At 32.6% G+C, this 67,684-nt stretch overlaps 4 protein-coding genes and 1 pseudogene across 4 annotated transcripts in view; 4 read left to right on the plus strand and 1 right to left on the minus strand.

The window, feature by feature from the left end:
* The window catches only part of LOC123660434 (potassium voltage-gated channel unc-103-like), an 18,341-nt gene extending 11,247 nt beyond the window's left edge, over positions 1-7,094 (plus strand). Inside the window, exons 5-18 of the mRNA XM_045595521.1 lie at positions 128-148; positions 2,106-2,260; positions 2,326-2,439; positions 2,525-2,646; positions 2,784-2,902; positions 2,994-3,184; positions 3,362-3,504; positions 3,652-3,845; positions 4,247-4,375; positions 4,788-4,932; positions 5,747-5,824; positions 6,148-6,524; positions 6,595-6,843; positions 6,924-7,094. Of these exons, the coding sequence (XP_045451477.1) occupies positions 128-148; positions 2,106-2,260; positions 2,326-2,439; positions 2,525-2,646; positions 2,784-2,902; positions 2,994-3,184; positions 3,362-3,504; positions 3,652-3,845; positions 4,247-4,375; positions 4,788-4,932; positions 5,747-5,824; positions 6,148-6,524; positions 6,595-6,843; positions 6,924-7,094 (2,208 nt within the window). The remainder of the gene's footprint in view (positions 1-127; positions 149-2,105; positions 2,261-2,325; positions 2,440-2,524; positions 2,647-2,783; positions 2,903-2,993; positions 3,185-3,361; positions 3,505-3,651; positions 3,846-4,246; positions 4,376-4,787; positions 4,933-5,746; positions 5,825-6,147; positions 6,525-6,594; positions 6,844-6,923) is intronic.
* Positions 7,095-19,433: 12,339 nt separating this feature from the next.
* On the plus strand, positions 19,434-19,787 carry LOC123661456 (E3 ubiquitin-protein ligase RNF180-like). Its single transcript, XM_045596415.1, has one exon. The coding sequence runs from the start codon at positions 19,434-19,436 to the stop codon at positions 19,785-19,787; it is 354 nt and encodes a 117-aa protein (XP_045452371.1).
* A 5,087-nt stretch (positions 19,788-24,874) lies between these two features.
* On the minus strand, positions 24,875-31,753 carry LOC123660446 (bystin). Its single transcript, XM_045595530.1, has 8 exons — positions 31,466-31,753; positions 31,274-31,391; positions 30,931-31,171; positions 29,456-29,612; positions 29,065-29,256; positions 27,875-28,083; positions 27,247-27,397; positions 24,875-25,050 (listed from the first exon to the last, which is right to left on the minus strand). Exons 1-8 carry the CDS (start codon positions 31,598-31,600, stop codon positions 24,970-24,972), a joined length of 1,284 nt encoding a protein of 427 aa, XP_045451486.1. The 5' UTR covers positions 31,601-31,753; the 3' UTR covers positions 24,875-24,969.
* A 1,665-nt stretch (positions 31,754-33,418) lies between these two features.
* LOC123661465 lies at positions 33,419-48,256 on the plus strand (annotated as a pseudogene).
* Positions 48,257-54,243: 5,987 nt separating this feature from the next.
* Positions 54,244-59,125, plus strand: LOC123661476 (anoctamin-5-like). The gene is made up of 10 exons (XM_045596434.1): positions 54,244-54,309; positions 54,393-54,524; positions 54,629-54,722; positions 55,439-55,454; positions 56,575-56,638; positions 56,783-56,982; positions 57,089-57,199; positions 57,490-57,589; positions 58,389-58,472; positions 59,111-59,125. The coding sequence occupies exons 1-10, from the start codon at positions 54,244-54,246 to the stop codon at positions 59,123-59,125; spliced, it is 882 nt and encodes a 293-aa protein (XP_045452390.1).
* The last annotated feature ends 8,559 nt before the right edge of the window (positions 59,126-67,684 follow it).

A 67,684-nucleotide genomic window follows, 5' to 3' on the forward strand; every position in this document is an offset into this window, starting at 1 on the left:
TTGTATTTAATATTAGGTTGTTTAAAGTGATAAAATCCAAATAAGTATAATTTATTTAGTTAGTTATAAAGCCGGTTTAACCCAAGGTGGGTGCGTACTGAATTTGTAATAACGTTTCTTGTTACAGCAGGGGCTGGAAAGTGATGAGGTATACCATCTTTGTGAACTATTTTTATGTTGCTGCCACTCTATTTTCTTACATTTTAGTTTTACTACTTTAAAATTGATTTCCACTAGCCATTTTAAATCCACTAAGCGAATGCGTTAATGGAAGATGAGGACGCTTCCCATAAGCAAAGTTGTTTTTGAATTTTACACAGCGCCAAATCTATAAAGTGCTCACTCGCTAAATCACGAGCTTCGCCACCTACGATTCAAATAATATATACAAATGGGGCGAATACTAGACTACTATCCAAATACAAGGTCCGCATTAATATTTAATAGTAGCCACAGCTTTTGCTCTACCTCTAGTGCATAAAGGCAAAATAGACTTTGAAAATTTTACTCAGATTTTGTTTTATGCAAGGTAGCTTGATAAATATTATATAGCATTGAGTATTGACAAGTTTCGTTTGTTTCCTGCAGAGGCGTAGAACGCAACTATAGCCAAGGTAATCAAGGCCTTCATCTTTGCTAGCATGAATAATTAAATTACCCTCTTTTAATATGCAATTTTACACTTTATTCTAAGGTAAAGTGAACAAATTTAGTGGAAGATAATTAACTTTGTACTTACATTATTAAAACTGAAAAAATAAAATCATCGATGCTATCGACAAATTAAAGAGGCATTCAACATTTGTTTTTATTTTGGCTATGAAGACAGACCATATATATTGAAAGCTATCTTAAAACACGGTTCGTCTGTTTTACACTGGATTAAGGTATACAAAATTGCAAAATTACATAAATTAAAAAAGGTATAAAAAGAAGGCCATACTAAGCTTAAATCCTGCAGTAGCGAACCCCCACATTGTGATCACTTTTAATTTAGTCAAAACATTTTCATGAGCTTAATTCCTAGTTAAAGTGCAAGTCACGAAGTGCACAGAGCTTGGTAGTAAATACGCTCACACTTCCCAGACTACTACTATTTATAAAAAATGCATTTTCACAACATAAAAGCACTAAGTAATATGTATCGAATACATATTGCATTCATGTGGCACCCACCTATGTGGCATATAGGGACTTATTATGTAAATTTGTTTACCATTTTTCTAAATTATTTTTCATTTTTTATGTTTATTTCATTGATGTAATACAATTTTTATTTGTAACACGTTATTTTATGATTAGGATTTTATGATTATATATTTTGTTTTGTCCAAATAAAATATTAAAATCCTACTCCATTTTTATTTCTTAATCCGTTCTGCTAGATCAAATTATCGAGTCATGTACAGTATCGACAACGAATGTATGAAAGTAAAAGAAACAACTAAAGTTATCCTAAGTAGTAGTAATAGTTAATTTGTAAATTACAAGATAAACTCAGAGTTTATCATGTATGTACTTATAGCATAGTATTTGACCCCCTCATAAGCTGTGACCTACACGTTTCGTCATTATGCACCTGTATCAATAACACATATATTGTATTGTATTTATGCGCATAGTTTTAAGATAATCATAGTATTTGACGCTATCACGAATGATAAGCCTATTTAATTTAGGTAGTAATGATTATGTCTTCGATTAAAATAAGCTAAAAAATCGGTAAAAATTTTAAGCATATTGCCTTGGTTATATTATTAGTTTAGTAATTATAAGGGTTTCGAGGATATGTTTAAGTTGAATGTATCAAAATAATTAGATTTATAAAATCTTTATGCACCGCAACGTAAACGAAGCTGATTTTATAGTTTGAAACAATGCTTTTAACTGCAATACCTGTATGGCTGAGCCCGGAAGATGCTCGTATCGTATATACATAGATAAATTTCCGCTTGATTAAAAAGAATATCGCTGTAAAGCCTCATTAATGCTATTTAGTAATACGCGAAAGTTCATATAATGCTTGGGTTTTCGGTATGCGGCTAAGGAAATTGCTTCTAGTGACCGATGAATAGCTTTCTTTAGTATGCTATATATGTTTACAGACGACAACGCTCATCGGCTTGCTGAAAACAGCGCGCTTATTACGACTGGTACGCGTAGCGCGTAAGATCGACAGATATTCCGAATATGGTACTGCCGTCCTACTTCTTCTTATGGCTACGTTTGTTCTTATCGCGCACTGGCTCGCATGTTTATGGTAAGACCACCTAGTGGTAATAATTAGATAAATTATTTTTCAATACAAATAATATGACATTTTAGGTACGCGATTGGGAGCTGGGAAAGACCTAAACTACATGCTCCGATTGGTTGGCTTGATGCTCTCGCTAATGATGTCCAAGCCACGTATGATAATTCAACGGGTCCATCGATGAGGTACTAGAGATTTTATAATCAAAAGTTATACGTTATATTTACGAAATTTATCGTAAAATTTTAATGTATGGTACTTTATTTTCAGATCTCGATACATCACAGCATTGTATTTCACATGTACATCTTTAACAAGCGTGGGATTTGGAAATGTAGCTCCTAATACTGATATGGAAAAAGGATTCACGATATTCGTCATGCTTGTTGGCTGTACGTCTTAAAATTATAATATAAGAGTATAAAAACAATTAAACACTTATATATATATATATATTAATATCTGGTTACTGTACATTAAATTGCTATTATTATATGCTAAGTTAATAAGTTTCGTATAAAATTTACAGCTCTAATGTACGCTAGTATTTTCGGTAACGTATCTGCTATTATCCAAAGGCTTTATTCGGGAACAGCCAGGTATCACACCCAGATATTGAGAGTACGAGAATTCATTAGATTTCATCAGGTATGAATTTAATTTTTTTTTTTTTTTTTTTTTGTTTTCTTATATAGACTTATTATTGTCAAATTACTAAATTTACTTTGAAATTTTTCAGATTACTAATCCATTACGACAAAGACTTGAAGAATACTTTCAACATGCATGGAGCTATACAAATGGAATAGACACTTCAAGTGTTTTGAAGGGTTTCCCTGAATGCTTACAAGCCGATATTTGTCTTCATTTGAATAGAAATTTATTAGCTAATTGCGCTGCTTTTGATGGGGCTAGTCCGGGTTGCTTGAGGTAAAAATAAAATAAAATACAAAGGAGCAAAACGGGTAGTTCTAAATTTTAAATATTATTAAAAACAATTTCCAATATATTTACATAGAAATAAAAATTGATTTAATTAAACTTATGAACCTTAAAGTTAAAAATAGATAAAGTTAATTCATTTTTTTTTGTTTACATTATTTCCAGGGCTCTTTCTTTAAGATTTAAGACAACACACGCTCCTCCCGGGGAAACATTAGTTCATCGTGGAGATGTTTTAACATCGTTATATTTCATATCTAGAGGATCAATTGAAATATTAAAGGATGACATTGTTATGGCAATCTTGGGTAATTAATGATTTTATTTGAAAGAAAATAAATAAAATATAATATTAAATTCAATTAAACCTTTAATTCTGATATTTTTTAAGAGATGTGTACGTTAGCATTACCCTTATCTACATATACTCAGCAGTTACTTGTTTTTTCAAATAGGTAAGGATGATATCTTCGGTGAAAACCCGTGTACACACAGCACAGTGGGCCGCAGTAACTGCCGAGTACGAGCGCTGACCTACTGCGACCTCCACCGCGTGCATCGAGACGACTTACTCGACGTGCTCGATTTTTATCCGGAGTTCCGCGCCTCTTTCGTCAATAACCTCGAAATCACTTACAACATGCGAGATGTTAATATTTATTACTTTTATCCTACTTATAATCACTCACATCGAATCGTGCTTAAAACTTTATCCTTTCTCGTCTCCTTAACACATCGAATAAATAAACTCCATCCAAGAAAGATAGTGTTACTTTATACGTTACGAGATATTACGAGTATCTTGTCTGTGCATCTCCACTTATACAAAGATGAAACGTAGCTCTGCACAAAAAAAAAGGTAATCTTTACATGAAGATGGAACTCGTTTTTACACGTGAAAACTGAGACTGTAAAAGTTAATTAAAATAGTTAAAACCTATTGTTCGTCATCGTAATCAAACAGGAAAAAGTACAGCTTTCATTTGTATTTAACTAATTTCTTCAACAATGATTTACTCAATAACTTTTTTTAAACTATTTGTTTAAAAGGAAGAGTTAAGTGGTATCGAGCCTCGTCGACGCATGCGCTACGAGAACCCTAGCGATGCCAGATTGCTACGAGAAGCCTACGCGCGCACGACGCGCCGGCCTCATACTGAAACTTTCGCTGACAAGGTGGTGCGTGCTTCGCGCTTCTCTGTGCACCATATGTGTTACATTGCACTATAAGGAATATAACCTTAGCAATTGACTAATAGTCTTTTGTTTGGATGTGGCATCTAATTGGTCGTTTCTATATTTACGAAAAGTTTTGTATATTAAGTTATCCCTTTTAAGACATAATATTAAAATTAAAAATTTAATCAAAATTTATTATTCCAATTTGAAACTTATACAAATCGAAACAATTTATGTTGCACGTGAAAAAACTTTAATGAACTGAATAAAATAAATATTGAAATTTCAATGTTAGTTAAAAATAAAATTAAAGTTATTTACATATCAGTTCAAGACTTTTTCTTGTTCTAGACTTTTTTTTTTTAATTTACTTTTCGCTGATCAATAAAATTATTCTTGTTAATGTTTTCAGGATTCTCAGTGTAGCGACGAAGACACAGAATCACCGCCAAGTCGTGGAATTTTAGAATTCTCGGCAGATAAAGCTGGACAAGATGTCACACCTTTAAATTTTAACTTTAGTAAACAGCGGTCTACAACGCTTAATTCAATTACAGGTATTTTAACAAAATATGTCATTGGAATGTAGTTATATATTTATATAACATTAATTTATTTTTATACACCAAGCACGATCTTGCTGGTAATTGCTAATCGTAACTTGTTTCTATTGAAATTAAAGCGAAAATTGGTATTTTCGGTCGTACTTGGTGTTAATTTATACATAATGTTATCGTTACTATAGAGTAGATGCACATAGAAATATGGAACGATGTGCAAGTCCCTTTTAAGTATACAAAAATCCTTTATGAATCTACTATATACAACTATTTTTATTTAAAGCCATTCTGGTATTGACATATCTATTAGAAAAATATTTCCAAAAAAACATAACATATGTATAAATTATTTTATATAGACGTACAGTGTACTATTTTTAATATATTGGTCTCTACAAGAATGGTGTATTAACTTCTAAGCTAGTTTTTTCCTTCTTAGGTAGCCCTATTTAAGTTATATACATTGAACCTCTTGATCAAGAAGATATTAATGAAGACAATATTTCACATAAATATTTTGTTCCTCCGACATATTATCATACGTACCTATCATTACTTATAATTTATTTATATAAGATAAAAATAAAAAGAGTTTATAATATCTTGATTTAATTTGAGGCAGCATGTAATACGCTTGGTCCCATATTTCCTCTATTCGACCGTTAATGGTGGTGCGGGAACGTGGAATGGGTAACAGAGGCATATTTATTTAGCAAATAAGTTGAAATCTTTCGTCCCTTTTATTTATGTTCAATATGCGATTTGCCCACGTTCCTCCGTCGCCCGCTCTGAGCGCGGCCCTTGTGTGCAGGCATGCTAGCGCAACTAAAACGGAGTTTCCCAGACCTCTACCACCATAAAACCCACCAGCCGCTGCACAACAAATACTGTAAGTATGCATTTACAAATCTTTAGTTGCATGTGTCGTATAAATAAAATCAATTACGTTTTTTTACCGTCTCAAAATAAATTGGTGATAAATAATAAATAATATGTAATGCAGTTAATAAAATACCCGATATAAATGATTCATTTAGGTAATTAATAAATAAATACAGTTTTAATAGAAATAGCTGTAACATAGCAGTGTTAACGTACGACGTACATATGTCTATTTTAAACAGTGCCTTGTGTTACGCTGTCAACTTTAATACTGATTTTCTCATAATTTTTAAACTTAGAACTACAGAAAGACTTTTTAATCGATTCCAGCTCAATCAACGCCACAAACATATAGAGGAAGGGCTGCGGTGCGCCGACAATCTTCAGTTGGTCCGCTGAATGATACGTCGCCCCTAACGGGAGGTATAGCAGCAGGCGAGGCCGCAGTCAGTACGCCTGCTCACAGTGCCACGCTGCCCGTCTCCAGTTTAAGCACTAATCCTAGCTCGTACTACACTAACGCCTCCCCGAGCCCGCCGGCGCCCGCACCCGTCCACGTGTCCTGCGACGATATTTTGGTTCCCAGTGCGGCACAGTCCGTAGGCCGCACATCTCGATCTGCACCACATTCCGCTGTCAACTTGCATCAAACGGGGAGACCGACAGCACTTGCCTTTACATCAGAAAGGGTGCAGAACGCTATGCAGGTAATTTTAAAAATAATCATGTTTGAGAAATTATCCGTGATACCACTAAAACTGTTTGTTTTTGTTACAGGATGTAACATCTCCCCAATATCAAAACGTCGGTGCAACCGCTACGGCTGCAACAGTAGCAACAATTTTGACCAGGTTGGAAGAACTTAGCAGACGGGTCGCCGTCTTAGAAACGGGCCTTACTTCGGATGTGCGGCGTATTTTACAGTTGTTACAAGCCCGTGAGGCTGCGCATCACAACGCACAACCTGCACACACCCCTTCTCAACCTTTACCGAAATCCTCGCTATCTGTTCCCCAGTCGAACGAGGTAAATACAACTTTTATTTATTTATGTATGCCTTAGATACTAATGATGTAACCTATTCCGTTACAAATTTTTATCATTAGCAAAGTCAATGGGAGTGGAACTGGAACGGTGATCGGGAGCGCGGAGGTCGCAGCGGGCGCGGAGAGCGCACCGACCGCACTCCAGGAGTCCAGCGGTCGGCGTCGGAGCCGCACGCGCCGGTGCCGCCGGCGCTGCCGCCGCCCCCTCACTCGCACTCGTTCTACAGGTAGTGTGAGGCAGGCGAGACGAGCGCCCCCCGCTCCCGGCCATCGACGCGCTCGCTCGCAGAGTCCGCCTCGTGCGGCTCGCTGGCGGGCGGCTCGCCGGCCGCGCCCGAGCCGCCCCTGCCCGCGGCGCTTGGCGGCACGCGCCCGCTCGCGCCGCGTGCGCGCTTCCACTTCTGCCGGCGCATTGCGCGTGCTCGCCGCGACGACGCAAAGACCTTCCTCTGACGCGCCCGACCCGACGCGTGGACCAATTTTATATTGTCGATGCCTGAATCGGCACGTCCTCGCGATCTACCGAGCGGACCGACGCTAGTCGCTCGCACCGAGTCCATTTGTATTTAATTACACGGCTCGACGCCGTACTAAGTAACTGTATAGTGTCCAAGTTTGGGTCGAATAAAAATTGGCCTTAGTTCGAAAAAATGTTGGCATCATTTAGTATAACTTATTTGTAAAATATATGAGTGTTTTGACTTGCAATAATCGGTGGACGCATCGGGTGCTTTAATTTTGTTGTAGAGTACAGCCATTATACATAATGATAAGTGATGATTTATGATATACAATAGCACTATCTAAAAATATTATAGTTCTCATTTTTTCGTTAGTCTACCTGCAATCGTCGAGATCTACCCAATTGAACGTTTCAATCGATCTCAATAAAAATTTAAGTTTAGATCTCAACTCAGCCACACAGAATGAAGTTATAAGACTGAGACACTACGTAATACCGTGAACTGTATATCCAGAAGAGAGTAAACGATAAACGCTTTCTACCCGTCCTTGCTCCTTGCCTTTACATTGTAGCTAGGTAATATCTAACACTACTTTGATCAAAAATTTTGGAATGCTCCTTGTGGAAGTGCGTTTATGAAAATTTGCTTGTCATAATATAATAGGGGTATGTACCACGTAAATGTCGATGTTGTATACTCATGAATAATTTATCAAACTATTTTTTAATTTATTTACCCAAACTTTGACTGAAAAACTACTACTTTAAATTACGGTTGCTTTCTATTCATACATGAAATTAATTTTATGACGAATTAAACGTGTAAGACTTATTTTTACATTCCTTTATTTTAATAAGTATACATTCATATAAAACAATAAGAAATATAGTAACAAAAAACTAAATAAATGTCAGCTTTTAAGATTGTCTTTTACGAAATTGCGTTTTATCTAAGGACTATTGCTATATTGTGGCTCAAAACTTATATAATTATGTGTTAATGTATAATCATAGTTACCAAGTAAGACATTACGCCAATATATCATGTAAGCAATAATAAAAGTACATTATTATAAGAACAGACGTCAAAAAAAAATTATTTTTAAACGTCTACACCATTGACTTATTGAAGATGATAAGGTTAAGATAATTTTTTTTTTACCTGACCCGAAGACTACGTAGAACAATGAACACGCGACGAGCTTTATCTTTCATATTCATTAAATCAATTAAAATCAATATTTACTTTAATATTCCGTAAAACATTGATTTATTCAATTATTGATCATTAAAAATATATATTTTTTTATTTTTCTTATGGGACCCAGCAATCTATTTATCTATATATAAAACATTCCTTGCAAATTGCAGAATCACGATACTACAGTGTAATAGAATATTAATGCTAATGACGGGATGATGCAGCGATTCGGCTCATTACCCACTAACAGATACTGAAAATTAAGTATGATGACGACTAAATAATTAATTAAACTAGTCAAGATTTTAGTATGGAAGCTTTCGCTACGTATACCTACTACGGGTCAGACTTAAATACATTCAATATAACTTTAAAATGTTGTTAACAAAATAAAAACTAATATTTATTATTTTAGTATATGATACAATGCAATGTTAAAAAATTATTATTTAACTTGAAAAAAAAAAAAAATTTTTTTTTTGTGTATCTCTAAGGACGCTATTACAATCTTTTTACAAAACAATTTGAATAATTGAATATCCTAAAAAACCCATGCTAAGTTAATTACTTACCACAAACGATGTAAATATAATTAACATGTATTATTATAACGATACTCTACAATGTACAAAAAGACTTGTTACTTAATAAAATGTCACGTTATAAAGCTTAAATTGTAAGTTTTATTATGGTTATATTTAAATTGTATAAGTATAAACTTAGTCTTTCTTTTAAAGTGAAGCTACCTTACATATCTCATTATCACATATCGTGACGGAGTAATACGTCTTTCAGAATAATGCAGAGCCCACGCCACAATCCACTGCCAGCCAAATTTTTTTTTCTACTTCCGTTATAATTTGTTGCAGATATTGACAAGGTTGTGCTGTATTAAATTTTTGTACAAATACTTTTCAAGTATAAAATTAATATTGCACGAATATATTCATTTAAAAAGCTACTTTAAATTGTTTTGTAGAAGTGTTGACAGCGTCCCGAACATTACATATAAAACCAAAAAAAAAAATCAAGAGCCACAAAGATTTAATATCAACGTGTTACTTTTTTTGTTATAAAAAAGTAAAACTACTTTAAAAATCATAAAAAATATTGAATCATTTTTTTACATTTTATTAAAAATCGTAACTTGTAGAGTATTATTATTATTAGGTAGCTTTAGAATATAAGTCGGTCAATTGCAAAATGTACTAGATAGTATGTACACCTTAACTCAAATCTTTACTACTAACTAATTAATATCTGTTGCTTTGCTAAAATGCTATAGTTCGCTTTAATTAGATACCTACTTGCTTTCATAGATGTAGTTTCATAAAATATATACGTAGTTACTAGTAATGCAAATATTTCAAACGTAACTATTTAGGTGCCTAGTCTTTTTTTAATTCCATTTTAATGTTTCTCTCATGATCATTCACTTGACCTCAATGTCTTACCTTAATCCTAGAATTAAAAGTAAGAAAAGTGCTTGTTTTTAGTCTTTACAGATTACTCAAAAATTTTAAATAAATTTTTGGGTCGATAATAAAAAAAGACTACTAAAAAGGCAAACATGGATACAATAAATTAAATAATATAAAATATAAATGTGTTAACGTCGATTTATAGCCCAAGTGATTTAAGGCAACTTTTATAAGATTGTTGGATTTTTAACCAAAAAAAAAGATTTATTCATGCTCGTAGACAAAAATTTTTTTTTGTACCTAATTGTGATTTTCTTTTTTCATCGAACAACACCAAAATGTTTTTATTTCATTTAGCAATATTTTTGATGAAGGTAAAAAATGTATTGGCACATTTTACACATATATTGTTTTTAGCAAGTAATGATAAAACAAAGATAACGTGATTCTGTCAGTTGACTAATTATTATGGTGACATTATAATTTATGTGATTGTTTCACGGTTAAATTTATATGGTTAATCTAATTTAAGGTTTAAGTGTCATATTACTTAAGTAGGGATGGCATTATGGGCACATGAGTGCTATAAGAAAAGTATGAAGAAATATTACCATTTATATTTTTTTGTACAATTGACTTGACATTACACGTTAGAGTAATGTAGGTACTTAAAAAAACGTTCAATGAAATATAATTTCATCGTCTTAAAAAGTTAACAATATACTTTTGACATAAAAAAATCCATAACACGCACTTTCAATACGATTTGAATCAATCTAAAATTTGATACTAAGCTGACACATTTCCATATTTAACTTACTGGCAAGCAGCAACCAAAATTTTACCATAAGCTTAAGCTCATTAAAAATTGCTGGAACAATGTATAATGTTGCTACGTGTGAGCAAACACCGTTTTTGACACGTAATAGGGTATAATTTAAACTATAATTTTAACAATGGACTATATTCATATAATTATAAGTTTATTCATTATTTAAATATAAAATAATGGTGACAAAATATAAATACAAACTAATTTAAATTGAATGAAATATAATTAAAATAAAACGAAAAAAAAACACGCTTATCCTTAAAGATTTGTTAATCCAATAAATTACCCCAAAATATTGCCTACTTTTAAATTAACCTTCTTAAAATGGTTTAAAAATACTTGTCAAATAAACCATTAAAAAAATTAAAATTATTTCATTAATAGTAATTAAATGAATTATTTTTTCCAATCTAAATTATTAACTGTAGTCACAAAATAAGTAACAAACTTATAAAAGTATACAAAAACTTATTATTATACAAAATAACGTAAAACGTCAAATAATATATAAAAACATCAAATTAATGTGCTCATGATTCATAAAAGATTTGTAAAAGTGAGTCTTTACGTTATTATTATTATAACAACGATTTAATTTACTAAGTATCCAGCCGCTAATTGATCAAAAACCTAATAAGTGATTATGTTATAGTAATTTGGAGATTTTTTAAAGTAATTAATATTTATTATAAAGAGTGTTCACGTGCAATGTGATCGGTTACATCTACAGAAACCCCCATTTTTATAAAAAAGAAACAAAAAGGAAACAAATAAATATAAATAGTTACAATTTTATTTAAAATTTTACGTATAGGTTTATAATAATAAACATACAATAGCATAAAATATATCTCCCATTTTAAGTTCTGGCTGGATTAGCCGTACACAAATTGTATGTTACAAATTCAGAAAAAACTCTTTGTCGTTTTATTTTTACTCTCGCTTTTTCAGATCAATTAACGTCTAATGTTATCATAAAACGCCATTAACCGCGAAACCAACGTTAATAAAAATATATTTAACTTCATTGGCATTTGTTTTTGGTCATACGTCACTAAAAGCTCTTATAAAATGACTAATAAAATTACCAAAATGAACTACAATAAAATATAAGACTATCATAAAATATATATCTATCTATATGTACATTTAAGTTTTTTTTAAATTTCTTTTTATTTCTTTTTATTTTACTTTTCTAGCCCACCTTTTGTTACTTGCCATAAAGTAAAACAATCATATTTTATTTTAATATGCTTAGAATATTGACCGGCACTATTTTACTATGATTTCGTATCCAGCTATAATATAAACATTTTAATTAGGTATAGTTTATTTTCAGTCACAAATGAGAACTTTTGTGCAATTATTTTCATTAATTTCAGTGAAAGTGTCAAAAGGTACATGTTGTTGATACACAAACTAATTTCAAACTCGACGTCATAAACGTCATTAATATTAGCTGATTTAATAGCTACGAACATAAAAGTGTTTTCCGATTGTTTGGGTTAGTGATTTTGTCTTGATGAAGCAGTGTTCTTTTTTTAAATGTTCTTTCTTGTAATGTGTTGTTAAATGAAATTTCTAAGCTTTTAAGACTCAATCATACACTATTGTAAATCAATTTGAATTTTACACGTATCTAAGTTAGTTTATGATTGCATAAATCACTTGTATGTACATATTTCTTTTAGGCGAACAATTTATAGTTATATGTTAAACGTCGAGTCAAGCAACAATAAGAAATTTTCTTTTTCTTTTAAGTCCACTCGAATTGAGTATTTGTGTAAGAGTATATCACTGTATAACTAAACATTAAAATTGTGGCTATAAACTAAAGACTACAAACCTTAGCGTAAGTGGACTTATGAAAAATCGTTCGCTTTATTATTTTAAAAATTGTTGCCTTGAAATAATTTTAGTCACAATAAAACTGGTTGTTTCAGATTTGAATAATCACACATTTATATTGTTCTAGAGATATTGATAAGTTTAGTATTTTATATTTCAAAAATAAAACATTTAATGCGCAAAGTTAAGGCGTGCATAATAATAATTAGTAATTTTGTCTGTGATCGAAATTTTATATTGTTAAGCAGAAAATAAGCGCACGTACCTAATTACTAAGTTTGATCGCTAATGTTTCTTAGATTTTTCTCAAATATAACATTAAATTTATAATTATAACTAATATCTTCTTATTGTGTTTTAAAGTTACATTGAAATGAATATTAATAATAGATCCAATTGAATGTTTTAAGTAATCTTGTGTGTGTGTGTGTAAGAAACGGCACAACATTGTGTTTCTGAGCTTTCAAATGTATAATAGAATCCTTCATTAACATTACAAGTTCAAATCGTTTCACGTAAAAAATGTTCATTTAAGTTTAAATGTATGTACGCGCATAACTTCCAAGCGATTGCACCAAATTGGAGAATTTTGTGTTTTGTTACTGTCTGGACAAGGTATGTACGAAAGAAAATTAAACGAAAGTCGATATGTTGTATAAAACAATAGCGGTACGAAGTTTGCCGGGTCAGCTAGTTAGATAGTATCTTATATCTTTTTTTATGTTTTTGTGCGTTAAACACTTTTTTTAAATACGACTTATAATAAATGATGACAAAAAACATACATCGCACAACAATCAATAAATGTTTTACATCGAAAACAAGATTTACTTAAAACATAAATTTTCTATATATTCGTTTACTTTTTAATGTTATGTAAAAGTTATATATTTTCCTATATTCTATACCTAGAAACATTGTTATTTCTTTTAGTATATAACGTTAATATGTTTTGCAAAAAAAGTATGAATACGATTTAAATCTTAAAAAAACCCGATGTTTATCGCCTTACAAACACGTGCTCATTAAGTTTTGTTACACAAAATATTGTAAGCATGTTGCGTGTTTAACGTGCGTCGCGTAGTACAGGCCCGGGCTATCAAAACCTATACTCGAGGATATGGCTAAATGAAGATATAGAGAATATAGTTATAAAATGAAAATCGTTTAGGCAAGTAGGGTAAAGTTTATAGATATTTACCATGAATATTGAATGTAATATATAGAGTGGTTCGTGAATGTTTGGCCGCTGGACAAATGATAAATATCTATCAATTAATACCCGATTATGACTTTGAATATGACTTATCTCTAGCTTTCATAGTAACATAATTTCATAAGGCTATAACACAATTTATTGCGTAATATTATTGCGTCAGGGTACGTAGCCAAGTTGTTATTAAATAAAAATAATGTTTCATAAGCAATGAGGAGCTTTGAATGAATAATTAACAATAAGCCCGACTGCAAAAAAATATATTTTTAATTTGATTTTGTTTCTCTCAAATTTTGATCATAATATTTTGAAGAATATACATAATATGATATGTTTTAATCTACTCTACCGTTACTCAACATGGCACTCGTATAATAGTATCATTTTATTAAACACATAATAATCACGAATATTACACTGCTTTTAATATAAATACATTTCGCACCCTATCATTATTAGATGAAGCGGTCGGGTATTTTTTACTTTTACTATATTTTAGCTTCTTCTATAGATGGTACTATCATTGCCTGCTTCCTATTCAAATAGAAGCTTAGAGTCTAAAAAATTATGTCTAGCTTGTAAAATATTACAACGATTATGATTTAATATTACATCTAAAGTTTTCTTATTGTACAAACTGTACAATTTTAACAGCTTAATTAAAGAAAATAACTATAATTAATGCTTTATAAGTACTTTTTATACCATAACATTATTCATAGGTATTTGTTCGTTATTGTTAAATTAATGAACGAATTGTACAATGCTATACGTGTCCCTAAGTCATTGTAACTAAACCAAGCACATTGCCATGTTATAGTTGAATGAATATTGAACAGCGCAAAGTTCTCGTTGAGTACGTAAATAAATTCAGTGAAAATAAAAATATCACGCACATGCGACTTGTTGTTTTATTTTATATACTTAGTATAGTAAGCTCCAAAAAAAATAACCCTAACCTATCTAACTTCAAAATGACGGCTCTTAATCTAAAGCCTAGCCCTTAATATTATTATTTTACACAAAGTAATTTTAATTTATATTTTAATAATTTATTTTATTTAAAATTAACAATCAATATACGAGTTCACATTTTATTTAAACATATTGTAAATAAAAGGGTACGCATTTTTGGAACGAAGTTCCTTACGCAGGCTAGACATTTGGCTGGGCGACCGAACTGAAAAAAATGTGATACTAAAACCGTAAGAAAAATATATAACGGAAGTGACGTAATATCAGTCACACGACTGTATAATATGACGTTTGTAAAACTAAAATATTACTAGTAAACTTTTTTAAAGTATTTATGTAATTTTATACTGTCGACAAAAATAAATAAAGCCATATGTTTTTTTATTTCACTTAATAGTTTGAACAATAATAATAATTATTATTTTGTTTGATTTATTTTATTTTACGGTATTTGTTATTTTCTAAAATACTAAATTTCCTAAATACTTTTATATACCAACTTAATTAAAAACCAATCACCGAAATTAAAAAAAAAATCAAGAACTAGAAAATATATATAAAATTCAACATTTTTTTTTTTGAAATTGTGTTGCTTCTATACTATCCGAAGGAACTTCGTTCCTACTTCATCCCATGACATCATTTTATAATAATAATAATAAATAATAAATATCTACACAATACACACGGTCGTCTGTTCCTAAAGTAAGCAACTTATTGCTTGTGTTATAGGTAACAGCCGACTGGTATAGCTACATTTTTTTTTTCGATAAACATACTTTTAAATAATGCACATTAAACGATATAAATAAATATATATTTTACACCCAGACCCGGAGTGGAAATCGAACCCACAACGCCCGGAGCAGAAAGCAGGGTCACTACAAACTACGCCAACAGGCTAGTCAAAATGTTGTTTTTGTCACGGAAGTATAAAAACATAGGGTTTATTGAAATGAAGTCTATAAAAGGTGAGGTTTAGGGATCTAAATGAGATCTCTTGTAATGCACTTGAAACGTGAGGTCCAACACAGGAACAATTACAGAGTCAAATTAGATGAGGTGAGCGTATAATCACGAATAATATACCTACCTACTTACTATAATTACATATATGTAGTACCTGGGTGACCGAGCTTAGCTCGGTATTTTTAGTAAATCGTATTTTTTGGAAATAATACTTAAATACGAATTACATAATTATTGATAAAATATGAATAATATTTTTTTTCATCATCATCTGAGGCATTACAGGCGCGGGTGGGCCTTAGCCTGGTTCAGCAAAGCTCTCCAGTCCGATCTGTTAGAAGCTTTCCTTCTCCAACTTGTTACTCCCAAGATCTTGATATCTTATTCGAAGCCGTCCAACCATCTGTGCTTGGGCCTGCCTCGACTTGTGCGGCCCTCCAGTTGGACTTCTAAAAGGCGCTTGGGTATTCTGGCTTCGTCCATTCGCAACACGTGCGCTGCCCAACGCAGGCGCCCGATCTTTATGGTCTTAATTACGTTTGGCTCATCGTACATTTGGTATATCTCGTGGTTATAACGCATTCGCCATCTCTCATTTTCCATCACACATTCACAGCACCGAAAATGCGTCTTAGTATTTTTCGCTCAAATACTAACAGGGAATTTTCGTCTTTTTTGCTCAGCACCCAACATTCGGAACGTAGATGAGTATGGGTCTTAGTAAGGTTTTGTACAAGAGAAGTTTTATGCTTCTTGAAAGAAGTTACGAACGTAAGGATACATCGAGGTCGCATACCCTAGAATTTGAACGGATTTGTGGTAGATAATGCGCGCATACACTCGCGAATACACTTGTCGAGAGCGATGTTGAACAGTAGGCACGAGAGCGCATCCCCTTGTCTTAAGCCGTCATTGGTTCTGAAGGATTCCGATACATTTGTTCGAACTCTGACAACGCTCTGAGAGTTTCTAAGAGTCCGTCATAATCCGTCAGGCGCACGAGCTTTGTTGGGACGCTAATCTCCATCACAGCCTGGTACAGGAAACCTCTGTGCACATTGTCATAAGCAGCCTTAACGTCTACGAAAAGATGATGACTGAGAAAGATTTCAACAATATATCATTAAATAAGGACGGCCTTATGCAAAAAAGCGATCTCTTTCAGCCAATATTAGGCTAAAAGAAATGGTCTAGCGTCAGTGTACAAGTTACAGTCAATTTATAATAAAATAGCTGTGCCCGCGCCTTCGGTCGCGTGAAATTTAACAAAATAATTGTGTTTGCTCGCAAACGAAGAAAAACCGACTTCAATTACATCGACGAGTAATACAACGTAGATCGACGAAAAAATAGTCAAATAACTACGCGGTATCAAAGATTACTCAAAAAGTAGTTATCAGATCTCGATAAAATTTATATGTAACCACATGACAAACATAGGCTTTCGATTAAATTAAAAATTATTAAAATCGGTACACCCAGTTAAAAGTTATTGCGGATTTTCAAGAGTTTCCCTCGATTTCTCTGGAATGGGCGTAAGTCTACGTCACAGAACGCGCGACGCGTCGTGCCCGATCGCGCCGATTTGGCCTGATCGTGACGTGATATTAAATTCATAATTAAAGATAATAAAACCCTTTTCAACGCGATTTGTTTGACAGATGTAATGACTTGAAAACTAATGCATTTTATGTCGCGTGCCCAAACTAAAACAAAAGAAATAATATCGCGAAGCCAACCAAAATAAAAATCAGTACTAATGATCTATAGCTCTTACATTTTTTGACTATTCAATTTGGTCGGGTTCGCGATATTATCACTTTTCTTGAGTTTCGGAATGCGACATTAGATCCCCCAACGCGAACACGCACACTGTTTTGATAGATATGATTGAATTTAAACTTTGTGCAGCGATAATAAAGTGCAAATTGATTCTTTGACGTTAGGAACACACCTACATTGCTTAGACAACAGTGAGTGCTTGTAATTTAATATGAACTTTATTGAATAGCAAGTTTAGAATAAAGTTCAAATTGAATCTACATTTTAGTTAGAAAAGGTTTGTATGGAAAAAAGAATGAGCTGTTATTAGGGTTTTCGCGGAAATTATTCGAATTTTTTTCGCCGTAAAAACCATCCTTGGACTTCAACGAACATTTTAAAAAAAATGTTAAATTGGTCCAGGCGTTGTTGAGTTATGCGCTTACTAACACATTTTGCGATTCATTTTTATATTATATATATATATATATATATATATATATATATACATATTTAAATACGTATTAGGTATAGTATTATGTAATATTTTTGAAACTTTGCGCAACAATCAAAATAGGGAATCGGGCTAGTAATCAGATTAAAATCAATAATGTACGTAGATAAAATAAATATACTGTTTTACGATTATTTATCGACTAATATAATTAATTTAAATATTTTTACGTGAAGAAATAAAATGTTGCTATTTACAATATTTTTAATCTGTACTGAAACACCAATGCACCAACCATGGAGCGCTCCATGGCACCAACCATCTATGCTCCATGGCACCAACTGTAAGATCATGGTGTAGGATCAAACATTGACCGCGTTCCACTAAGCATTCGCAACGCCCGCATCATTTTTTCACCATGCCACCATAAGCGATCAAACAACTGACACCTGACACTTGACAGCGCCAAAATGTGCGTTCCACTTATAAAATTCACCCACAACGCCCATGGCGTTTTTTACGGTAATGGAACGGCAATTTCAGTGGTCGTATCGATGGCGTATTAAGAAAAAAAAAATTCGAAGTGGACCGAAGATACATACTGTGAATTTGTACAGGAAGATCTATAACTTGAAAGTCTTTATAATAATCTATATTTTAATACGTGAAGCAAAAACTTTGAACTCCTTTTTATTGAAAATTACGCGGAGGAGGAGGAATGCTCATATTTTTGTAAAATTATGCAGAAAAAGTACAAGTACTTAAATCAATAAAAAACCATTAAATACATTAACCATGTATTTGACCCATACCTACACGCTTATTATACTAATTTGTTGATTGTCAAAGTCTGTAGTTAAATTGATAATAAAAAAAGGTTCTTTATTTTCATTATTTTTTGGTTTTCTTTAATTATTTTTTTTAATTAAGGTCGAATTTCAACGTCTGGGAGGCCACTAGTTATTGTAAAAACCTTAAATATAATTCAGTCCGTATTTGCTGTTCCGCATCCAACAGTTGAATTTTACTAAGCGCAGGAGCTAAACAGTATTTGATACAACTAACACTGAGGACTCGCACTCGCACCAACAATTACTAAACACCTACATTCGCTCTAATCAAAATGTAAACTAGCCTTTAGGTGGAACGATAGAATAGGCACCGCGGGCGTTGCGGACCCTTAGTGGAACGCGCCCCGTGAATATAAACAATAATGACAGCTAAAAAATGACTTTTATAGTTTTTAAAATTTAAAATTTGTCAACAATTTTGGTAATTTTTAAAACAAGTACCTATTACAAAACTTATGAATTTTAATAAAAACGGTTTAACAGTTTCAATGTATAAACTAATAGGAAAGATTTGGTATTAAATACTAAGAAAATAACCTCGATTGTGATAAAGCTGTGTTTAAATTTATTATATTTAAAATGTCCAACAATCGTGGCGCAGGAGGTGTAAAATGCCATAAATGTCGCTATATCGTTCTAGAAGACATGAACGATACCTACAAATCAATTTGTTCAAAATCATGTGCTAGTTTCAGTAATAAAAATTTCATATACCTGCTTGAAGACAAATTGCCAACATGGGTAAAGCAAAAGGTTGAAGAGGAACAATGGACTAAGGGAAAATTGCATTGTGGAAAATGTGGATCTAAATTAGGATCATTTGACTTTATCTCAGGAAGAAAATGTGATTGTGGCAACTCAGTTTTACCACCAGTTCATTTAGTAACTAGTCAAGTAGATATCCCTTTTTCATTACCTAAAATGTTAAGATAAAATAATAAATTTATTTTTTTCTTACAATAGATTCAACCAAAACTTTATTTAAAAAAGAAAAGTAATTTTATTACAACTTATTTTTAGTTTTATTTGTGGGTATTTCAACAGTTTCAATTTTCATCCTATTGTCATAGATGAAGTAAAAAAAAGTAGATAATGCGCGGCCTTTGTTGTTAGTGAAGCCACAAAACTCGGCTCCTTCAAGTAAACACACGCGCTCACGCTCACATATGCATCAAACTACGCTCATTTTCGTTAGTATCTCACGAGGCCTCATACAGTAACTTTGCCTATAAAATGCCGTTCTTTTGTAATTAAATGGTGCAAAAACAATACCAAAGTGAACAAAAAGTCTGAAGAAATATCGTTTCACATGTAAATACATACAAAACTTTATATTTTTTGTTATTCCAAAATAATATTGAGGTTATTCGGAACTTATAATTTCTATGCCCCGAAATGACGTACCGAGGGAGTGTTACCAGTAATTTTCATTTCCATTAGCCCAAAATGCGGGTAAGTAAATTGTAGGCAATCATAGAAAAATAATTAAGTAGAAAGTGGACATCATTATTGTGTTTTTTTTATTGTGTGATTTTATGTTTTACCTAAATTGAAGTCAATATGAATTTTTAACTCGTTTTTGTCTGTTTAAATTTGTGAATTAACTACTCATATTTTACTACTTAATATCATGATTTTAGGTTTCCAACGAATATTTTAATAGGAGATAGATAGAATAGGTAGCTGCTGTGCGACTGAGCTGAAATGAACTACAACGACAGCCGTCCTCATCTAGTGTGGTTTGTTCAAACCATTTTGATAAAGCTGACATGTACGGTACAAAACGTGGACTTCGCAGAGTACCATCACGTATATACTACTACTTACTACTAGGTATTTTAATGTTGAATTTTTTGTTCTAGGACCTACCGGATGAGTCTTAAATTAGTCGTTAACCAAGATTCAATCTTTGATACACCTAGAAAACAAACTAAGAGAAAAGTTAAAAAAGCAGGAACTTTATTTTAAAAAAAAATTAAAAAAATTAAATCATTACAGCAAAGAGTTAGGCGTCTTTAAAACAGGAACTTGCCCTTCAGAGGAATCATCAATTACTTAAAAACGCAATTTTCTTTGACACAGATTTATATAATTCATTAAATCAAAACATGGCTGCAATAGATTTATTTAACAATTTGAAGCAAAAAGGAGTAAATATATTTAAAACTATAAAACAGATTTTTATTTACGCATACCCATTTTACCTATATTAAATTAATTGTGTTTAATCCCATTTAATAAATTTTTCAGGGACTTTTTTTAAAAAGTGTCAACACTTCACTCACTCACACATATTTAAAAAAGTGGCTTCACTTTTTTGTTCTAAGTGCGTTATCTATTCTTTTTACTTGATCTATGCCTATTGTTCAGTAATTACAATCAGTAAATACAATTTGCTTTTTAAGCAAATAAAATAATTCAGCTGTCTCAAACAGGATAATGTGCCTTAAAAAACTAAATATTTTAGTACATTTACATAAAAAGGTTAACCTTTTGCCTCTCGTGCTGGTATTTTCCACCAAATATATATTTTTTATTGCACTTTAAAAAAAAAGAAACAAGCAAATCATATTTACAAAGAAAGTTGGCAAGGGCGAACTTATCTCTAGAAGAGATCTCTACCAGTCTACACATGGTGGTGAGAATAAATCTATAAACTTATTCAGAATTAATAATATAAAATACATGTATACTTGACTACATACACACTTCCATGAACATGTAAATATATACATAAAATACATACATACATAAATAAATACATACATACATAAGAAGTCTTCATGGTGGCTCTTAATAGAGAACCAATCAGTGATGGAAATGCTGAAAATGTGGCAAAATATCTGATGAAGAAAATTACAGAAGCCTGCGACACCTCCATGCCTAGGAAACGTGCTATAACCAGGCCTTCATCGATGCGTTGGTGGAACGAGGATATCGATAATCTCCATAAAAAGTGTCTTAAGGCGAGAAGAGCAGCACAACGCTGTAGAAATAGACCAAACTATGAGGAACTGGTGGCAGTATATAAAAAAACGCACCAAAGATTGAACAAAGCCATCAAAGATAGCAAAAGACGATGTTGGAACGAGTTGATACTTGAGGTAGAAGATGACCCATGGGGCAGGCCGTACAAGGTACTCATGACTCGTCTGAAGAGCCAGCCAATGCCATCGCCCACTTGTCCCAAACTCCTAGGCAAGATCGTTGCCACGCTGTTTCCCCACCTAATGCAACTACATCGTCAGATAGAGCAATATGAAACAGAAGAATTTCCACCCATTACAGAAAATGAGCTGTTCAAAGCGTGGTCTAGAGTAGGGAATACGAAAGCTCCGGGTCTTGATGGAATTCCAAATATTGCACTAACAGCTGCCATCAAAGCAGTGCCTGCAATATTTCTTGACGTCTATAACAATTGCCTCACAGAAGATACATTCCCATCTATGTGGAAACAACAGAGGCTAGTCCTCTTCCCCAAGGGAAAGAACCCTCCGGAAGAACCAACATCCTATCGTCCGCTCTGTATGTTGGATACTGCTGGCAAAATACTCGAACGCATAAAACACAGGAGGATCGAAGCAGCAGTCGAACCGCTACTTGCCAGCAACCAATACGGCTTTTGGAAAAGACGCTCTACCTTGGACGCAATTAGCGTTGTCGTCAATACAGCTAAGGACGCAATCGCTGAAACCTGATGGAAGAGAGGTACGAATAAGTACTGCCTGGTAGCAACGTTAGACATAAAAAATGCCTTTAATTCCGTCAAGTGGGATTGCATTATGAAATCTCTTTACAAAATGAAGGTACCAGGATACTTACGAAGGATGGTTGCAAGCTACTTTTCTGACAGGATCCTAAAATATGATACAAAGACTAGTCCGAAAACATACAAAGTCACTGGAGGAGTGCCCCAGGGCTCAGTATTAGACTCACTTTTGTGGTATATCATGTATGACGGGTTATTAAAACTACAACTTCCAAAAGACGCCAAACCCGTGGCATATGCAGATGATGTGGCCGTAGTAGTCGTTGCAAAGCGTCTCGAAGAAATTACCATCGCTTTTGACGCTACCATCGAAAAGATTAGCCACTGGATGAACACAGTTGGACTGCAGTTAGCGGAGCACAAGACTGAGGCAGTACTCATTACTAGCAGGATGCGGCTAGAAACCATCACACTGCAAGTCGGAGCTCATGAAATCACATCTCAGCCGTCTCTTCGGTATTTGGGCGTTATGATTGGTGGTCAGAGCAACATTATCACGGCTAATGCCCAACATAGGAGGCCCGAAGCAGAGGAGGAGGGCGTTACTGACGTCTGTAGTAACATTTGTACTCACCTATGGAATCCCCATCTGGGCCGATGCGCTTAAAATACAGGAAGTACGAAGAAAAATTGCACCAGTATATCGGCTGAGCGCTTTAAAAATTGCCAGTGCTTTTCGCAGTGTCTGACGATGCTGTGAACGTTATTGCTGGGATGCTGCCAATTGAAGTACTAGCCGAAGAACGGAAAGCCCTTTACCACCGTAAAGTAACGACCACACTGAGCCCTAGAGAACTTGCCAAGGAAGAACGACTAAATAGCATACGACGATGGCAGTTGAAGTGGGATACCAGTACAAAAGGCAGATGGACCTACCGTCTTATGCCACAGGTTGATGTCTGGTTAAACCGTAATCATGGTGAGGTCAATTACTACTTGACACAAATGATCTCAGGACATGGGTGCTATCGGGAATACCTCTATAAATATAAGCGGGATATGTCTCCGATATGCCCATCCTGCCCAGGAGTCAGTGAAGAGGCGGAGCACGTGTACTTTGCGTGTCCTCGTTTCGACATGTTACGTAGTACCTGGTCAGAGGCCCTTACGAAGAAAATTCAGCCAGTCTCTGATAGAAGTTGTGCTATCGTCGGAGGCAGCATGGCAGGCGACAAGCGCTTTTGCGACGGAAGTTCTTCAGGAGCTCCGTCGGTTGGAAAGAAAGCGGTCGGAAAATAAAACCCATGACATCAGCATGACGGAAGAGCAGTAGCTGGAGCCTCCCTCCACAAAGTAATGCCTAGCGGCGGTTCCGTGGGGAAAGAGGAAGTTGACGCCAGAGGTTTTTTCCATACCTCTGGGGAAGGAGAAAAAAACACACACACGCACGCACGCACATACATACATAAATAAATAAATAAATATATACATACATTGAGACTATATCCATTATGAGAGGTTCCTGAATTCGGAGAAAAGATGATTTCTTAGCTTGTGCTTAAAAGTATAAATTGAAGTGCTTTCTTGGATCACTTTTGGTAAACGATTGCAAAGCGTTACAGCACATATAGTGAAGAAATTGAGTAAGAAGTTGGTGTTATGTCTAGGGACTTCAAGCATTGATGTTATGCAAGACCTTCTAGAACGTGTCGAGGTAGGAAGATGGAGAGAGAATAGGAGGGAGAATTTTGATCATGGAGTATGTTATATACAAAAGAAAGGATGTACATATCACGGCGAAGGTGGATTGGGAGCCACATAAGTTGAGCACGAAATTGGGATACGTGATCATATTTTCGTGAAACAAAGATGAAGCATATCGCAAGATTTTGCAGACGCATTCTAATTCTTCTTCTCTTCAATCTAATTTATTAAGTAGCTCTTGTGTCACATCCAAATAGCACACATCTGCATAGTCGAGGATAGGTAAAAGAAGGGATTGCGCAAGCAAAATTTTCGTTTTAAGTGGAAGATAGTATCTCCTCTTTTATGGCATAACTGTTACAAAAGTCTTTATCAATCCAAACTTATTAAAAAATACTTGTTTGCTCACAAATGAAAAAAAAAACTGACTAATTATACCATACCAATTATAATAAAATAGGATTAATCATTTTTATTCTATGATTTAACACAACATAATTATCCACCACACCACTTTGCAAGTTGTTATGTATGTGTGATGCAATATTGTTCATGCATTTTTGTGACTAAACTTGATGTTGAATGTTTATCAATAAAATCTTTTAAATTTCTGTACTAAATATGTTTAATCATAAAAGAACAAATGGAAAAAATTTCGTGTATATAATAAATATATTTGATATAATTATTAATAAGTAAAACTTATTCAACTGCCATACTACTTTGTACATTTTCATTTCTTTCTATATCACGGCATTTTGCTGCGTGTAATTCTCGTCGTATCTGTAAGAAAAGAATATTTAACTTTAATATCAGATAATATAGAATAGTTAGGAATTGATATTGATAACTTTTTTTTAATTTGAAACAGAGATAAGAAAAATTGACCTGTTTAACAGAGAAGTACATTTTTCTTCTCTTTTTTTTACTAAATGTAGACATAGAAAACAAATTTGTTTACTGAAAATAATAAAATAATTCACCAACTAAACTAAGATAAATACATGACAAAAGATAATTGCAATAGTTTGGTAAAATAATTGTGTTTGCTCGCAAACGAAAAAAAAACCGACTTCAATTACATCGAAGAGTAATACAACGTAGATCGACGAAAAAATAGTAATACTTTGTTCGTATTCCATATAACGCGACATTATAAAATTGTAGAATTATATAATGTTCTACTGTTATTTCTAACATTTTGTTAGCGATTGTAGGCAGAAATTTCATAAAAGGCCCGTCGTCGATTCGCGCGAAGCGCTGACATCGCTTATTACGGCGGGTTTTTTAGTTGAAGCGGATTTATATTGAATTACGGTTTATGTCTTTTTTATTAAAAATATGTAATGTTCATGTTTTCACACAGCTCCGATGCACGACTGGAGTTTACCCCTTCAGATCAACTGTCTAAATAGGCACAAAAAGGCTTACTAGTCTAAGAAATATATTATTACTATATCAAATTGTGAATAAATTAATGCAATAACGCCATCTATCGGAACCTAATTGCGTTATTAGAAAACGTCTGAACGCCATCTCTAACAAGGTCATTCGCTCAGTAGATTTTACTGTTCAATTTTTTCATTCCGGGGCCTTAAATGAAAATCGATTCTTAAGGAGAAAACTCCAAAAACAGTCAAGTAAATACGCCATATCAGATATAGCTCAAAAAGTTCGAGTCAAATCTCAATTATATTTAAATGGGACCACATGACAAGCACCACCTATCGATTAAAAAAAGAATCATCGATATCGGTCCACCCAGTAAAATAGTAATGAGGTTAATATAACGTTGGTCGACGTAAAATAGCCAAGTAAATACCCAGTATTAGCGATAACTCAAAAATTAAAAGCTCAAATATATTTATAACGAATAAACTGCTACTCTCTACTCTAGTGGAATATTGTAATTTGATCGATAGTGAACGAAGTAATTTCATAACATTTTGATAGATGGCGTTGTGGCAAAGTATTGAACATGACCACAGTCGTCTTAACATCGTCATGTAAATACGTGTCATCAAAGATTACTCAAAAATTGCTCATTATATCTCAATCATATTTAAAACGGACGACATGACAAGTATTAGCTTTTGATTTATACAAAAAAGATCAAAATCAGTGCACCCAGTAAAAAGATATAACGTATAATACAACGTAGGGTGACGAAAAAACCGTCAAGTAAATACGCAATATTAGATATAACTCACAAATTACGAATCAAATCTCAATTAAATTTGAATGGGACCACGTGACAAATAGTAGCTTTTAATTTATATAAGAAACGTCAAAATCGGTGCACCCAGTAAAAAGTTATGAGGTATAATACAACGTAAGGTGACGAAAATAATGTCAAGTAAATACGCGTTATCAAAGATTAATCAAAAAGGTAGTTATCAGATCTCGATAAAATTTATATGTGACCACATGATAAACATCAGCTTTCGATTAAAGTAAAAATTATCAAAATCGATACACCCAGTAAAAAGTTATTGCGGATTTTCAAGAATTTCCATCAATTTCTCTGGGATCCCATCATCAGATCCTGGTTTCCTTATCATGGTACTAAACTTGGGATATCCCCTTTCCAACAAAAAAAGAATTATCAAAATCGGTACACCCAGTAGAAAGTTATGCGGTATAATACAACGTAGGTCGACGAAAAAAGCGTCAAGTAAAAACGCATTATTAGATATAATTCGAAAAGTAGTTGTTAGATCTCAAATAAATTTAAATGGGACCAATTGGCACACACCACCTTTCGATTAAAACAAAATTTGTCGAAATCGGTCTACCTGGTCAAAAGTTCTGATGTAACATACATAAAAAAAAAAAAAAAAAAAAAAAAAAAAAAAAAAAAAAAAAAAAAAAAAAATACAGTCGAATTGAGAACCTCCTCCTTTTTTGGAAGTCGGTTAAAAATAACATGTTCATGAACCAATGTTCGTGTTTTGCATGTTTCCATATAATAAAACTTACTTCTGGAGTTATTGTAGGATGACTCTGTTTTCTCAACAATTCCAAAAGTGCATCTCGTTGTTCAGTTGAAATATCAGCCTTATACCTTTGCACAAAAGTAAGCAATGCCTGGTGCCATAGTACGGGTAGTGTTCTTGACTCATTTTGGAATCTAATCATAAATGGACAAAATAAATATGAAGTTTACTGTTACATATGTTATAATATCACTATATGAGCCTACGTATTTGGAGTCTTTAACTATAGTTTTTATTTTTTGGCATCTTAAAGTTGATAATGCAGTTAATTCTTTAGATTGTTGTTTTTTTTTATATCTTAATAAACATTTTTTTTTTTCAAATGTTCTCTTATAAAAACTATAAATTAAGATATAACAACTAAAAAAATTAAAAAATTGGTTGTCTGTAAAGTTGGTTTACGGACGATAGTTTAACATGACAACGTCATTACAAAACATCACTGAGCGTAACGGGACAATGAGCGTAACGCAATGAGTCATCCTTTTTCGTGCATGCCGTCGGCATTCATCGATCTATTAAACGTCACGTCAAAAATTAATGTTCTTATGTAACAGTAACTTTTAAACCAAAAATAAAAAATATGGCTGTTATAACTAATTACTATTTACCTTAAGAAATGAAAAACCACTGAGTCCACTACTCTATATGGCAGTGCATATTTCTTATCAAAGAGAATTCTTAAAAATATAGAATTTGCACCAGTATATTCCATTTCTGCTATTTTTAATAGGGCTGCACTTGAATGAAGTACAGGTACTGAGTTCCGAGCAAGGACTGACCCGATAATTATAGCTTCACGCAATGTACAATCACCAGCCTAAACATGAAAAAATTTATAAGTCAAATTTCACGTAATATTAGCACAGTTTGTTATAAAATTATGATCACAAACTTTTTTTCTAGAAACTTTGCTCAACTTAAATAATTTTTATTTTCACTTTTGCTTAATAATCATCATTCATTGGCCTTGGTCGGTCTATTACATTGATTTAGAGAGTGTCAGACAGACACTGTGTCGCCTAGGACACTCTTCAGGAAAACGCAGGTTTGCCTAAGCTCTGCGCGTCACCCTCTCGACCTCACTGGCTAGGCCCACAGGAACGACGAGTCGATACGTGTGGAGCCAGTTCGGCTGCAGGAGCCTCTCGCATTTTAGAGCTATGCCACAAATGCTTGACAGAGACCCCATTCTGGGTTTCAACTGAAGTTTTCCTTTTCCAGGACCCTGGTGATTTTGAGCCAGGTGTATTCCTCGGTCGCCTTTTACGACCTCACGGGAAGAAAGGGGGTGGTACTATTCTACTTGGCCGACACCGCCAATAGTAAATAAAATAATTGTTAATTAAATAAAACTAACTTCAATTACATAGACAAGTAATGCAATGTAGGTAGTCTAAAAGACGAAATGTACTGATGAAGATCTCTCTAATTTAAATGAGTACACATATCAAGCACCAGCTTAAGAATAAAAAAAGAATCATCACAATCGGTAGACACACATAAAAGAAAAAAAAATACAGAAGAATTGCATGCTTCCTCCTTTTTTTTAAGTCAGTTTTAATTACATTATATTAATAAGATGGTTGAAAATGAATGAATGAAATGGTTGAAATTTTTATCTCATTTTAAATTTGTTTGTCATCCGCCATCCTGCAGTGGAGCAGAGTATTAACATGGTTAACCTCCAATCCTTCTCCTACGTGGGAAAGGAGACCTATGCTAAGCAGTGGAATGTTACAGGCTAAATCATTTAAAATTATTAAAATCTTTTGAGAAAAATAGGCACTCTTAAACTTACTTCCAAGAGAGGTAATAAAATACCCTTCATAAATGCTCCTGGTTTAAATAATGCTTTTCTGAGAGCTTGATACAAATGAAAATTCAATCTCTTGTATTCGGCAAGGTCATCACGGACTCGGGGTAGAAGTACTAGATTGTAAAATCTCTGTGCCATTTTTTCTTTTAAATTGGAAGCAAATATCCTTGTAGCCTAAAAAAAATCACTTAATTATCAAAAAATCATTTTTAATAAACTTTATGAAATAGAACATAGGTTATTCATATATCACTTACAAATTTAACTATTATTTGTACGAAATATCCAACAAATGTTTGATATAAACTTACAGTATGTATTATATCTTTAATATCAAGTCGAATAATATGATTTCCATTAGAATGTTATTTACCTGATACATGGCTGCTGCAGACCATGTTGTAGGCTCTGTTATATATAAAATTTGTTCCCAATTTTGCAGATGAGGTATCATTTTAAACGCTTTTGGTAATTTGCCCGATCTATATTTTTGTAAAACATCCCTCACACCTTCATACATTGTTTTTATTCTAAAAAAAGATCATTTTATAATTTGTTACAGATATATAAAAAAACTTAACTACTACATAAATAAACTACTAATGTGTGGCTATGGTAGTAAAGAAGATAGCCACCCCCTCTCTTCCCGTGGGTGTCATAAGAGGTGACTAAGGGATAACACAGTTTCACTACCACCTTGGAACTTACAAAGCTGACCGATGGCGAGATAGCCATCTAACTGCTGGCTTTGAAATACAAAGGCAGAAGACGGGCAGCAGTTTTCGGTGCAACAAAGACAGCTCTGTGGTCACCAACCCGCCTGCCCAGCGTGGTGACTATGGGCAAAATACACGAGTTCACCATTTTTGGAGTGAACTTATGGAGGTCTATGTCCAGCAGTGGACTGTGATCGGCTGAAATGATGATGATGATGATATAAATAAATAAAGTTAATGAATTTCTTTTATGCAATCTAGTGATTGCACCACCACATTACCACAGTATCAACACTCAAAGCCTAATTTATAACAATATATGCTGTATTACTTGTCTCTGAACTAAATTAAATAATCTCTGGTATAAAATATAGTTAAAAACAATTAACAAAGCAGCATAATATGTCAAATATTAATTCTGGATTCACATCACTTTGATAAAATTGATATAGAGGTAAAAATATCATACCAATATAAGCCTATTTCAGTGTACACTAAGTTCATATTTCATACATACATATTTTCAACAGCTAATAATACTATTATTTTTTCAAAATAAGTGATTTCACAATATATAAAAAAATTATATCTGTGCTCCTCTTGTGATGTGTGACATAAGCCCTTTTTGTGATTTTAATGTGGACATTATAAAAAAAGTTTCCCGTTCTTCTATCTGCTATAGTTAAGAAACTATTTTTTATGCAGTGATAAAACTGTTGAAAATTTGTGAATATAGATTTTTGTCAAATTATTCCCTGATATCAGTAGTCAATCACTCTAAATATTCAACACTATTTGACATGCATTGTGATTTAGGCGTGATTGTTTTTGTTTTTTTTTTTTTGGAAGCTACCTTTAAAGTAAAATATTTACCAAAATACTTAAATGTATATTAAAAGAGAGTGTTTTAGCCTACAAAAGAAAATAATAAAATTGAACCTAGCCCACTTAGTTCATGAAATAGAATATTTTGATAGTACCTTGTTTTTGCACTCTTGTAAAATGGTGATTTTTAATTATATCACTTGTCAAAGGAGGTCCAGAAATATTTGTCAATAACAATTAAGTATTTAGTTAAAAGCAAGTTAATTATCAATATTACAAATGCATTATTTTTAACAATGCATCTTACCGTGGATCAATATTTTGCAGTTTTAAAGTTTCCACATCAGAGTATTCAGTTTGTAGTTCTGTATATTTATCTGTAATTTTATCTCTTATGATATCTGCTAAAGTTCTTGTCTTCTCTGGCTTCGAAGACATAAACATTTTCAGCGTTTCCTCTTCCTCTTCATCAATTTCTATATTGTCGTAATATGTATCAGGTTCCAAACCATCATGGTCAGAATTATCATCATTGTCAGATCCTGGTTCTAAACAAAACATAAGTATTTTATATAAATATCTTACTTAAAGTATTATAATCCATAGCTTAATTTATAGGTAAAAAAAAAATAGTAAATTAATCAATTTACCATCAAAATTAACTGAAAGCACAGCATTTCTAGAAGCGGATGGAACATCACCGCTCAATTCAACCTGTTGTCTTCGAGCAGCTTTCAAAATTTTCTTTGATAAGTCTGCGTTAACAAACTGAAATAGAAAATAAACAATACAAAGTATTTTTAGTAACACATTTGTTTACTGTATGCACCTTAAGTACTTACATCTTCATCATCGTCATGTCTATTTTTTTCTTTAATTCTATTTTTAATTTTAACTGCATTTGAGGCTTCGATTTGGTCAGCGAGACCTACATTTTTTCCAACTTGTGACGGTTTGAGCTTTTTAACTTTTCCCATTTTGATATTAATATATATATGTGCAATTTCTTAAATTATATCAAAATTATTTTATTTTTTCTTTGGGATTAATGCCTTTCAACGATGATAACAACACGTGCGACGACAACGAGAAATTATTTTGACAATTTGTCATTTATTTTAACCATAAGCAATAATTCGACCTGGACGGTGGACCATAGATCACTTTACTTTTTCTTATCAAATAAAAAGGCAAAGGTATATATGTCACGAATCAAGCAAAATGTAATAATATCATCGCTCTCTAACTATCCGACGTAATACCATTTAAAAAAATAGCTGTTATAACGATACACATATTTTTTTGTTTGTTTACATTTATTATACACTCATAATTAATTTTTCGATTTCAATTAAATGTTCGTTTAGATGTACTAGATCGTTCAATAAGTCCCGAGACTAACCTGGAAATGGCGCATATATTAAAAACTCTTTTGTTTTTTAAAAAGTACTGGCTATCAATACAAGAATATGTGTCAAATTTTTAAAAATGGAACAATAAAATTATTGATTTTGAAACATTTAAGTGAGGCTACGGTTGTAATTTCGATACAATGGAAAAAAACGAGTTTCGCGTGTTGATAAAACATTGTTTTTTAATGGGAAAAAATACCGTTGAAGCACAGCAATGGCTTATAAAATGTTATGCAGGATCAGCTCCCTCTAAAGCAACCATTTGTCGGTGGTATGCCGACTCCAAACGCGGTCGCATGGACACCAATGATGGGGAACGCTCAGGTCGTCCAAATGAAGCAGTGACTCAGCAAAATATTAACCAAGTCCTCAAAATCGTATTGGAAGATCGGAAGGTAAAAGTGCGAGAGATAGCCGAGATAGTGAAGATTTCAGCTGGTAGTGTTTTCACTAATTTACATTAAAATTTGGCCATGAAAAAGCTTTTTTCTAAGTGAGTGCCGCGTTTGCTTACAACTAATCAAAAGGAACAACGTATCAATGATTCAGAGCGATGTTTGGCGCTGATGAATCATAATAAAAAGGTTTTTTTACGTCGGTATGTAACAATGGATGAAACCTGGATATACCATTTCACTCCGGAATCCAATCGGCAGGCAGCGGAGTGGAGAGCGGCTGGTGAAAGCCGCCCGAAGCGTCCAAAGACTCAGAAATCGGCCGGTAAGGTTATGGCGTCTATATTTTGGGATGCGCATGGAATACTTTTCATCGACTACCTTGAAAAGGGGCAAAATATAAATAGTGACTATTACTTGTGCTTATTGGAGCGATTGAAGTACGAAATTGCGGATAAACGGCCTCACATGAACAAAAAGAAAGTGGTGTTTCACCAGGACAACGCGCCTTGTCACAAGTCCGTGAGAACGATGGCCAAAATTAACGAATTGGGCTTCGAATTGCTTCCTCATCCCCCTTATTCGCCAGACTTGGCCCCCAGCGATTACTGGTTGTTTGCAGACCTCAAAAAAATGCTTCAGGGTAAGAAATTTGACTCAAATAGTGAAGTTATCGCAGCAACGGAGGCTTATTTTGAAGCCAAAGACAAATCGTTCTACACACATGGGATAGAAAAGTTAGAAAAGCGTTGGAGGGACTGTATCGCTCTTGGAGGAGACTATGTTGATGAATAAAAATTAATTTTATAAAAAAGACCTTTTTTTAGTACTTAGTCTCGGGACTTATTGAACCACGTGTTTATTAATACAATATTTCAAAAACATAAATACTTTAACTGTCACTTTTGATATTTTTCTCGATTTGTATGCATGTGACTGTCAAGTTAATTTTTTTTGTTTATTTTTATTTATATTGTGCAACACAAATATGGATATTGAGGTAGGCATATATAATTTTACTATAGTTTTGTTCTCATTTTATTTTGAATAAGCTATATTTGTAATCTTCTTTTTATGTATTAAATTTAGCACCAACAATTCCGCTAAGAAATGTTTGAAATTGATTTTTAATATCTTCATATCCCTATTTTCATTTCCATGTTGGTACAGTGACCACAGCAACTATCTGATGCGCTAGCGGTCATTAGTTCGAACTCCAGAAATTCACATCTTACGGTTCATTAAGTGTAAAATATGCACTATTTAGTTCATTCTAAGAATACACTGACTACATAAGATATCAAAGGGTATAAATAAAGAAACTAATTTAATCAAATTTTTTAATTTAATTAATTGTTTGCATACTTGCTATATCTCAGTGAAACATCTTCAATGCATATTAAAAAAAAATACGTGAAATTATTGGACTCTTCATAAAATCTTAAACTTACAGAATCCAGCTTTCACGGGGTTTCTTAACGACGGGCTTAAACGAATAGATCTTGTCTTAGTGATAAAGGATACAAATAGTAATGAAATTGAGGAAACACGCCTTAACTTTTTAATGAATGCTATAAATAGAACTTGAAATAGAACAAGGAAAGGTAAAATTCTTTATACGCGTGTATTTTAAATTAGTTAGGCTTAGTAGATAAACTTTCTTTTTGTTTATAAAACTTATGTTTGTCGTGTGTAATATACCTACGTACCAGTTCAGGAGATACTTTTCAAAATTAGTCAGTCCACTTTTCATCATCATCACTTCAGCCTATCGCAGTTCACTGTTGGACATAGGCCTCCACAAGTTCACGCCAAGAATGGCGCGAACTCGTGTGTTTTGCCCATTGTCACCACGCTGGGCAGGCGGGTTGGTGACCGCAGGGCTGGCTTTGTCGCACCGAACACGTTGCTGCCCGTCTTCGACATGTGTATTTCAAAGCCCGCAGTTGGATGGTTATCCCGCCATCGGTGGTGGTCGGTTCTTTTCTTCATCTCCAACTCTTGTTGTTGTTGTTGTTGTTCACGGGCTATTTTCCGCAACTCGACGTCTTGGTGCGCCTTTTTTGCGTGATCGGCTGGTGGGCACTATTCGTATCTCCAACTCTTTACTACCCTTAATTCTGTATGTTTATGTATCAGAGTTTATGGGTGCTTATTACTATACTACGGTGATCACTAACCTTCATATGCATAATCTCTTCATAATAAAAATTCGACATTAATTTCAGTTGCCTGAACATAAAAACTTAATGTTTATCAAAGTTCACGCTCCGGATGCAATAATTGAAGAATTTGGTATTTACTTTAAAGAGAAGTTTTTTAAAAAAATTCATATTGAATTTATAAATCCTTTATTTAATTGTCTCGGAATGCAGCACGAGCGAGAACTGATTAAAGTAATACGGTTAGCTAAATGTAAAATTATTGTTTAAAATACTTATAGTTTTTAAGAGAAAATTTTAAGTACCTATGGATAAAGTACCTACGTCATATTAAACCAATTGTCAAAATAGTATTACTAGACTAGGTTTTATTGTTGTTTATACCAATATTTTTTCGCAGTTTAACCCTCGTTTACTTTAATTGTTACGTTTTCGCTTTTAGACGACACTTGATTTATTAAACTAAGTTACACTCTAAGAATTCATAAATAATTGTACAGCTTTATCAAAATAATAATTATTGAGGTTGTCGCGTTTATGCGCAGCTATTTAAATTCTGCAAACTATGTTTTAGGTCATAGTAGTATATGTTCAACATCTAAACGTACGACATGTAAAAATTAATATAAAAAAAGTTGGGTTTTCGTAACGATTATATTATTTGTATGTATCTAACTGATGATTTTGTTTTTATAACAAAGGCTTCGCTTTTGTGTTGGATGAATCATTTTTAATAATCATTATTATTAATTTTAGAAACCTATATCCTGGTCCCGTTAATTATTCTACTTTAGAGAGGAGCAAGATTGTATATCAAATTCTTCTCCAGGTACAATTTGGACAATATGAAAACCACTTTGGAATTAATACGTTAGTTATACCGTAATACCGCACATATACAGTTATTACATTTAGTACATTATTACGAATTCACTTTATAATCAATAATTAAAATGTAACAGAAAAATCTAACATACTTAGGGCCTGTTTCATCAGTTGTGGATAAAGTTTATCCTGTATATAAGTTACGATTAGACTTTAACAGTAAGAGGTAGATTAGGCCCATTAGTACCTGTTTCGCGTTAATTAATAAACTACAGCTTTTAGGTTCACTTTTGCGAATAGAAATATCTAATAAATATATTTATAGTCTAATTTGATGGTGAAAAGAATAATTGATACCACCATCAAAACAATTTATCTGTTGAATATCGTCATCCGTCAAATAGCGTTATCTACAACCGGTAAAAAAGGCACTAAAACTTAACTTATAAGCAAAAAACAAGCAACAGAAAAACAGTTCCAAAGCAATCCGAATTTTGTCTCTTTCACACTTTTTAACCGACTTCAAAAAAAGAGGAAAACTTGCCTGGGTAGACCGATTTTAATGATTTTTTTTGAACAGTAAGTAGGTACGTGTCATGTAGTCCCATTTAAATGTAACTGATATGTAACAAGTACTTTTCGAGTTAATTTAAATAATGTGTATTCACTTGAGTATTTTATCGTCTACTTACGTTGTATTAATGTCGAGGTACTTGAAGTCGGTTATTATTTCTTTTGCGAGCAAACACAATTATTAATTTTAATAAAAATAATTTACAAATAACACTCACGGGAGTGCATGTAGGTACATAACAATATACATATGTACACACAAACTCGAAAAATTTAATACTTCTTCGACAGTCGTTTGAAATGTAAGTAATATTTATTCTGTGTCCAGATTAATAAAAAGAAAAATAATATTATAAGGCTTATTTTAATGTAATTGTAGGTTATTTTTTATAATTGGACTGGTATCATTAATGTATGGAAAACACAACCTATTCACATGATACAAGAATATTTAGGGAAGAGAGTGAGTTTTTTTATCTTAATTTTTTTTATATATATTTTCTTGACCATACTCAATGTCTATAATAATATTTTTACTTTTTCTCAGGTTGCTTTTTTATTTGCTTACTATGAGTATTTCAATATGATGCTAATAATTATATCAGCAGTTGGTTCTGGAATAGCATTAGCACACTATTTTGAAAAGCCTCAGTATGATACAATTACGTATGTTTAGTTTTAAATTTAATAAAATAGGTTATTAAGATTGTTGTTTGTTCGTTTTTGCGTTTGGGTTCTGCAGCTTTTTGAAGTAATACTTCTTTTGGTGCGTTAGGGGAAAATGATGACAGTAAATTTTTACGATGCGCGCTCACACTGTCGCAAAAAACCGACACCCAGAAATCAACTAGTCAACGAAGAAGAATTTAGCAACGAGAAGTTAGGTAGCAAATGAAGTATAACTTCTTACGTGCATACAGAAGAACACACACACACTTTTTTTATGAATATCTCTACCAAAATATTAAAAAATAATATCAAGTTGAATTGGTGCTAAAACAAGCGCATTCAAACAATCCAATTTTTTTTGTTCTGTAATAGTAGACATGTATTTTTTATTTATTTATTGATCTATATTTTAAAAAGAACATTGTGAAAAAGAAGATATTCACTAAAGTTTTGTTAGTTTTGATGAAGAAAGAGATATTAAGTGGTCATTTACACATATATTTTCAGAAAATCTGTATGCAGTAAGCACAATATATACGGACATCATGAGTTGCATGAGGATATAGTGTGCAGTGAATGCCGTAATTTTACTATATGTCCTTTTCTTAAGCATACTGCGTTTTGCAAAGAATTAAAGTTTATTAATGGAATAGATACTGAAAAAATGCAATTTTATGCATATTTTGTCACAATTTGGGGTAAGTATAAAGTTCATTGCAGGTACTACCGTACCTCTTCATAAAGGTTTCCAAGTAATGTAGCATCCAATTCCAACAAAGCTATTTTAAACCGGTAAATGCATGTAGCAACGGAATTATTCAACAGTCGCTGCTTACAGAGATAATTAATGCTATCCGGCAATATTAACTTAACATTGCCTATCCAAAAACAATAAATGCAAATTGCAGCCACTGTTACAATAAATAACAAATAATTGTGTTTGCTCGCAAACGAAAAAAAAAACCGACTTCAATTACATCGACAAGTAATACGACGTAGATCGACGAAAAAATAGTCAAGCAACTACGCGTTATCAAAGATTACTCAAAAAGTAGTTATCAGATCTCGATAAAATTTATGTGTGACCACATGATAAACATCAGCTTTCGATTAAATTAAAAATTATCAAAATCGGTATACCCAGTAAAAAGTTATTACGGATTTTCGAGAGTTTCCCTCGATTTCTCTGGGATCCCATCATCAGATCCTGGTTTCCTTATCACGATACCAAACTAGGGATATCCCCTTTCCAACAAAAAAAAAATTATCAAAATCGGTACATCCAGTAGAAAGTTATGCGGTATAATACAACGTATGTCGACGAAAAAAGCGTCAAGTAAAAACGCATTATTAGATATAGCTCGAAAAGTAGTTGTTAGATCTCAAATAAATTTAAATGGGACCAATTGGCACACACCACCTTTCGATTAAATCAAAATTTGTCGAAATCGGTCTACCCGGTCAAAAGTTCTGATGTAACATACATAAAAAAAAAAAAAAATACAGTCGAATTGAGAACCTCCTCCTTTTTTGGAAGTCGGTTAAAAAAGACGTCTGTCATTGAGCAATCCAAAGTTCAAAAACATCTTCTTTCTGTGCTAAGCGAAAGCATTTTCCAAGTTTTGTCAAAAGAAATATTTTTTTAGATGCCTTTTGATAGAGTTTGTATACTACCGCTTTTTATATTTAAAATAAATCGCATTTAAGAGTTGAACCATAAAGTTGAAGTATTTCAAAATTACGTACTTAAAGTATGATGAAAATGGTTTACTTCATTGACTAATTATATGCCTAAAAATAGGTCTTATATATGTAGTACTATGGAAAAGGAGAGAAAAATACTTATTTTGGATGTGGGAAGTTCATAAACACCTATGTAACTACAAACTTATAGTCCAGGAGCCAGGTAAGAATTTAGTCAACTATTTCTTCCCAAATGATAATTAGTGAAATAAATTAGAGAATAGTATCATGAATCTTCTTCGAATTGAATATACATATTTTTTTCTACGTTCATGGGAGGCTACCGCCGCTAAAAAAAAAATATATGTATATTCAATCATTTCCTATTAACTAAAATTTTGTTAAAATGTTGCTTACTCAATACCTCGAAGAAAAAAAATCGGCTGTATATAACATGGTGGATTAAATGTCAGGTGATCACTATAATTTGAAAAAAAAATGATTATACTTTCAACATTTATTCAACATTCATTTATACTTTTAGAAAATTCTAGAGGAAGCTAGAATTTAAAAGAAGAAGAAGAAGATACTTTCAACGATTTCCTCTCAGCTAAAAATTTACCTGGCGATAGCTTCTATGTATCTAGGAATAAATAAATTTGTCAGCTGGCTGTATCTCGGTAAAAAGACCGGTCAGCTTATGCATTGAAAGTTATAACGCAGGACTTAGGCGGGAACATCTATCTCTTATTTATATGTATAAAGTAACAAGGTTTCCCTCGACTTACTGGTAGCTGATTTTACCCTGAACTGAACCTGGTCAAGTTCAACGCCTCTAAGATCCAGGCGTGTCTCTTTTCGGTAAAGCGGAATCCTTTCCACCTGAATCCCTATTTCCGAGGTGTGTATAGTGCCCATAGTTGGCCACCTGGAGCTTTTTGGCGTTACTGTATCATCTACTCTCAATTTTGACTCATACAGGCTCGAAGCTTTTAAATTTATACCAAGCTCAAGTTCGCTCATGCATGGAGTACTGCTCTCATCTTTGGGATGGTTCTGCCTGAGTTGATTTGTCTGTTCTGTTCTGAGAGGCAAACCAAAAGGTTCATTGATGATAATACTCTGGTCGCTGCAAAGCTGCAAAGCATAGATCATCGGCGTAGGGTGGCCGCCCTGTCGGTTTTTTATCGGGTACACTTCGGAGAGTGTGCGTAGGAACTCTACGACCTGATGCCTCCCTGCCCCTTCCACCTTCGAACAACCAGACACACTGCGTTACGTCACCCTTATATGGTTGACATACTATACGCAAACATTCTTGATGCGTACTACTAAAGAATGGAACTCTCTACCAGCGTCTGTATTTCCGGATAGCTACAATCTGGGGATCTTTAAGTCGCGAGTGAATAGGCTACTTCTAGGTAAGCGTGCTCCATCCTAGACCACATTCTCACTTAACATCAGGTGAAATAGTGGTCAAAAGCAAGCCTATCTAATTATATATAAAAAAAAAATTAAATTAACGCGGTAAAAATTAAAAGGTCATCTGGAAGAAATCAATCGATGGATAAGATCGCCTTTGTACATCTTGTATTGTATCTTTCTTTATATGTGTCTGTAGTTCGGTGTACATTAAGAATAAATAAATAAATAAAAATTATAATTTTTTAATGCATATCACAAAAAAAAACACTCGTATTATTTATGTTGCATATTATTTAACAATTTCTGAGCATTATTCACTCACTTGTGTTCCAAAAAGGCCATTATTTAAATAACACGCTACCAATGAAAATGGGAAAAATGGGTCATCAGAGGCAAAGACAAACATTTTGAAACCGATTTTTTAGATGACTTTAGAGCTTTTTACCACATACATGTATGTTGTTACATGATAGTATTCATCAAGAGCTAAACAACATCAACATCATTCAATCACAATCAAACTGTCAATAAAAACGCATTTATTAAAAAAAAAGTGACTTAAGCCCTTCACCCTCTGGCCGTTCAAATAATATTGTACTGATCAATATTTATATTTTATTATAGTACCTAACTCATTTTTAGACCTGAATATGAATCACATACAAATATTTACAAAGAATCGAAACGGACTGGCTTATTACTCGAGTATGAAAGTATTCATATTTCAATAACAAAAGTACTTCTCTTGCTGATTTCAGTAGCGCTATTCAGTGCTTGGGTATGATTTGTTTATTATAATTTCTTAAGAATATATCTATTACGAGCCCTGAACTAGTCTGTAATTTTTTTTTAATCCTTAAGTTTCCTCCTTATTCCTCCTTAAGTTTGTAATAAAATTTGGGCACGTGTTGTTTGCTATATATATATCTGCGAGACACGGTGGGGAGACCCACAGGAACTAACAACCAGATCGGAAATAATTCATCATTACAGCCTATACAGTCCAATGCTGGACATAGGCCTCCACAAGTTTACGCCAAAAATAACGTGAACTCATGTGTTTTGCCCATAGTCACCACGCTGGGCAGGCAGGTTGGTGACCGCAGGGCTGGCTTTGTCGCACCGAAGACGCTGCTGCCCGTGTTCGGCCTGTGTATTTCAAAGCCAGCAGTTGGATGGCTATCCCGCCATCGGTCGGATTTTTAAGTCCCAAGGTGGTAGCGGAACTGTGTTATCTCTTAGTCGACTCTTACTACACTCACGGGAAGAGAGGGGGTGGCTATATTCTTTAGTACCGTAGCCACACAGTACAAAATAATTGTATAAATACAAATATCCATTCCGAGCGTGTATCAAACCTGCGTCCATCGGTGTTTAGGAGCCGCTGATACGGCACACGTAATCTCCATGTATAGCTCCATTCATTCCTATATATATATGTTGCTGGTTGTTACTTCCTGTGGGTCTCCCCACCGTGTCTCGCAGATCACGTAAGTCTGTCGGTCCCGGTTGTTATCATGTAGGTACACCTGATAGCGATCGTTACTCATAGTAGGGAAGACACCCGCCAACCTACAGTAGAGCAGCGTGACGGATTAAGCTCCGATTATTACTCCGAAATATTTGTTTTATATACCTACTACAATTAAGCTTTATAATGACGATTTTGAATGAATACGGCGTTCACAGATTTTTGTCTTAATACTCATCTCTATACACATGTGTTATTTCAAACACTGGTACACTTATATAAAAAAGACGAGTTTCGATCAATGGAAGCGACACGAACATGAGTATATAGCTATGGCTGCGTTAATGTACACGAGTACGATGTTTGTGTTTAAAATTGTGAGTATTTAATATTTATTTATATATACACACATGTGTTTTTCTATGTTATTGTTCTTATTCTTTCATACGGGTAGGTATGCCTTTTAAACTTTGACCTTATTGCGAATTAAGTGTTTTTATTTTTTTTCACAACTGTCAAATGTGTAAAAGTTAGTAAAAGTTTAATAAGGCCTTAAAATATGGAAGGGCTCTTAATGATGCAAATCGTTCTGTTCTATCTTATACCCCCGTCTGTATAGGTACGATTCAGTAGCAACACTTTTAATGATTTTTTACAGATTAGTTCTACAATGTCATGCGTATTAACGGAATTCGAAAAACATTAAACATTTAGATCATACGATCAATCACTTGCCATTAAAATGTATGCATTTTGCTTTTCTTGCACCTTTACTTTACTAACTACATATATTTTTGTTGGAATAAGTACGATAAAATTATTTGTGGTACAATGTTTTATTTTTTAATAAGTTACATGAAAAAAAAAAACAATAGTAATTTATCATAAATCCCCAATTAAAGTGAATTGATGTTTATAACCATAAATTGTCACTTTTTAATTTCCTCGATGTAAGTTTTAAAAGCACGTTGACACTTGATATATAGTGATTATTTTTAACCGACTTCAAAAAAGGTTACTCAATTCGACCGATATATGTGTTCGGGGATAACTTCATCGTTTATAAACCGATTTTGATAATTCTTTTTTTTTTTTTGTTGGAAAGGAAATATCCCAAGGGTGGTACCATCATAAAGACACCAGGATCTGATGATGGCATCCCAGAGAAATCGAGGGAAACCCTCGAAAATTGTAGTGACGACTAGTGCGTTTGTTAATTTTTTTCCTCTACTTACATTGTATTACTTGTCGATATAATTGAAGTCGATTTTTTTCGTTTGAGAGCAAATACAATCATATTGATAACTGTAGCTTCACGTATGAAAATTAAAGAAAACGCGCGGATTTTTTATTTACTGGGCCATGATTGAAACCCGATCACAATTTCGAAAATTCTTCCTTATTTTTAACTGACTTCAAAAAAGAAAGAGGTTACTCAATTCGACCGTATGTATTTGGAACCTTCTTTAAATATTCATACCTATCACTAGTTGAATTTTAGGAATTTTTCTTTACTCACATCCTGGACATGCGTAATTGATACAGCTTAGGGGGTTTTGCATTGTTGAACAACGGCCTTGGAACATCTCTAGATGATATTTGTGTAACTTTAGCAGTCATTGTTGTTGTGGAACAAATTGCTTTTAAAATTCCAACTTTCTTTTATAAGTAAGTTATGATTATACTTTTATCAATGCTCTATTTATATTTTATAGTTACATGTTTAAACCTAAACAGAACATTTATAAGTATCTATACATAACATAGTATAAGCTATTCAATTGTTGGTTTAAGAGGTGCAAAAATTTTGGACACAAAAAATTCAGTGTTTTCTTATGATACTCATTATAAATAACCTTACATTATTTCTTATTACATTTAAGTCACTACAATACCAATTTTCGCTAAGTTTTGCTTAGACTTTTGAATAACGGGCGTATTCACTCCCAATTAAATCAATCTCAGAATGGAAGCTGTCCCTTAATAGTTGTACCTCAGCCTATAGAGAGTATGACATACGGAGTAAAAACCCCAGGCTCTACACAAAATAGGTACCTATATAAAATAGAGTAGTATTAGAGTGCAGAGTGAACGTATTCATACCCGCTAACTGAGACCGATGAACAATTCGCAGATATCAGCTGCTAAAGTAGTAAGTAGAAATCGTTCGCAATAAGTACTTATTATCCTTACAAAATATTTCAGCAATTCCTTGTACGGTCGTGTACAAGTTTTGTTTATTATTTGTATGCATGCAAATAATTTTATTTAAAACTTAATATAAGCTTAATGCCCATAATAATAAGCTTATCGTTAGAAAAAGGCAGCTTAAAAAAATATATTTTTAAACTTTTATGTCGAAAAAACAAACTTACTTTATACTTACGGTCTAAAACTTAATTTTAGTAGGATATTTAGGTGACTATTTTAAAAATAAATATACTACGTACTGTCTCACTTCAAGACTTCTTTCCGAATGTTCATCGCATGGACACCGTGACCTAAGTATGAATATGAGGACATTTAATAAAATTACTATTTTATTTATATTTTACAGTCAAACGACAGATTATAACCAAATTCGTGTGTTAGATGTCAATACGCCTTGTTGGAAGGGAGAGTACAAACTTCCAAATGTTACCGAAACGTGTATGCACAATAGTTACTGTACTATAGGTATATTTTTAAATTTATTTTTGTAGCATTAAAAATTTCATGCGATATTTTATATTAATTATACGTGCAAAAGTTTGTGAGAATGGATTTTTATTTCTCTTTCACTCAAAAACTGAAGTGGTTGTAAAGAAACTTGGTATGCAGGTAACAGAAGATCCAACATAGTACGCAGGTTCGTTTTTATCCTGATATTCCCACAGGATAAGAAACTAAGTAGATGAAACCGTCAGACGTTGCTGGTATTTTTATGTTTTAGCACTGATAATGTAATTATCTTAAACATTTGCTTGGGCTTAAAAATTTATAAAAAATATCTTTCTTGGTTTTTTTTTGTCGTCTTTCAAAAGTTTAAATACAATTTTTGTCCGTCGTTCCAAACGTATAAATTCTTTGGTTTTATTAAGGAAAATAATTTGTAAACTATAGATTAACGCTAAGTAATAATTATTTCAGCGATCCAGTTCGCACTGACACTATTTTCATGTGCCTTTCCTTTGACTCAATTGATTATACTACTAATAAATATTTGGGAAATAAGGTACTACTTTTGATTAACAAACTTAAACATATATAATGTTGATACCATTGATTTATAAAAACCTTTAATAGATCATTGATTGATACATGTGAATTCTTTTCACTTAAATTTGTTCGTCAATTATGTCTTATTTATTTTATTCACCAACATCTACCAGTATTTATACAGGATTCGACTCTTTTATTCACCAACATCTACCAGTATTTATACAGAGTTCTACTCCATTTGAGCCCCAATTTCTATGTGACCTGACACTTTTTCAATGTAAAGATCCACTTAATACTACATGTCGTTTGTAATCTATCAATACATATATTAAAAATGTAACGGGGCGATGTCTGTACATTTAAGATAAATGCGAATAGTAGATTATTAATCAAGGGGATAAAGCAGTGTCTTCTGTCGTTGGTGACGATTTAAATCGCGAGCGCAACGAAGGACTCGAGTTTTACTCCCGAGCGTAGCGAGGGTGTTAAAAACTTAAATCACGAGCGAAACGAAGGATTTAAGACGAGTCCTGAGTGTAGCGAGGGACTTAAGTTCACCCAAGACTAAGACAGCTTTATCACCGAGGAAAATACTCTACTTTTCGTACCATTTCCGAAAAAATTAACACAATAATAATATGAGATAAGCATTTATTAAAAATAATGACAATTAAAAGTAAAAGTTAACATTCGAAACATTGGTCCAATTATTAATAGAGAGAGTTATATTTTAACACAGATGTAGTTCAGTATAAATTTCGGTGAGTATTCCAAATTTAAATCACATTCTCCCCCTAGAGGATGAATGAAATTTAGTACAATTTTCTTTCTCTGTTTTTAACAGATTAAAAATGACTATTGTTATGTTCGCTTTTTGTGGCATAGAATGTCACTTTTTTGAGCAAGTGGTACGAAAAAAATATGATTGGGACCTTTATCAACGCAAATAGCACCCAAAACAATGATTTTCAGAATTTTGATCCGTTTTGTCTGTGCGTTTATGCACGCTAATCTCAATAACGGCTTATCCGATTTAGATGTGTGTTTTACTAATATATTGTGGAAAGCTTAGCTTAACATTTAGTTTTTTATTTATGTCAATCGGTTCAAAATAAAAAAAAATGCCAATTTAAATAATCATGTTGAACATGTACACTATTCCACGCACACGAGTCGCGAGCTCAGCTAGTTACGCAGCAAGTTTAGGAGCAAGTCTGATATTTAATTGATGATTGAATTTAAATATGTATCACGTATTTTATACACGTAATTGTATATAACTTATAAGTGGTATTATGTACACGTTGCTAAGCTTATGCCTGTAGTTTGTATTCACCTTTAATTATGTTCAACATACACACACAGATTCCCAGTTACTGAAGTAGGTTAACTTGCCTATTTAGTAAATATCATTTAGTAAATATATATACAACCAGACCTCTGTTGAGAAGCGAAGTTACAAGCCTAGAGTAAAAAACACGACCACTACCAATAGAGTCAACGATCAGTCGATAATACAACAAACAATCTACCAAACTATAAATGTATATTTTGTTCGGAATCTAATCAAAATTTAAAATACCACACCATGATCACTAACATTCGATTTCTTTTGAGCTTGGAAAGTTTCCATCAGCTTCTTGTGAAATTAAATTATTCGAGGTTGCCAGTCTGAACCTACTCTATTAAGTTGTAATTTATTTGCGACCAATCGTACTAGGCTACCCAAGCACAAACTGAGAATTTTCAGACATATCAGCTAAGAACGATTGATTAAATTATAACAAAATTAATACAGAAAAACATTTATTTTTCAGGCATAAAGCACGAAAGTTGCTTTTAGGGAACCGACGGCCGTTACTTTTGAATGTGTCTGGGCCTGGCATATGGTATAGATTAACCTTCGTCACAGCTCATGTTATTCCTCTCTTTAATGTAATTAATCTAAATAATTAACTGCTTTCAATATTTATACGAAATTCGTCTCATGTTTCATACAATTAATTATTAAATTTACCTATAATTTCCATTTCAGGTTGCTATGATTATATTTCAATCAAGATTGTTGCGTAGAAGTTTGCCTTTTGGTTTATTATTCAAGAAATGGCGCGCCGGTATTATAAGTCTTCACGTTAGTTTTTTTTTTATTAAACCAGAATTAAAGGATTTTATTAAGCGTTTAAATTGACATATAAAGTGCATACTCTTACTTACGAGACGTCAATCTTATTACCCATATGTTATTGTATTCGGTACTGATATAATATAGGTATACTAGCTTTTACCCACGGCGTCACTTACCTTAATTTTTTTTTTTTTTTTGTAAAAAGTATCCTATGCTACTTTTAAATCCTCCAAGAATATGTGGACAAAGTATTATGATGATCGTTTAAGTAGTTTTCGCATGAAAGCGTAAGAAACAAACTTCACATTTATAATATTAAATATTAGGGATATTATTTTTCAATTAAGTAGGAAGAATTTTGGGAATGATTTTTACGACTAGATCGACAGGTAAAACAACTACCGCTCCGGTGTAGTGGTGCGTGTAACGTGTTAGCGCCCACACATCGGCGCTTTGCGGGCTGTATTTCTAAAAAATATTACCTTTCAGTTTGGATGTCTGTCTTTTTGGGTCTCCCCTCCGCGTCTCGGAGAGCACATTTAGCTATCGGACCCGGTTGTTATCATAAATACCTGATAGCAATCGTTACTCATAGTAGAAAATAAATCCGCAGTGCAGCAGAGAGTGGATTTAACTTCAGTCCCTCTCCTACGTGATGAAAGAGGCAATATGACAGCAGTAGGATGTTACAGGCTGAATCGTTAAACGGCAGACAATCGTACGGTACACCTCTCTACGGTACGCCTCCTTACTTACCACAGGAACGAAACAAAAGATAGAAGAGCAGTATTATTTAGCTGTGATCTTCTGTATGATTGTCGAAAAACCGACAATCCTTAAGGATTGGCCAAATGGAAATATATGTATATAATTTATACAAATAAATCTTCTAATACAGCGGGACCATTATCTCATGATTGATCACTTTCATTTGTTAAGCATAATATATGTGTAGGCTTTATTGGCTACTTATTTCCCAACATATCGATGGTGGAAAGGCATAATGTATTAACCGCCATTTTTGGAGATATCGAGTTATATATACCGTTGGAATCGGGAGAATGAACTCTTTCGAATGGTCCTGGTTTCAGCTCGATCTGACGACTTTTATGGTCGTTAATACACCAGTGATTTTGAAGTTTTTCATATTTTCTCGTGTTTTAACTCTATAGTAAATAGTGGATTTTGTCATTAAAACACCTCATGACTAAAAATTTTATCTTATGCTACTTTGCCTTGCGTGACTTTAACCAGATTTAAATGTTAAAACAATTTACCAAATTATAATATTATCATTTTTGTAATTGATACATTATACCCAACTTGACTTTTCTTGATCAGTAGAATTAAAACATTTTACTCTGGTTTTAAATGTTAGTCATTGTAAGTTAATACATTTTACTCTACTCTAAAATGCCATTGTTTCCAAGATAATACATTTTACCTATCCAAAATAAGGTAACATTATGCGTTGAGTCATTTTTCTGTTCTTTCTAGAATCTATTTTAATAAAATAAATTTACTTGGTTTTTTTTTTACAAATAAAATCTGCATTTAAACTGACCATTTGTCATTCCTCAAAGATATCATAGTGAGTATTTGAATCTTCGTACCTCCGCCAGTAAGACAGATGTTCTACCAGACTCAGATTTTGAAGACATTCCTAATGTTGAGATAGATGATAACAGCTGAGTATTACCTAATAATTGTGTTTGCGCGCAAACGAAAAAAAACCGACTTCAATTACATCGACAAGTAATACAACGCAGATCGACGAAAAAATAGTCAAGCAACTACGCGTTATCAAAGATTACTCAAAAACTAGTTATCAGATCTCAATAAAATTTATATGTGACCACATGATAAACATCAGCTTTCGATTAAATTAAAAACTATCAAAATCGGTACACCCAGTAAAAAGTTATTGCGGATTTTCGAGAGTTTCCCTCGATTTCTCTGGGATCCCATCATCAGATCCTGGTTTCCTTATCATGGTACTAAACTAGGGATATCCCCTTTCCAACAAAAAAAGAATTATCAAAATCGGTACATCCAGTAGAAAGTTATGTGGTATAATACAACGTAGGTCGACGAAAAAAGCGTCAAGTAAAAACGCATTATTGGATATAACTCGAAAAGTAGTTGTTAGATCTCAAATAAATTTAAATGGGACCAATTGGCACACATCACCTTTCGATTAAAACAAAATTTGTCGAAATCGGTCTACCCGGTCAAAAGTTCTGAGGTAACATACATAAAAAAAAAAAAAAAAAAAAAAAAAAAAAAATACAGTCGAATTGAGAACCTCCTCCTTTTTTGGAAGTCGGTTAAAAAGTTTCATTAAACAACTCGTTATGGTGGACTGAAAAGTTTTTTAATAATTAGGTGTTAAGATTTTGAGTTATTTTTTGTAAATCTTTTAAAAATACTGAAAATATTAAAACTGTCCAAAGAACACATTGTAGCTTAATTTTTTTTATCAAGTATTAATTTAAGTTTAATAATATAATTATATGTTATATATATAGTATGTTTGTAAACGTCAATATGAAAGTTTAATTCAGTTTTTTAATTGTAACTTCATGATAAATATATTGGAGTTAAACATTTATTTTTCATTTTTTTTTTGTTTTGTTTTAAAGTTTAGTTTGTGGCTTAAATGGAACTTAAGTGTATGGTTAAGCTACTTGACCCTCTTTGTTCGAATACATTGATGTCTGTACAACTGTTTTACCAGGTTCGCATAGATATGAAAAGGTTACATAAAAGTGTTTACCTCTCTCTGGTCATGATTGGATTTGTTTTTAAGTCATTTTACGCGATAGCAATATCACATTTATTTGGATATAAAACAATTTACTTGAAAATATTAAATTATATTCTGAATATAAAACACTTTGCTTCACATTTTATGGATCTAATATTTGGATATAAACTAATTTTACCTATCTGAGATTTTATGGTATTTTGTATTAACTCCATAAAATAATACAAATATTGGACATACGTTATTTTTTATTAAATGTATACATTTGTAATAAATTTTATTACTATTTTACTTAATTTCATAGAGATATCTTCAATACTTTAAAAGTTATGAAGTTTTTAAAACTTTAATCGTCTCTCCTGAACATTTTACTAGATGGCGGATAATACATTTTGCCTTTCCATCGTCGATATTTAAACTAATAATGACTCAAGGTTACGCGTTGTAGCGCTTCCCGTTTGATCGATTAAGTTTGACCAGACTAGCTGTGAGACTTACATAACAGTTTCAAATTTAGTATCACAGGGACGTGCGATCTTGTAAACACTGGAGCGGGATAAATATCTAAAATTTATTTTAAATAGGGCGCCAAGATATTACTCCGACAAACGAATAATGTATTCAGAATAAAAATACATAACACAGTTTTACTCATTATATATTAATATAAAAGAACATGAAATAGAATTAATCTACAAAAAAGAAGGTCGTTTTACAATAATTATGTTTTGGTAAATAATTACACAATAATAAATCAACTTAAAAAAGAATTATTTAACCGAAGATGATGCAATGAGATTTTAAAGTCTTATAATAAAAATATAATTTAGAAAAGAAATTCTTATACTCGTATTCGATTCTATTATTTCACAAAAAGCCTGGTCTAGTCTAAATATATCTAAATGTTTAGGAATTTGCGGGGGTCAAGGAATATACTGAACTTTATGAAAAAACGATAAAACCCTATATTGCAAGTTGGCATAAACATACATGTATTTCTTTTGGTATGTATAACATTATTAAAATCATTTTAATTAGGTTTAGCTTTTTTATTATATTGTTAAGTTATTTAGTAGGTATATTTATATACATCACGTGTTTGTAATGTATGTATGCACATATATATGTATGTATGTGTGAATGCGTTTATGTGTGTGTATCTCTTTTTTAATTTTTTTTTCTAAATTTCAAGTTCCTCTCCATACTTTGTATGCTTATCCTTTGCCCAAAAGTTGCCTGAATTAAATTGCTATATTTTAGTTGTTATAAGTGGTGCAATATAATTGTTCTGAATTTCGTATTTTAATACTGTTACTTAATTGCAAAAATGTATAAATAAAGGAAAAAACGAGTGTGCTTTAGACCAGACGACTGAAGTAAAACTTCTGCACAATAGGCCTGCACTGTGTCTTACATATATATGAAACGTAACTGGCTATGAGTGAGAGAGAGCGAGAAAATGTGTGCTCGAACCTCTCTGTCTTGCTCCGGTCACCTCGCCCGATCTCACTTTTCGTAACGCTGTCGGCACATATTCACCGGCTTCCTCCCCAAGTCCAGCGTGCGTAAATAAGTTTTACTTTAATAAATAATCCTCAAACCAGATATCACGACTGGCGAAATGTTTCAGGTGATTGGATAAGTGATGAAGGTAAGAACTTTGATGAACCCACTCAACGATGGTGGTTTGTAAGATCGTTCGGATTAGAATTAATGTTGTTCTTTGAGGTAAATCTGTAAATACTCCTTTTTAATATATTTTAACAATAAAAGTATCAAATATCAATTATTTTAAATACTTTTTAGGGCTCCCTGTTACTCGTGTCGTTATTGATACATTACCTCTTTCGTCCGAACGCTAATGACATTCAAGACACTATAAAGATGGAAAACAAAATCAAACATAAATTTTACATTCGTGAAGGCTTCGCTGAATTATTATTAATATAAATATTTTAGTCCTTTTATTTAATCGAATTTTATTTACATAATAATTTTGTCCATTTATAGAAGGGTGAAAAATGGACACATTTTATATTATCATAAAATAACAATTAATAAATGAATACTTTTACCTATACTTTAGTTGTTATGAAAAACAGGTGTTTTATCAATTCAGATATAAATCAATTATAATAATAATAATTCGTAAAACTTTTATATGTAAAGGTTAAAGGAATATATACTTTAATTTAATTACAATTAAAGACAAAAATGGGGACACGAAAGAACATAGAGATAATAAATACGCCTTATCATACCTATTATATTGATATTTTATCTAGATTTAAATAAATAAAATTGTAAAAATCTAAATATCTATTACGTTGTTTTTTTAAGATAACGCGTTGGCGCAACGGTCACAGCACTGGTTAGTGGCTGTTGCGCTGACGGTTGCGGGTTCGATCCCGCACGTGACAAGCATGTATTGACCATGCAGATGTTTGCAGTGGTCTGGTGGTGTTTGGGCAGTCCTTGTGAGTCTTACCACCGTGTCTCGGAGAGCATGTTAAGCCGTCGGTCCCGGTTATTATCATGAACACAGTACACCTGATAGCGATCGTTACTCATAGTAGGGAATATACCCGCCAACCCGCATTGGAGCAGTGTGGTAGATAGAGCTTCTATCCTTCTCCTGCATGCAGAAAGAGGCCTATGCCCAGCAGTGGGATATTACAGGCTGAAGCGTTTTAAGATAAGCCACTTTTTGTTTTAAGTAAATTTGCAATTAAAATATGTTTATGCTGTGGCAAACACCTCAATCTTTACGAAGTTTTTAAGTCTGTGTTTAATTTTGTAATCTATAATGTCTACTGTACTTGTCCAAAATTCTAACAGTTTTGTAGCCCATATCAAGCGAGGGGAATGAGGGGAAAGGAATATCATATTTAAGGGCTCGATTAGCCGATTTCAGAAATATATACATTGTTACCCTTTTGAGTTATAAACAAAAGTGTGTGTGTACTTATGTACGCACGTAAGAAGTTATACTTCAGTGGCTCACGTTGCGAACTTCTTCTTCGTTGACTTACCAACTTTAGGCTGTCGGTTTCTTGTGACGGTGTGCGCGAGCATTTATTGAATAGCAAACTTCACGTATACGTTGCTAACTTCTTCTTCCTTGACTAGCTAACTTCAGGGTATCGGTTTTATGTGATGACGTGGGCGCGCATCGTAAAAATTTACTCTCATAATTTTTCCCTAATGCGCCAAAAGAAGTATAACTTCAAAAAACAAATAACACAATTGCAAGAAATAACCACTAAAAAGGGAAAAACAAGCGTTACAATTTATTGTGAACTGTATTCAGCGCACCGTGTATTATATTTCATTCGATACTTTCATAAACTACCGATATTTTAATATTAATATTGTTTTTATTGAAGAGTGTTGTGATAATTGTTTGTTTCCCAAATAAAATAAAATAAAATAATATAAAATAAAATAAAATTAATAATATAATTATATGCTTCAAATTATTACTGTTTTCTACGAATCTACATTTAATTTGACCTATTTCTATGGGCGGACTATTTATTACAAGAATTTTTTCAATTTATTGATATAATGTCATTCATCACAACATAGTATATAATTGTGTTTGCTCGCAAACGAAAAAAAAACCGACTTCAATTACATCGACCAGTAATACAACGTAGATCGACGAAAAAATAGTCAAGCAACTACGCGTTATTAAAGATTACTGAAAAAGTAGTTATCAGATCTCAATAAAATTTATATGTGACCACATGATAAACATCAGCTTTCGATTAAATTAAAAATTATTAAAATCGGTACACCCAGTAAAAAGTTATTACGGATTTTCGAGAGTTTCTCTCGATTCCTCTGGGATCCCATCATCAGATCCTAGTTTCCTTATCACAGTACCAAACTAGAGATATCCCCTTTCCAATAAAAAAAGAATTATCAAAATCGGTACATCCAGTAGAAAGTTATGCGGTATAATACAACGTAGGTCGACGAAAAAAGCGTCAAGTAAAAACGCATTATTAGATATAACTCGAAAAGTAGTTGTTAGATCTCAAATAAATTTAAATGGGACCAATTGGCACACACCACCTTTCGATTAAAACAAAATTTGTTGAAATCGGACCACATGGGCAAAAGTTCTGATGTAACATACATAAAAAAAAAAAAAAAAAAAAAAAAAAATACCGTCGAATTGAGAACCTCCTCCTTTTTTGGAAGTCGGTTAAAAACAAAGTCGCTTTCCACTGTCCTATATGCTTAGATCTTTAAATCTACGCACGGATTTTGATGCTCTTTTTTTAATAGATAGTGATTCAAGAGGAAGGTTAATATGTATAATACATGCATTTATAATAGAGAAACACTGATTATTTTAGACGTTTCTAATGTGATGTCGTTAATAAACACATTTTTTGTGCGTTTAGTGATTATGTAAATAAAGAAAATTAACAGCAAATGTCTTCCACTACAATTTTAAAAAAGTAAAAATTATATTACTTAAGTTTGAAAAATGTGGACTATTTAGGCAACTGATCTATATACAGCTATTTATAGCAATAAATAATTCTTCATTAGGGGGTTGGGGGTTCTTCTTTATGACGGCGCGGCGTAGCTCTTACTAGTTCTGATCGTGACCAAGCTCACTTACATTCTTTTAACAGTTTTGGCATTATGTATATGTTTTTAGCTTTAGTAGGAATCAATTATAGTGTCCTCCAAACAAAAATCTTTAACAACATACAAATTAATTTTAGATATAGATAAATCCAATTAAAAAGATAAATTCTGTCCTCGATATGTCAGTGTTATTTAAAATAAGTATTTTTACTTTCTGTCAATTTTATCTTTGCGATTTTTTATAAACCGAGTTCAACTATTTTAATGATATTTGTATGATATTAATATTTATTCCAAAAAAATAATGGATGCAAGAAAGTGCAATAGATTTAAAACTTTCCGAGAAGAATTGATGAGTAAGAAATTCCAGGTATATTTTGTGTTTTTTTTTTTACGAAATCGTGAATTGATTCGTAGTAATAAAAGATTTAAATGAGGTTGAAATCATTTTAGTTTATAAATGAAGACGATAGTTTACATAAAATGAAAGTGGTCAATGAAGATTCTAGCAATCAAAACAAAGCAAGCGAAGTTGGAGTTAAAATAATGAAAGAGGGACTTGAAAACCAAGAAGAAGAACAAGCGGTAAGACTTTCTTTGGTGCTAAATTGTATAAAAGATATAACTCAAAACAAAACGTATTATAACAATCAGAGACCTATAATGCAATATAGTGTGCATTTATAAAGATTGAACCACAGCCGACAGCAAATACAGGAATGTTCAGAGACAATTTGAGACGCATTGATATTATCCTCGTTGTAGAAGATAACCCCTCTTCAAGTATGGATGGCTTAAAAATGGCTTTTTAACCGACTTCCAAAAAAGGAGGAGGTTCTCAATTCGACTGTATTTTTTTTTTTTTTTTTTTTTTTTTTTTTATGTATGTTACATCAGAACTTTTGACCAGGTAGACCAATTTCGACAAATTTTGTTTTAATCGAAAGGTGGTGTGTGCCGATTGGTCCCATTTAAATTTATTTGAGATCTAACTACTACTTTTCGAATTATATCTAATAATGCGTTTTTACTTGACGCTTTTTTCGTCGACCTACGTTGTATTATACCACATAACTTTCTACTGGGTGTACCGATTTTGATAATTCTTTTTTTGTTGGAAAGGGGATATCCCTAGTTTGGTACCATGATAAGGAAACCAGGATCTGATGATGGGATCCCAGAGAAATCGAGAGAAACTCTTGAAAATCCGCAATAACTTTTTACTGGGTGTATCGATTTTGATAATTTTTACTTTAATCGAAAGCTGATGTTTATCATGTGGTCACATATAAATTTTATCGACATCTGATAACTACTTTTTGATTAATCTTTGATAACGCGTATTTACTTGACATTATTTTCGTCACCTTACGTTGTATTATACCTCATAACTTTTTACTGGGTGCACCGATTTTGACGTTTCTTATATAAATTAAAAGCTACTATTCGTCACGTGGTCCCATTCAAATTTAATTGAGATTTGATTCGTAATTTGTGAGTTATATCTAATATTGCGTATTTACTTGACGGTTTTTTCGTCACCCTACGTTGTATTATACGTTATATCTTTTTACTGGGTGCACTGATTTTGATCTTTTTTGTATAAATCAAAAGCTAATACTTGTCATGTCGTCCGTTTTAAATATGATTGAGATATAATGAGCAATTTTTGAGTAATCTTTGATGACACGTATTTACATGACGATGTTAAGACGACTGTGGTCATGTTCAATACTTTGCCACAACGCCATCTATCAAAATGTAATGAAATTACTTCGTTCACTATCGATCAAATTACAATATTCCACTAGAGTAGAGAGTAGCAGTTTATTCGTTATAAATATATTTGAGCTTTTAATTTTTGAGTTATCGCTAATACTGGGTATTTACTTGGCTATTTTACGTCGACCAACGTTATATTAACCTCATTACTATTTTACTGGGTGGACCGATATCGATGATTCTTTTTTTAATCGATAGGTGGTGCTTGTCATGTGGTCCCATTTAAATATAATTGAGATTTGACTCGAACTTTTTGAGCTATATCTGATATGGCGTATTTACTTGACTGTTTTTGGAGTTTTCTCCTTAAGAATCGATTTTCATTTAAGGCCCCGGAATGAAAAAATTGAACAGTAAAATCTACTGAACGAATGACCTTGTTAGAGATGGCGTTCAGACGTTTTCTAATAACGCAATTAGGTTCCGATAGATGGCGTTATTGCATTCATTTATTTACAATTTGATATAGTAATAATATATTTCTTAGACTAGTAAGCCTTTTTGTGCTTATTTAGACAGTTGATCTGAAGGGGTAAACTCCAGTCGTGCATCGGAGCTGTGTAAAACATGAACATTACATATTTTTAATAAACAATATAAATCCGCTTCAACTAAAAAACCCGCCGTAATAAGCGATGTCAGCGCTTCGCGCGAATCGACGACGGGCCTTTTATGAAATTTCTGCCTACAATCGCTAACAAAATGTTAGAAATAACAGTAGAACATTATATAATTCTACAATTTTATAATGTCGCGTTATATGGAATACGAACAAAGTATTACTATTTTTTCGTCGATCTACGTTGTATTACTCTTCGATGTAATTGAAGTCGGTTTTTTTTTCGTTTGCGAGCAAACACAATTATTTAACAAACATTATTAAAACGGGTCTAGAAGTTGAAGTGGAATCCGGCTTGGTACCTTTTTTAATATCTATTCTTTAACATACATACATACATGATAATAAGTAAATTTTATTATTTTCTTAATTTTTCTGTAATTTCGGATAGTATTTTTAATCTAATTATAAGAATTATAAATAAATATTTATTACACTTTAGATGCCAGCTCATAAAAAACTGACGTTTATAAAAATTCACGCTTCCAATAAAGTGCTAACCGAATACGGAGAAACATTTGGCGTTAAAAGATATTTTGTCGATAATCGTCTAAATTCTATAAGTCCGAAAGTAACAAAATTTACAAAGATATTTAACTTTTTTAAGAATGATAATGAAAGAGAATGGATTAAAATAATACGGTGTGTTATAGCTCGTTTAGTTTTAATAGAAACTTCATTTAACATAACTTAAAATTAACATAAAATTAATTTAATGAAATGTTTATATTTTTTTTTTTAACTATAGAAAAAATTATGTAACAGCTAACTACTCGTATTTCGTATTTCGTCTTATAATTTATAAGATACTTTTGCACCTCCCTTTTGGAGACCGCGCCAATTATTATGGCATAAATCGGTAAGTTATCTTTATTCCTTTTTCGAAATAAAAACGTATCGTAAGGCTAACTCCTGCTACTATATGGTTCAAGGTAGTAGGTAGAACTTGAAATTTTTACAGAGGACATTAAAGTTGCTAAAATAAAAGGGGATCTTCCTGAAATAAACGTTCTGAGGCTTATTTGTTCGACATAAATTGTACGATAACATACTGCCAGTATTACACAGTTTAGCAGATTCCGTAATTATTGTTGGTTATATGTGTTTGTACCTATGTAGAAGTGGTAATTGTTGTGATTACTATTTTAGCCTGTTAAAAAGACAGATAATAGTGGATGCGTACGCGCTTCATGATGGGCCATATTTCCTACTACCAAATCAAACTGCTAGAGGATCAAATGCTCGACAGGTACCTCTGTATTATTATGTTATCTAATATTATTTCCACGTAATACTTATTTTCAACTGAGGGAGGACATAGCGGGCAATATCTTGCTCAAAATCTGGAGACGCCCCGACTGGGGAAGTGCCTCGACCTTACGGATAATCATAAATAAATAACACTGTTTTGAAGCAGTTTTGTGTTCCTGTGATGTGTAAAGTGATCTGAGCTCCTGGGGGGATTGGGGGGTAGGGTCGTCAACGCGCTTGCGATACTTCTGGTGTTGCAGGCGGTGATCACTTATTATCCAGTAAACCGTACGCTTGTTTGCTTCTTAGTTGTATATAATTTTTTTTAAGTGTTACCTAATTTAAAAACAAGCTTGATTTTACGTCTGACTAGCAAATTATGCAATAATTTTTATAGTAAATATGGGTCAGTACACATATAGATACGTCAATCAAAATAGCGCAAATAAATTAAAAATTATAAATACTGTAGATGTAAGTAACATTGTAACAATAGTTGATGTACCAAATAAATAAATAAAAATAAATAAATAAATGTGGAAGAAAGAATGTAAATACAAACACTACGAAATTGAAACACCACCATAATACATCTATAGTGTTTTTAAACTGTAACACAATACAATTTGTAGAATCTTTAAAAATATATTGAAGTAAATTGTTAATTAGAACTAGTTTAAATTTTAAAACAGCAAAACAAACAGGGCCTTTGTTAGTAACTAGACTCCACCGTTATACTTGCAAAAACGGTCTATCTCAAATCTATTTAAGTATATAATTTTAAACATTATTTGCAGATATTGTATTATAGTTGGACTCGAGTTGAAAATATATTTAAAAGTCAACCATTACATTTAATTCACGAGTATTTTGGTCCTACGGTTAGTTCTTAAATTATTTAAAAAATGTTTATAATTATATCGTAGTGTTTGTTTAAGCGCTATAATTGCAAACTCTAAAATATAGAGAATATACCTAACCATAAAAACATTTGAAATAACACTGAACTTTTATGAAATTGATGTGTCAAAAATAAATAAATCAAATTTTAATTTAGAAGTAGACTTGTAAATACATTAGCTGGTTTAGTTTTTTCAATTATTTAAATTGATAAGTACTTATTATTTTCTAAATAGGTGGCTTTCTACTTTGCGTTTTATGGATATTTAATCAAGGCCCTAGCTATAGCCTCCATTGGCGGTATCATTACATTCATAATGTCATTTATAGACAAAAGTGAAGACATCTTAAGGTATTACTTTTGTTAATATTTTTAATATCAATTTATTTACCTAATTGAGTTAAAACATTAGCAACATTAATCTAACATTTCATTTAACTATTTCTATCAAAACATGTATATTCTACTATCAGTACTATCGACTTCAAACTATTTACCATCGTGTTTACGAATTTTAGGGAGTATTGTTTTTGCATGTGAACAATTTAATACTCAAAATTAGGCATATTGAACTCTCTGTACGAGGATCGGATAATTAAAAATGTTTTTCCTTTTCAGGCAGCTAATTTGTGACGCAAAGTATAAAATGTGTCCATACTGCTCAAATTGGAAAAGATGTCCCTTCAGAAATTCAACTAAATACTGTAATTCTATAGCTGTGAATCTTACGCTTGACCATCCATATTCTATATATTTTTCGATCTTCATGATTTTTTGGGGTCCGTATTATTTTTATTTCTACAACCACTTTGTTTTTTAAATAAACTTTGTAAAGACAAGCCCTTACATTGAACAGTATTTAGGCCAACGTGAACTTATATAAAAAAAAATTACAAAGCTTTCGCAAGTGAAGAATGCGTACCCTTGAGTTTCATTGTGATAATAAATAACTTTATTTGCATTGTATCAGTCTGTTAACATCCATCCGGAGAGCAAAGAGCTCTTCTATGGGGATAAGAAAGAGTTTACTCCACTAATATCTCCTGAAATAACAACAAGCAAAGAGACAAATTTTCGATTTGCGCATAGTATTTGAATTAATTAGCAGTCGTACCCTGCGCACGGCTTATTTAAACTTCAAATTATTACCTTTTTTTTTAACGGTCTAGAAATCCTTCCGCGTCGATTTTCTTAACAAATATTATTATTATAGCATTATCTTTTATCACGTTATGGAAAAGAAAAGAATACTTTTTAAAATGGATGTGGGAAGTTAACGGTAAAGATTTGTACTACAAGACTGCTTACAGGTAATTATTTAGTTTACTGTATGCTGTACTCACACGCTGCTGGGCATAGGCCTCTTTTTGCATGCAGGAGAAGGATAGCAGCTTTATCCACCACGCTTCTTCACTGCGGGTTGGGGGATATGTTTCCTACTATGAGTAACAATCGCTATGAGGTAATATTAACAACCGGGACCGATGGCTTAACCATATATATACACAATACACGAAGTGCTAATATATTTAATAACTATTTGTAAGCAAAATATATAACAATTTAAATTTTTTTTAAGACCAGAATTTAAAATAAACTACAAATCATCAAGGATATCATACAAAACTGGAATCAGATATAATGAAAGTAGATATTATAAATTTTTACGGTTTATGATATCTAAGGGAATTACAGTTGTATATGTAAGTAGATTAGAAATTTGTTTTCAAAAGGTAGTAAGACAAAAATTCATATTTATATATTGTGTTCAAAAAGTATCAACCGTAACACCTTTTTCGCTATAAAAGCAATAATATTCAATAAGACAAAAAGAAACTCAACGAACACTATTTATTTACTTAGCACACTAACAATATATAATATACATATTTAGTCAATACAATAAGTGTATAGCGTTTACCATGATCGGCACTATATGGTAGATGCATATGACTTCCCAGTCAAACTCTCTCAATTTTTGTTGAGTGGTTAAAGACGTGTGTGGCCGGCGTTGTCACCACCGTAAGAACATGCCTTTTCTATTGATCAATTTTGGTCGCTTATTCTCAATTTCTTGCTCAAGTCTCATCAGCTGTTGACCGTAGAAATCCGAATCGATGGTTTTGCCCAGCTGTAACTCAATCAACATCACCTTATTTCGTATCAATCCTGGTATTGAGATTACCTGTGGAGCTTGACCGACCTTTGACCACGATTTTATTATAAGTAGGGCTTTTCGTCACCAGATATGAATCTCTAAAAAATGGTTACATGCTATAACTGATTTCATTTATTCAAATTGTGAATTAAATAATATTATGAAATCACGGAATTCTATTATTTGATAATTTATAGTGTTTAATTGAGTTGTGATCAAATTATTAGTCATAGCAGATAGTTCCTCTCCCATAATGTTACGAATGATACTCTCAGTTACTGAAGAGATATCGATGCGATTAGCATTCTTTAAAAACATTTATTTATTTACTTACCCCCTTTCTCTCTAGCAGACTTGTTTAATGGGGCCCTGGGACCAGAGTGTTGGTATCCTCCTGCGGCCCAGTTTAATATAGGGGACTTCCAAGGATGACCCAATGTCCTAATATTAGAACTAATTAATAAAGTACTGAACGCCCAGACTAAAAATTGTTTGTATCTGGTTAATCCCAATATTTACAGGTGTCATATTTTAAGGCTATTATAGTATTGATTTAAGCTTGTCTGACAAAAAGAAAAAATACCAAAATCTTTTGTTCTTTATTTATCACATTGGGTTGTTACATTAACTTGAAAGCCAACTAAACAGTCTTAGAAATCTTATGAGAACTTAGTATTTAAACACTTAAAACTTGTACAGATCAACAAAATAAACCTTTAGCTGCATAGAAGTTGCAATAATTAGTTATCTTTCACAAAAATAACTCAATAATCACATTTAAAAAAGAAAAAATGAAATTTAAATTAACTTAACAATGTTATTTAGACCATTTATGTTTCATTATTAGCCTTCTTTTGCAAAAAAAAATATCAAAAACCTCACAGCTCATAGGAATCTAAACAAAAAATAAAAAAAATGCACAATAACAATACTGCTATTTAACATAATTAGTCTATTTTTTAACTGACTTCAAAAAACGGAGGAGGTTACTCAATTCGACCGTATATATATATATATATATATTATGTTCGGGGATAACTCCGTCGTTTATGAACCGATTTTGATAATTCTTGTTTCGTTGAAAAGGAGATATCCCTAGTTTGGTACCATGATAAGGAAACCAGGATCTAATGATGGGATCCCAAAGAAATCGAGGGAAACTCTCGAAAAGATGCATAACTTTTTACAGGGTGAACCGATTTTGATGACTTTTAATTTAATCGAAAGTCGATGTTTAGGATTTATTTCATCGAGATCTGATTACAACTTTAGGAGTAATCTTTGATAATGCGTATAAAAAACGTTCAATTTTATTAACAATATTTGTAACTATAATACTTGACAATCTTTTAGCGCTGTAAAAAAGAAAATGTATGTGCCTGATGACCTAATACTATTACAAATTAAACTATTAGGTACAAAAATAATTATCCCGTTCTTTTTTTCTATATCACACGAATGCCAAACCTTATTATTATGAACGAGATGCAACACCATTAAAAAAAGCTATTTATATTATACCCGCCCGGCGTACTAGTACTAGTACAAAAAAATTATCATCAAAAACACATATCTAAGATTTTTAATTTTGTGTTACCCACATTAGGAATTCTAAACATTTTTGAATATCATATCAAAAATTGACCGCTCCAGCGGGGTTCGAACCCGCGTCTCCGACTTGCCGTGTCGGCGCTCTAGCCAATTAAGCTATGGAACGAAGATTTTCATTGTAATATGAAACTTTGAATAGTTACGGGTTTCTGTAAAGAGCTCACTATAGACGGCGCCACGGTTCGCTTAAACCGAAAATTAAAAATTATCATATCGAAAATTTCGCTCGAGCGGGTGCATCGTTCCATAGCTTAATTGGCTAGAGCGCCGACACGGCAAGTCGGAGACGCGGGTTCGAACCCCGCTGGAGCGGTCAATTTTTGATATGATATTCAAAAATGTTTAGAATTCCTAATGTGGGTAACACAAAATTAAAAATCTTAGATATTAAAAATAGCACGGTGTCGTCTCCTGTCAAAGATTTTCATTGTAATATGAAACTTTGAATAGTTACGGGTTTCTGTAAAGAGCTCACTATAGACGGCGCCACGGTTCGCTTAAACCGAAAATTAAAAATTATCATATCGAAAATTTCGCTCGAGCGGGTGCATCGTTCCATAGCTTAATTGGCTAGAGCGCCGACACGGCAAGTCGGAGACGCGGGTTTGAACCCCGCTGGAGCGGTCAATTTTTGATATGATATTCAAAAATGTTTAGAATTCCTAATGTGGGTAACACAAAATTAAAAATCTTAGATATTAAAAATAGCACGGTGTCGTCTCCTGTCAAAGATTTTCATTGTAATATGAAACTTTGAATAGTTACGGGTTTCTGTAAAGAGCTCACTATAGACGGCGCCACGGTTCGCTTAAACCGAAAATTAAAAATTATCATATCGAAAATTTCGCTCGAGCGGGTGCATCGTTCCATAGCTTAATTGGCTAGAGCGCCGACACGGCAAGTCGGAGACGCGGGTTCGAACCCCGCTGGAGCGGTCAATTTTTGATATGATATTCAAAAATGATCAAAAACACATGTCGAAAATGTCGTCATTACGGTAAACTAACAATTGTTACGCATAATTTAACTCTTTATCTCTAAAACAATAAAAAATACAGTAAGTATTAGATAAAGATTGTAAAGATATTTACAAGTTAAAGTAACCTCTTCTCGTTACACGCGTCATTGCCACGACGTTTGGTGACAGAAGACCGAAGATACCCCTTCCCGGTCCCTTTATGGAGTGCTGGCATATAGCCTAATATATCCACAAACTAACCGACAGCAAAAATATGACATGGCGCGCAATTTAAACATACCAGGTGTCGGTAAATATTTTGTTCTAGTATTATCACAGTGGGCCATTACTCCAAGTCTCTGTTTTCATACTTGGGCCTTCACTGCAAACTGATTTTGTCCTAGTATTATCACTTTGAACCCCAGGAGGGTATTGCCCGTTTTAGGTCACAAAACAAGTCTGCCAGGGTGTCTGCCCAGAATGCTATAGTAAAAGTACTGTAGTATTATGGGTTTTTCCAACAACTTCAAAGCATTTCTTCGCATAGTTATAAAGAAATGCACACTCGATACACTCGATATCGTACTTAGACCAACAAGTACAATAGGCAAGGAATTATTTCGATAGATTGTTTTTGCTACCAGCACATTTTAGTAAATCATGGACAGTCGTGTAGAGATTTGGCAGTAGGTATTTTTAAATATTGACCGTTTCCAGTTTAAGTTCACTTTAACTCGGTTTACTTTCGTACTTTTTGTTGAAAAATTATATTTCACTTTTTTTAAAACAATGTTTTCGGATTCAAAAATTTAGTGGTAGTTCCAAGATGGTCAAGAACGCAAGTTTACATTTTTCATTTTCTCACAAAGTAATTGGTTATTTTCTTATATATCTATAAAAAATCTATAAAAAAGTATTCTTAGTTCTTAAATAATTTTTTAAGCTCAAATTCAGAAAAAATGAATATAAAATCGGAGTAACTATATTGACTTGTTTACATGACGAGTGACAGCTGACCTTTTCTTCATCCCCAAGGCCCCCATCCTGATTTTGAATAATATTATTTTCTTACAATAAATAATAATTGTTAAATTAATAATACTCTTGTATAAATAAGTCCAATTATAACAATAGTTGCTATCAATTGTCCCAATAATGACGATAACATTAAAAATGCATGACAAATTTTTTGACGCATTTCTTATGGAAAGAAAGAAAGAAAAATGGTGGGATTACATGCTTTTGGCTATGTTTCAAACAGTGTACACTCTTGTGGTATCGCTTCTTGAAAAGGTATGTACTAAACTGAATACTTACTTGTAATAAAATAAATAACAATAACATTTAAAAGTAACTATATTTTTATGTATGTTATGTCTACTACTATCTCTATATTACTTCTTACTTATCTTTTCCCTCTTAATTTAATCCTAAAAATATCTTATAGCAGATACCGAAACTTCTGTAATGCACTATTAAAAAAGGTAAAAAATAATTATGAAAAAAATGAAATAAGTAATGCTAAAAATGATAACAGAAAGTTGTGGAAATTAATAAAAAATAGGTTAAATACTTCAAACAGAAATAGTAATTCATCTATTGAGTTGTTAAATGTTTCAGATTCGTCATTAAGCTCACTAAACGAAATTAACAACTATTTCATTACAGTTGGTAAAACATTAGCAGAAAAATCCTACATTCGCCAAAATAAACAAAATAACTGTTCATCATCGGTGCAGAATAATGAATCGCGATTGAGTTCTTTTGTTTTGTTAGACACAACTCAGGATGAAATAAGTCAATGTATAGGCAGCTTGAAAAATTCTGCCACTGTTGGTTGGGATGGTATTTCTAACATATTTATCAAGGAACATAAAGAGTTTTTAATTCCGCCATTAACACATATTTTTAATTTATGTTTGAATATGGGAATTTTTCCCACAATTCTCAAAAAATCGGAGATACACCCGATTCACAAAAAGGGAGACAAAAAATTACCTGCGAACTATAGACCTATATCTATTTTGCCCTCATTGTCAAAAATTTTGGAAAAAATTATAAATAATAGGCTCACTGTTTATCTAGAAAATAATAATATTATTTCGTCAACTCAGTTTGGTTTTCGTAGGGGGAAATCAACAGATGATGCAGTATTTACACTAACTGATTATATAAGTCAAAATTTGGATAAAGGAAAAAAAGTATTATCATTTTTTTGGACTTGGCGAAAGCCTTCGACACTATTTCGGTACCCAAATTGATTTCTAAATTAGAGGTATTGGGAGTTAGAGGTAAACAACTAGAGTTGTTTAAAAGCTACCTTTCGGAACGTACACAATGTATACGTGTCGATAATTATGTTAGTAATTGTCTTCAGGTCGAGTATGGCGTTCCACAGGGTAGTATTCTAGGTCCTACACTGTTTTTGATTTATATCAATAATCTCTCTTCCTTGCTTTTTTCACAAGGTAAATTGATATCGTATGCTGATGATACTGCATTAGTATTCGTCGGTGATACATGGTCTGAGGTTTTTGCAGCTGCGCAGGATGGTTTTGATGTTGTAATTGGATGGCTTCAAAATAACAAATTAACAATAAATATTGAAAAGACCAAGTATATGGTGCATTCGATTCGCAACATTAATGGGCCGGGTGAGATCTACAAATTGATATGTCATTCCTGTGGTCGAGGCTCAAACTGCGCTTGCCCTTTTATTGGGAGAGTGGATTTTATCAAATATTTAGGTATTACCATAGACTGTAACCTTAACTTTAAACGGCATATTTATGATTTATCAAGTAAAATTCGAAAGTTAACTTACATTTTTAGAAATCTTCGAGACGTTGTTGAACCAACTATTTTAAAAAGAATATACTTAGCTTTATGTCAATCTATCATTTCATATTGCATTGTATCTTGGGGTGGAGCATCAAAAACAACTTTAAAATCTCTTGAGATAGCTCAACGTGCGGTACTTAAAGTTAGTACTTTCAAGCCACTTCTTTATCCAACGAATGAAATATATAAATATTGTGAGGTCCTTACAGTTCGACAGTTATTTTTACTTCATATTATCTTGAAACAACATTCAGAGCTATATAAATATACCAAGAAAATATTAAATAAGCGCCGAAATTATACAATATGTTCCAACAATCAAAAGTTTCGAACTGCGTTTATCCGTAAATTTTATTGTTACTTGGGACCTTTTATCTATAACAAAATTAATAAAATGTTGAAAGTTTCTTCTGACAATAGTATAATATGTAAAACAAAAATTTTTAACTATTTTTTGAGCTTATCTTATGATGATACGGAAAATCTTATCTGCACTTAAAATTGCTAAAGTAAAACTAATCATTACTGTAAAAAACTTGCACAATCAGCTATCCATTCCATCCATTTCCATCCATCCAAAAGTACACACCCACCCACACACACACACACACACACACACACACACACACACACACACACACACACACACACGCAGACACACACACACACACACACACACACACGCAGACACACACACAAAACAGCATGCGAGTACTTACTCTCACTTCGCTTATACTTAATAAAATATTCGTTAATATTAAGAAAAAAAAAAAACTTATTTTTAAAATGTTTTGATGGTAAATATTTCCAAACTTTAATAATTGTCAACCTTTTTTGTTTTTTTCCAAATTTTGTATTTATAATCCTTGTTTTTTATTGTGTTGTCATCTTTGTATACAGATTAGTATTATTTTTGTATTCGCTATCTGAACGCAAATTTTGATTATGTAACAATAAACTAATTTTTGGGGAAGACACTGTGGCCTGTAACACAGCTTTTTTAAGCTAGCACGGGTCGCAGGGCTTCTTGATATTGTAAACTACATAATTGGAGCAAATAAACTATTTATTATTATTATTATTATTATTATTATTATTACTATTAATACTATTTGTCACTTACGATTTATCATTAAAAATATTTACATAAACTATATATATTTTTAGGTATACAGTTACATAACTTACTACGCAGTTGGTTATGAAAATCATAAGACGCCTAAATCCTATGAAAAATCATTAATTGAAAAACAATTTGGATTTAGTATGACATTAACGTATCCGTTTATGGGTTATATTGCCTGGATGGTGGTAAGTTTATTTATGTGTGTATTTAAAAATATATATATACTAGCTGACCCCGCAAACGTTGTTTTGCCATTATTTATTTATTTATTTATTTATTTCATTATGTTATTAATTCCCTTAATCTCCCCTTCCCTTATAACTTAGGGGTATAAAAAATAGATATTGGCCAATTCTCAGACCTACCCGATTTGCACACAAAATTTCATGAAAATAAGTCCAGTCGCTTCAGAGGAGTATGGTGACTAACATTGTGACACAAGAATTTTATATATAAAATTTTTATAGCTGTGTTAGCTGATTTTGTACTCGTTCGTTT

The sequence above is a fragment of the Melitaea cinxia genome, chromosome 2, assembly GCF_905220565.1.
Source record: "Melitaea cinxia chromosome 2, ilMelCinx1.1, whole genome shotgun sequence".
In the NCBI taxonomy this organism is placed as follows: Eukaryota; Metazoa; Arthropoda; class Insecta; order Lepidoptera; family Nymphalidae; genus Melitaea; species Melitaea cinxia.

Bases quoted from the DNA above. Each gene is read 5' to 3' on its own strand.
- LOC123661456 (XM_045596415.1), top strand. From the start codon at position 19,434: ATGTCCAACAATCGTGGCGCAGGAGGTGTAAAATGCCATAAATGTCGC.
- LOC123660446 (XM_045595530.1), bottom strand. From the start codon at position 31,600: ATGGGAAAAGTTAAAAAGCTCAAACCGTCACAAGTTGGAAAAAATGTA. The intron at 31,392-31,465 runs GTAAGTACTTAA...TTTCTATTTCAG, and splicing joins GACATGACGATGATGAAGAT to TTTGTTAACGCAGACTTATC. The intron at 31,172-31,273 runs GTAAATTGATTA...TGTTTTGTTTAG, and splicing joins GCTTTCAGTTAATTTTGATG to AACCAGGATCTGACAATGAT.
- LOC123661476 (XM_045596434.1), top strand. From the start codon at position 54,244: ATGGATGCAAGAAAGTGCAATAGATTTAAAACTTTCCGAGAAGAATTG. The intron at 56,639-56,782 runs GTACCTTTTTTA...ATTACACTTTAG, and splicing joins TTGAAGTGGAATCCGGCTTG to ATGCCAGCTCATAAAAAACT. The intron at 57,590-58,388 runs GTACCTCTGTAT...CATTATTTGCAG, and splicing joins GAGGATCAAATGCTCGACAG to ATATTGTATTATAGTTGGAC.